Source organism: Pituophis catenifer, unplaced genomic scaffold (genome assembly GCF_029215685.1).
Source record: "Pituophis catenifer annectens isolate HBS135680 unplaced genomic scaffold, rPitCat1.0.hap2 SCAF_21, whole genome shotgun sequence".
Classification (NCBI taxonomy): Eukaryota; Metazoa; Chordata; class Lepidosauria; order Squamata; family Colubridae; genus Pituophis; species Pituophis catenifer.
Window position 1 is genome coordinate 168,654 of NW_027256901.1, and position 72,089 is coordinate 240,742.

Below are 72,089 nucleotides of genomic sequence, written 5' to 3' on the forward strand. Positions count from 1 at the left end.
ACTCAACTTCTTTTCTGTTTTTTATTTTTCATTTATTCCTATATTGGGGAATATGTCTAATTTCCTGAATGATTTTGATTTCCATGGCTTCTCCCTCTTTGGTCTGATTTTGTGAAAGAGACTCAAAAAGGGGTCTGAAAAAAAGCTGAAAGGCCTGCAGATTACTTTCTTCTCTCCGTTCAATCCTTAATTTGTCACTTGAATAATGAATTTTATTTAAATTAGTGGTGGAATCAGTTGTACTTGCTTTACCTCAACCAATTCCCATATTTGTGTAACTGATCTTTGCTTTTGGATCAATGTTGGTTTAAGGCTCAGTAGACTTGTGGAGGATTATATATATTACATATAACAAAAGTATTTGTTGTGGCTGTTGATTATAATAACTTTTTTTTCAATAGGACTTTTAATGAATTTTCTTATTGCTTAATATTAATTTTCAACATTCAACTGGCCAGCAAGAATTCCCATCTCTTGCACAATCTCACACTTGGCTACAACATCCATAACAACTATTTGAGAACTTTCCACACTTCAGATGTCTTGCTGGACATTCTCTCCACTGGAGAAGCCAATGCCCCCAACTACAGCTGTGGAAGGAAGGAGAACCTCCTGGCTCTTCTTGATGCAGCTAACAGGGGCATCTCCATCCAGATGTCAACATTAGGAGCCACCTACAAAGTCCCACAGGTTTGTGTGTGTGTTTCTCCTTCTGGTAAAGTGAGGGGTGGGTGGTGGTGGGTGAGCAATAGATGCAATCATGTCTTCTCCATGGAATTCAAGAGCTACTTTTCTCCAAGTTAGCAAAAATGTCAATATTTTACCCCATTATCTTCATGTTGAGATTAATCATAAAAGGCCTGAAATGCAAGCAATACATTCCCTGGAGAAGACTTTCTACCAACTATTTAACTGATCAAAAAATATCCCTGGTTCTTGGGGCCTCTATTGGCATCTTCATTTTCACACGTAAATAATGCCTGCCATATGCAATCAGATTGAAGTTGGCAATAGTAGCATTTTATTCATCTGAAAAGTGGAATAAAAATTACTCTAGCAATTATAGGCCAAATAGACAAGCAGATACTGTGGCTAAAATTTATGCCATGATCCTCTTAGTTAAACTTGAGAAAAATTCATTCCTTGCAGAAGGTTTTAGGTAGCGTCCTAGTGGACAATCACTTAAATATGACCAGCAGCAGCTAAAAAAAGCTAATTCAGTTTTAGGTTGCATTAACAGAGGGATAAAATCAAGATCACACAAAGTATTAGTACCGCTTTATAATGCCTTGGCAAGACCACACTTGGAATAGTGCATCCAGTTTTAGTCTCTATATTATAAAAAAGATGTAGAGACTCTGGAAAGAGTCCAGAAAAGATGATTAAGAGCCTGGAGACTAAAACATATGAGGAACAGTTGCAGTAATTCAGTATGTCTAGTCTAGTGAAAAGGATGAGGGGTGACATCATAGCAATGTACCAATATTTGGGGGGCTGCCACAGAGAAGAGGAGGTCCACCTATTTTCCAAAGTACTAGAAGGCAAGACAAGAAACAGTGGATGGAAACTAATCAAGGAGAGAAACAACCTAGAACTAATGGTGAGGAATGGAACGTCTCCCCTTCAGAAATTGTGGGTGGTCCATCACTGGAGGCTTCTAAGAAGAGACTGGACAGCCACTTGTCTGGAATAGTATAGAGAGATACAGATTAACAGAGTTGGAAGGGACCTTGTAGGTCATCTAGTCCAAGCAGCCCCTACACCATTTCTGACAGATGATGGTCCAGCCTCTTCTTGAAAGCTTCCAGTAATGAAGCTCCCACAACTTCTGAAGACAACTTTAGCTCTTTATTTCCAAGTTGAATCTCTCCTTGTTCAGTTTCCATTCATTATTCCTTGTCCGGCCTTTGTCCGGCCTTTGGATGCTTTGGAAAATAGCTTGACCCCCTCCTCTCTGTGGCAGCCCCTCAAATATTGGAAGACTGCTATCATGTCTCCCCTGGTCCTTCTCTTCACTAGACCAGCCATGCCCAGTTCCTGCAACTGTTCATTGTATGTTTTAGCCTCCAGTCCCCTAATCCTCTTGGTTGCTCTTCTCTGCACTTTTTCTAGAGTCTCAACATCTTTTTTATAGTGTGGGGACCAAAACTGGATGCAGGATTCTAGGTCTTACTAAGGCTTTATAGGGTGGTATTAGTACCTCTCTTGATCTTGATTGTATCCCTCTGCTAATGCAATTTAGGATTGCATTGGCTTTTTTGGCTGCCGCTGCACACTCTTCACTCATATTTAATTGGTTGTCCACTAAGACTCCAAGATCTTCTCACAGTTACTGCTATTATGCCTGGTTTCCTGCTTGAACAGGTGGTTGGACTAGAAGACCTCCAAGGTCCCTTCCAACCCTTTTATTTTGTTATAAGTTCTGTTATAGGTACACATGTTTAGCCTGCTAAATTCCTATTGGAATACACTGATTTACACAGATAATGTGATATTATCATACTTACACATTGGATTGTATAGACTTGGATTGTTTTGTCTTAATAATTATCTGACAATTTACAAAGCAAGTTCAAAAGTTCTGGTCTTTGTGAAATGACATCCTAGCCATTAGAGCAAGTAACACCTTTCCTTACCTGGGGTTGTTTTCTCTGAGCCTGAATCTTGGCTCCCTCATCATCCAAGGAGCTCAGTTAGAGAAAGGGCAGGAGTGAAAGTGGTGCTTAAAGGAAAACCTCATAGCTCTCCAGCTTCCTCAGCCCCAGTTATTAAAGTATCGGAGGCCCAGTTTTCCCCCATGTTCTTACATCAATCTGATGTTTGGGGCTTCAGAGAGAAACCACCAGCAGAACCAACCCAATCTCAGCCTCTGAGGAGTATCTTGGGGTGGCTAAAAGGACTCCAGCTGCTGCCCTCAGAGCTGATTCGGGAATTTACACAATTTCTGCTTTGTCTGAATTCAGAAAATATGGATATTATTGGCATAAAATGTAATCTATGGAAACTGACAGACTCTGAAAATTTTGGCTGTTGGAACAGACAAAACTTCAATTAAGGACCAAACTTGGATTATACAACTGACAAATCTTATTAGGCTTTGAGGTCTGCCTGTTTCTTGTATAACTGGAGAAAGAAGTTAAAAAATTTCCTCCAGAAAGAATCTGGGATATAGAAGTAAAAAAAGATGCAGCAATCCTCAAAAATTATAATAGGCCCTTTATTGGAATAAAATACTCCAGTTGGCATTTGCACGTGTTAATATAATTGTGATCAATTCTAGGGGTGATACAGTAATATAATTGTGATCAATTGTAGGGGTGATACAGTAATATGATTGACATTTTTATTGTTTTTTAATTTGCTTATTATTTTCCATTATTATGATACAATCTTGCTAATATTCTGTCTTTAATATTTTAAATAATTTCTGATTAACTAATACATTCAGGGGAATCAGGTTGCATTTATTAAAATCTAATATTTTGGACTTGATCTGATTTCAAATGTAACACAGCATTCTTCATTGCTTTTTCAGATCAGTCATAAAATTGTTTCAGAGGCTCTGAGTGATAAAAGTCAATTTCCCTTTTTCCACCGGATGAATTCCAAAGAAGGGATCCAGTACCCAGCAATTGTCCACCTGCTCCTCCATTTCAGATGGACCCTGATTGGCCTCTTTGCTTCAGATACAGAGAAGGGAGAGAATTTCATGAGGACTTTTCCTCCTATGCTTGTCAGGAATGGAATTTGTGTTGTTATATCACAACTGTTCTCAACAACTGGATACACAAAAGCATCCCTCAGGGATTCCCTCTCTAAGTGGAGACAAGTCAACGTCTTTGTTCACTTCATAGAAAATGTTTCCATTTTGCAGAGAATTCTTCCTTTCCATGAAACATTTGTGCATCTGCCAGGACCCACTGAAGGGAACATCTGGATCCTCACAATTTTTTTTGGGTATACTGTTGCAATATTTTCAGGATCAGACTCAATAATATTAGTAAGAGTAAAGGTTTAAATATATTTCCTTTTATTTACAATAGGCATTCTATATTCACTGAATATTCACAGATAGAAGCAGGGAAAATGGTACAGGCAGCTCCTTATATACACAATGGGAGGAGCTATATGTGGGAGTGGTGAATTATGAATACATTAATAAATGAAGAATAAGTTAACCCCTGATACCCCGTTCATATACTATTTACACATTAGAGAATAAGGCATTTACATCTGACAAATCCCCCTCTAAATGCCGATTCGTTATACAACACCAATTACACTCAGATTCAGGACAATACAAAACATACAACTTAGAAGTTAAATATTTGTGCTGCTTGGAAGGTAAAGGCTTCGTCAATATGTCAGCTAATTGTTCTGAAGTATCGCAATGCACTGCTTTAATAAATCCATCCTGAGATAATTGTCTCACATGTTTAAATTTTATATCTATGTGTCTGGACCTTTGTCCAATGGCGTCAGATCTAGATATTTCAATAGCTGCTTTGTTGTCTTCATGCATAACAAAAGGTAAAGCAGGTTTCTTCCAAACATCTGAAATTAAATCATTAAACCATACAAGGTTATTTGCAGCTTTAGATAAACAAACATATTCCGCTTCTGTCGTTGAAGTGGCCACTAGTTCTTGTTTACCGGTGTACCAGTAAACTGGACAGTCATTTAGGAGAAATATATAACCAGATGTACTTTTTCTACATGAGGTGTCTCCAGCCCAGTCCGCATCTGCGTAACATGTAAGCTTTGGTTCTTTGTTATCATTAGGTTCTAACATTAAGCAAAAGTCTAGTGTACTTTTCAGATATCTTAAAATTCTTTTAACAGCTTCCCAGTGATACATTGTTGGTTTGCTGACATGTCTGGATAATAAATTGAGTGGTAAGGCGATATCTGGTCTAGTCCAATTAGATATATAAAGAAGTGAACCTATGATTGATCTATAAAATGTGTTATCCTTGAATTCGGGGGAAGATTCATCAGTATTTCTTAGAGAATCAGTTTGCATAGGAGTATCACAAGGTTTGGCATTGTTTAAATTGCATTTATTTAAAAGTTCTATGATCTTATCTCTCTGAGTAAGTTTGAATCCCCTTCTAGTCTTATTAATTTGGACACCAAGATATTTGTTCACTTTGCCTAGAGATTTCAACGAGAAATGTTCATTTAGCTTAGTTACAAAAGTTTCTCTTCTCTCTTTATGTTTTCCTATGTATAAAATGTCATCCACATAAATTAATACAAATTCAATGTAATCATCGCCCTTTTTGACAAAGAAACAGTTATCAGCAGTGGTAGCTTTGAAGTCCATGGTTTTAAGTACCTTTACTAAACAATCATACCATCGTTTACCAGATTGTTTTAACCCGTATAAACTCTTGTTTAACAACCAAATCTCATTTTTATTTGTGTATTGACTGTGAGGTGCTCTTACGTATATTTCTTTATCTAGTTTTGCGTGTAGATACGCAGTCTGTATGTCATATTGAAATACATCAAGATTGAGTGCTGATGCTACCACTAGAGCTGTTTTGACACTCTCTGTTCTCACTGTGGGGGAATACGTGTCAGTATAGTCCTCCGGATATTTCTGTGCATAACCTTGTGCAACTAGTCTAGCTTTGTATAGAGTGTTGCCTCCCTCTAAGTTCTTAATTTTATATATCCACCTGGTACCAATAATTGTTTTATCTTTAGGTGCAATCGCAGGTGTAAATACATTTAATCCTTGTAAACTTTCCATCTCTTTCTTCATCGCTAATTCCCATTTTTCTTTTTCTTCACGAGGGAGTTTTAACACTTCCTCATATGTATTAGGTGTTGTTGGTTCACCATCCATATGCATTATATAATCCTTGTATCTATTTGGCATTTGATTTCTGGTGTTTCTAATGGTTTTTTCAGGTTTACTATCGTTATCATGCAAATATCTTGCTTCCTTTTTTGTTAGTGTGTCTGTCTTTATTTTGTGTTGGCTATTTGTCCAAGTTTTGGTTTTGTTTTTATATTTGTTGATATTTTGCTTTTCTACGTTCCCTTTCTCATGAGATTTTGTATCTTTGTATTTATTTGGAAATATTTCATTAAGATGTAATTTAGACCAGTTGGCCTGTTCATGGAACACAGCTGTTCTGGAGATTATAAATTTGTTATTATTATCAATGAATCTGTACCCTTTAGTACCTGTCTCATATCCCATAAATCTGAGTCTTCTGGATACGTTTTCTCCCTTTCTTCTTAATTGCTTAGGTATGTGTACGTCTGCAGTGACTCCAAATATGTGCATGTGTGCTAATTTTGGTTTCCTATTATACATTACTTCATATGGTGTCTTATTTACAATGCTGGACCATGTTCTATTTTGTGTGTAATTTGAATAATGTAAGGCTTCTGACCAGAATTGTTTGCTTAAGCCAGCATCTTCCAATGTGCATCTAATCATGGTTTGTAATGTGGAATTCTTCCTCTCTGCAATCCCGTTCTGGAACGCAGAAAATGGACTAGATGTGTAATGTAACATTCCTTTGTCTTTTAACCATTGGGAGAATTCTTTAGACATGAATTCACATCCCCTATCTGTCATGATTTGTTTTATTTTGATATTGTGTTGTGTTTCTATGCGTTTGTAGAATTCTTTAAATTTTTGAAAGGTTTCATCTTTGTGTTTTAATGTATAAACAAACCCATAGCGACTATAATCGTCTACTATGGTCAAGAAGTAACGTTTTCTATAAGTGATTGATGGAGTTAGTGGACCAACTAAGTCCATGTGTACTAAATCAAAGATTTTGTTAGTTGATCTAGTAGATTTTCTTGGCCTGGGACTAGTTTTTAGTTTTGTGGATTTACATACTGAGCATTCCAAATAGTTTTCACAATTTTTTATTTTAACACCTTCTGCGTGTTCAGTCATTTTTTGTACTACAGGAAAGCTGGCATGTCCTAACTTCTATGTAAGATGTGTGCACACTCATCATGAATTGGCTTACCTATTTTTGGTTTTTTTTTATTGTGTGCATCTATGTGATCATGAGATATTTTACACTCATCATTGTCACTGTTGTTAATATTTTCATCATCTACTTCAATACAATCTTCCATATTTGAATCAATGTTATGCAACCATTTTTCCTTTGTTATCAGATAAGGTAGGCCTCCTTTAATCATCACAGTGCCTATATTTATTTTATTCTTCTCCAAGGTCGCTTTTCCTTTTGAAAAAACAATGTTAATGTCAGAATCTCTACTTAGTTTTATGGCACTTAGTATGTTATGAGGTATTTCAGGTATTAGCAATACCCCCTCTATTTTTCCTAGACCAGGCAAGGTTACATTCTCTCTACCTAATACTTGAACCTTTTCTTGGTTAGCTACCTTTATTACAAATTTATCTTCTGTAAATGAAGACAATATATTTTTGTTATTAGTGGTGTGATTAGTTGCTCCAGAATCAATAAGCCAATTATTGTTCTCATTTTGCTGTATGTTAATGTTGTCTTGTTTATTTAGCCCATTCAGTGAACCAGATTTTCTATCCTTTGAATTATCTCTGCCCCCTCTATTCTCTTTGTAATTTGGTGGGCTTCTATATCTATGTCTTTCTATGGAAGGCTGTCTATAATTGTATTTGTTTCTATATTCTGACCTATGTCTTTCCTTTGAAATTTTGGGGCAATCTCTTCTATTGTGTTCCCTGGATCCACAATTGTGACATTTAAATGTTTCATTATATTTTTCTTGGAAAGCAACTTTCCTATATGGTTTGTGTTCTGTGTGATTGTTAGAATGATTCCTTCTTGAATTGTCTTCTGCTATCAATTTATTGGATAGACTTTCTATGGATAAATATCCTAGATTGATTGTGTCTAAATGTGACATAAAATTGTCCCATGATGGATCAAGTGAGTTGATAATAACACTTTTCATTGTTTGGTCTGAAATCACCTCCCCCCTCAAATGCAGCTCAGCTCTTATTTTGTTTAAAGATATTAAATGCTCACTTATGGAAACCCCTGGTTTTACCCTAGATGAAAAGAAATCTTTAGACATCCTTGTGGTGGTAGCTACACTGTCACTGTGAAACAAATTAAACATGCATTGAATAATTTCTGAAACAGTCAGATTTGGCTTAATGCTATGATACATTGCAGGAGACACACTAGATATTATTAAGAAAAATGCTCTATGGTGTAAACAATCTATTTTTAGAGTCCAAGGTCTTTCTGGGGGACTAGTGATAAAAAACAGTAAGTTTTCCTTCATAAAGACAACCTGGAGCTGTTGATACCACTCTTGCAAATTAACGCCATCAACCCTTAGCTTTGGGAAGTCACTGGGTAAATTACCGACATTATTGGATCCATTACTTACAACCTGAGGTAGTCCGTGGTCTCGTAAATGTAGAAAATTGCAAAACGGCGTGGGGATGCTCGCAACGAGTCTGCATGGTCTTCTTGCCAGTTCATGTCTTCCCGGACCGTCTGCGTAGTTTTGCGCATGCGCGTTGTCCATTTCTTCTTTGGAGTCGTCGTGGAAGGTTCTCCCCATTGCGGCTCGCTCGTTCTGCTCCTCTTCAGACGAATCAGTCTCTGGTTCGATTTTGGGAGTCCTGACGACGGCGGCTGCTCTTCCTCTTCTTTTGAGGGCGTTGGTGCTTGCTTCGGTCTGTGGCGTAGGGCGGTACCGGCAGGGCTTTCTGGGTTCGGGCGTCGGCACTTTCGTAGTCAGGATGGGAGCGGGCAGATCTTGAGGCATCGGCTTGCTTGCTCGCTTCTTCGGTAGTTTTTTTAGCAATTTTTAGTTTTGGCCCAAATGCAGCAAAAAGCGTTTTCATTGCTGATTTTATTTGGTAGTTTGTTGAATCATCTTCACTTTCTGATTCTGATTCTTCTGAGGTGTTTGAATCTTCTTTTTCATTTTCGTTGTCTGATAATGTTTTTCGCGCCAGAAATTTTGAATTGAGCATTTTGATTGGCTCTGCTTCGCTCACCTTGGAGGCCTGTTGAAACCAAGATGGCTGCCATTCAAAATTTCGCGCGGGATCACCGTTTTTCTTCTTCGTAACGACTTTCTCTACAGTCATATCACTCGCTATTTTTGGATCTTTAGACTTTTCATTAGTGATGTTTTTCTCTCTCGCTGCTCCGCTGTTCTTCAGCATATCTTGGAGTTTCGCGATGAGGCTTTCATCATTCTTCTGGCTCTTTAATAGTTTTAATATCTCTGACCTGAGTTCGTTATTCTCTATTTCGATTTCTTCCTGGTCATCATTTTCATCTATTATATTCATCTTCAGTGGTGTATTCTTCGGATTCTCTCGAAATTGCGTTTGTGGATTCGTTGATTATTTCTTGTTCTGTTTCCATTTCTTTGCAGTAGGCCCTGCTGTTGGGCCTGTCTTTCTTAGACATTTTTAAGTTTTTTATTGAGTCAATTAACCATCCTCTGCTACCAGCTTGTTGCAATATTTTCAGGATCAGACTCAATAATATTAGTAAGAGTAAAGGTTTAAATATATTTCCTTTTATTTACAATAGGCATTCTATATTCACTGAATATTCACAGATAGAAGCAGGGAAAATGGTACAGGCAGCTCCTTATATACACAATGGGAGGAGCTATATGTGGGAGTGGTGAATTATGAATACATTAATAAATGAAGAATAAGTTAACCCCTGATACCCCGTTCATATACTATTTACACATTAGAGAATAAGGCATTTACATCTGACATATACAATGAACAAACATAGACTTCTCAAATACATCCATAGTATTTGGAACTTTGGTTATCTGCCAAAAAAAAGGCCAAAGGATTCTGCCTTTGAACCCCATTTCTTTGTGGAAGGAAAATTTCAAGATTATTATTTTCTCTGTTCTCTTTCAAATAACGTCTTTTCTAACGCCAGAAAGCCCCACTGGAGACCCAGAAGAAAAGGGACAGAGGAAGGTTCCCAAATCACTACCATGATTACAGTTTCATGAAGACTCTGGCCCAGGCCTTGAATGCTGCTTATTCCTCCAGAATGAGGAGGAGAAGGAAGGAGGGAGAAAAGAGTTTGGGGTCTCCAAGGCTGCAGCCATGGCAGGTATGGGGGTCCTGATATGGATCCATTAATCTTAGATCCTTTGGTGGAGGAATCCAGAGGAGAAGGAGGGGAACCACCTGAACAGATCTGTCCAATTCAATTACTCAGGGAATAATGGTTCCAAAGAGTAGACACCATGGCATTTTTATATTACACACTGCTAATTTGGAAACGCTTTATTCTTTTTAAAATGAATTCCTGTATTTGTGGGTTTGTGATGAGCATGGTGGAATTTCCCCTTTGTTCCATCCCCACTGCAGGTGGATCTGTGTGCAGCTCAACAGGCAGAGAAACCCCCCTCTTCTCCTCCAGTGAAAGGGAGCCTGGGGTGGATCTGGGTGTTTCATTGGGAGAAAAGGGCATGGAGAAACTGAGGAAATGCAAAGAGTGAGAATCAAATATAAATAGGAGATAGGCAGCATTAACTAACAGCCAACAAAGAAGCAGCTGGAACCTCTCCAGCCATGATCCGTGTGAGGGACGGAGGCCTCCGGATGACCATGTGTCTCGGTCAAACCGGCTGCTTCCGTCTCCTCCAAAGGCTGAGAGAAAAGGGAGTCTGGCTTCAGACCATACAGTTAGGCTTATCTGCCCCCGGCCACTAGGTGGGGCTAGAGCAACAACTGCACAATAGAGGAGACCCTGAGGCCATCTAGCCCAACCCCTCCTCTCTGCAGTAATCCCAGTTAAAGCTTCTCTGACTGATGGCTGCTCAGTCTTTGCACTCAGACAATCCATGACGATGAGACTGAACTTCTCTGCTTAACTGGCTCAGCTCTGAAACAAGTCATCCTTTTATCATATTTTTTTCTCTCATTCAGCTAAAATCTCTCTTGTAACTGAATTCATTTTTCTGTGTTTGACACTCTGGAATAATAGTGAGCAAATCTTACACTCGTGTGTAACGTGTGTCAGTGATTGGAAGAGGGCTGCATCCTCCCTTCTCCAACCGAGAGATTGTGTCAGTTGGAAAAGGGGCTCCCAGACTCCTCCTGATCTTCAGCTCTTCTCCTTGTTCTCTTTCCTCAAGGCTAAGAGCAGCTCCTTTGATCTCTTCCTTGGCTTATTTCTCCTTCCCTGAAGTTCACATGTAGATTTTGTGCAAATTCTCCTCCAAGAGTGGTGCCTGCAAGGGGACCTGGTCCTTGAGTTGGGGTCTCCCCAAACCACAACGTTCACTTCCTGAGTTTCCTATGGCTGCAATTGCCTTCTTTCCATGAACATTTATTTCCCTGCTGACTGAGATTCTGTTTCCAGTTAACTACGATTTTTAGATCATTGACATCATAAATATCAAGTTTGGTATCCCTCATCTTTCTTCCAGTCCATCATTCGTGTTCTTATATGAGACTCTATTGTTAGTCAAGTCCTAGTTGCCAAAACTCAGATATTTTTCTACTGCTTTTTACTTATGCACTTTTTGTCTCCTAATCATAAATCTTGTTTCTGGAAACTTGATATCCCTCTTATTAAATTTTATTTTATTCAAAAAGGTAAAATACAAGTTTTGGAAAATAAAACTATTACAAAGATAAAACAAAATTAGACAATTTTTTTTAAAAAAATGTGCATTAAAAACAGACAAAAACTTGCATATTTTCCCCCCAGTTGAATACAATACAGCAATAATAGTTTCTCCCCCTTGCAAAATAGGCTTCAAAAATATAAACTACACATCTATTTGCAACTACTTGACTTGTCATCTATCTGCTGTATATAAAAAACATAGTTAACAGGCAATCCATCAATAAAGTTAAATTTCAAAACTTCAAAATGGTCTGTAATCTGCTATTTTATTTAACTCACAGAAAATTTACAGGAGCTTCTTATCTACCACAGACCACCACAATCATTATCTCTCATCCATTCAGAATCTGTCCAGGTTTAAACATCTTTGTTTGATTCTTAATAATAATGCATTTCCTTAATTTTTTTTTTATTGAAAAAGTTTTACAATTACATTTTCTCCCCATTCCCCCCCCACCCTCCCAAACCTCCCTAACCCTCCCTAACCCCACCTAACCCACCCCTCCCCCCCGGACTTCCACAGAATATAATCCAAATCAAAATCCCCTTTTTATAAAACTTGAACCCCTCCACACCCAATATATTTTTTCATCTTGACAAATATTTCTATCTTTATATAATACTTTCAGTTAAAAGCTATCTGATACTTCCTAGTTTGATATTTGTTCTGCACATAATCTATCCACTTTTTCCACTCCCATTCATAAGTCTCTTGTGAGCAATCTTTTAGATATGCTGAAATCTTCGCCATCTCTGCAAAGCTGGCCATCTTCAATGTCCATTCCTCGATAGTGGGCATAACTTCATTTTTCCAGTATTGACCTATCAGTAATCTCGCTGCAGTTATGATATACAATATCAACTTTGTTTCACCCAGTGTAAAACCCTTAACTATACCCAGTAAAAACAATTGTGGAGAAAACTGAATTTTTTTCCTCAAAACATTCTGCATAACCCACCAAATTTTTATCCAAAAAGCCTTAACTTTCTTACAGGTCCACCACACATGATAATATGTAGCATCTAAGCAGTCACATCTCCAACATTTTGGTTGAACATTAGGGTACATACACAACAATTTCTTAGGATCTAAATGCCATCTATAAAACATTTTATAAAAATTTTCCCTCAAATTCTGCGACTGTGTAAATTTAACATTCTGAACCCAAATTTTTTCCCATGTTTCCAACATCACTGGTTCTGCAAAATTTTGTGCCCACTTAATCATACAATCTTTAACCAATTCAGTTTCTGAATCCCTTTCTAACAAAACATTATAAAGCCTTATGCATTGGACTTTTCTCTTTTATACGTCTAACCAATTCTTCCTCATGTAACATAATACCAGTTTTTTGGTCCTCTTTCCATCTCAGTTGAAGTTGATTATACTGTAACCAAGTTAGATTAATCCCTTCGTCCAACAATGTTTCTAATGTCTTCAGTTGCCATCTGCCCGCATCTGTAAAAAGAACTTGTTTATATAACCCCCCCCCCCGAGTGACATTATATTTGTATTCCACATAATATGACCAAGATCCATCCATAGCGGTATTTTGTAATCCCATTTGAATCGGTGCTTCTTCCAAACTCTCATCAAGGAGTCTCTAAGTATATGGCTTTTAAATACTTTATCCACTTTATTTTCATAAAATAAGTAAGCATGCCAACCAAATTCAAGATCAAAGCTTTCTATATTCAATATTCCAGTCTTTTTCCTTCCAAACCAATCACTTGCTTGAGTCAAAGCTGCTGCTTCATAATATAATTGTAGGTTTGGAAGTTTAAGGCCTCCCCTTTCTGGAACGTCTTGCATAATTTTCAATTTCACTCTCGGTTTTTTCTCGTTCCAAACAAACTTATTTAGTCCAGTTTGCCATTCTTTCAGTTGTTTATCACTTTTAAGCACCAGAATCATTTGAAACAAAAAAAGAAATCTTGGCAAAATGTTCATCTTAACTGCTGCTATTCTTCCAAGTAAAGACAGCTGCAGTTTTTTCCAAATCTTCATATCTTTCTGTACATCTCGCCACAACACCTCATAATTATTTTGAAACAGTTTCATATTTGATGCTGCAACCTGAACTCCTAGATATTTAACCTTTGGTACAATCTCAAAACCTGCCCTCCTTTCAAGTTCGTGTTTTCGATCTTGTGTCATATTTTTAACTATCATCTTAGTCTTTTTCTGGTTCAATTTAAATCCTGATACTGTACCATAGTCTTTTATAATGTCTTTCATCTGGATTATTGATTCCATCGGCTGTGTTAGGGTAACAACCAGATCATCTGCAAATGCCCTTATTCTGTAATCCTCTTGCCTTATCACTATTCCTTTCAAGGTGCTCGAGTCCCGTATTGTATTCAATAAAACTTCTAATGTTAAAATAAATAACAATGGGGATAACGGACATCCCTGTCTTGTTCCTTTCTCAATATTAAAGTCTGTTGTCAAACTTCCATTAATAATAATCTGTGCCTTTTGTTCTTGATAAATTGCTGAAACCGCCTGTATAAATTGGTCCCCAAAGTCCATCTTTTTTAAAGTCTTTAATAGAAAATTCCAATCCACTCTATCAAAGGCCTTCTCCGCATCCAGGAAAACCAGCACTGCAGGGATCTGTTTATTCTTCTCAAGATATTCCAATAAATCTATAACTTGCCTGACATTGTCCTTCATGTATCTGCCTTCTATAAATCCCGCTTGGTCACCATGAATCACCTCTTGGATAACTGGCATTAACCTGTTGGCTTTAATCAAATTCGGGATAAGATTTAAATTGAAGCAAGCTCAGACTTATTTTAAAAGAATTTTTGCTCTTTTCTTTTCCTCCTTGTTACAGACAGCGCAACTTTGTAGCTAGTTGAAATAACAATTACAAATCCACTCTCACTTTCAGCTTGTAACGCTAAAGCCGGGCGCCATTTTTCAAGCCACTTCCGCTCAGTCACGCTTCTACTTTAAATCAGAAAGTCACAAAAGTAGTAATACTTGCAGTTTCGAGGTTAGGGGGTTCAAGTTGTTATCTCCCCCTGGTTATTGGAGTTAATTTTATTCAATTTGAAAGGTTGCTGCTGCTGACTTGCTCTGCACTAGGCAGAGTCGTCCCACACCGTCCGGAGTCTCAGCGAGTTGAAAGGGAGCCGCGCCTGTTTCCTCCCCAGTAACAGCTGTCTGGGGAGGGGCTCAACCTGCTCCTCGCCCACTCTCTTCCTCTCTTCCTGCGGAATTGGGAATTTTCCAGCCGCTTCTTTGGATCGAAGCGGCTCTACAGGCAGCGGGGCTGGCAGTCCAAAAGCAGGACCGTCTTTCGGCGGCGGCAGCCAAACCGGAAGTCCTTAACATTTTAATTAGGATTTTTCCCAACAACTGTTTTCCATCCCCCAAAGTCATAGGACCTCCTATAAATTGAAACAAAATGACTCTTAAGATTTGTTTTCCATTTAAATATGACAAGTCCATTCCCCAGTCTCCCTCAATCTTCTTGAAAGAATCCATTTCTTCAGTCATCCGTTCTGTCCACTTTGAGTCTTCAGGGTCCATGGCCTCTCCAGCAGGGGTGGGTTCTAAATTTTTTTCCTCCCAGTTCTGTGGGCGTGGCTTATTTTGTGGGTGTGGCTTGGAGGTCATGTGACTAGGTGGGTGTGGCTAACTGGTCAGAGTCATTTCTGGAAGGTCCTCGCACTTATGACCAAGTCCTCGCACTTACGACCCGACTCATTTGTTTGCTTTTAACACTGATCAGCTGTAGGACGGCCCTTTGAAGCCCCCCAGCAAGAGTTTAAACAGTTTTTTTCCCTCTAGTCATCAGCTGGGACTCAGGAGGCAGCAATAGATTGGGGGTGGGACCAAATAAAACGTAAGAATAACGTGGGTGGGAGGGCAGGGGTGGGTAGGAGGGCAGGGGGGTGAAGAACCGTTCATATCATCACCGCTACCGGCTCGGCCGAACCGGACCGAACCAGGAGGAACCCACCACTGCTCTCCAGCCATCTCCAAGCAGCCTGACTTCAAATCAGACTCCTTCTTCAGGATGCCAGAAGCAAATTAAATTCCAGTCCATCCATCCAATCCATCCAATTCAACAATTGTTGCTTGCTTCTGATTATCATCTTTAAGTTGATTTAAAACTACTGTTATTTTATCAAACTTTTAAAATTATGTTTCAAATAAGGTGTTACACATGAAAATACCTAACTATCTGTACATACATACATACATACATACATGATGTCACCACCACACATCCACGCAGAAAGCAGACTCAAACCCACACTGATAATGAGCCACGACCAAGGACCAGAAGCCAGACCGCAGCTGCATCATTAGCCACTTTAAACCCCTCCAATCCATACATGAAGCAGACTGACACCCACCATGAAGAGCTCACACGGCCACAAACACGAAGCCAAACAACAACAATGCAGCTCACCAGCTCAAATCCCCCTGCAACTCAGACTAAGCTGAGCACAACCAAGCCCCCACCCAAACAGAACACACCCCCAGCCAATCAGAGCACAACCAACCCCCCATCCAATCAGAGCACAGCCAAGCCCCTAACCAATCAGAACACACCTCCACCCAATCAGAACACAGCCAAGTTCCCACCCAATCAGCTCACACCCCCACTAGCAGTTAAAAGGAAGAGACAGCTGCGATCTCACATTGCTCCTGGAAGCACGAAGCCGAGAACACCAGCCTGAAGATGACGAATGAGACTTCATCGAAACGTCACCAAGACACTTCCAATTTTACGTGGGAGAAGACCCGAATAACCAAAGACCTACATACATACATACATACATACATACATACATACATACATACATATATATGTAGGGGTTAATCCTTGACATATCAATTGTCCCTCCCACTGACTCCTCCTTACCTTTGACTCCTCCTTCTGTGTATATATACTGATGTTCTGGACTGCGAGCTTAGCTTGCCTGATGTTCTCCTGTGATAGAAACCAAGAAATAAATACTGTTTAAACTCTCATGACTTGCATCCTGATTATTGAGCCTATATTTCATTTCATTTCATTTCATTTTATTAAATTTGTATACCGCCCTACTCCCGAAGGACTCAGGGCGGTGAACAGCCATAAGATAAAACATATAAATACAAAATTTAAAATAGAGATAAAAACAAATTAAATAAATTTGGCTGAACCATATTTAAAACCCCAATAATTTAAAACCAAATTTAAAATTTCCATTTAAAAGAGGAGAAGTTTAGGTCAGGCCGGCTTGCTGGAATAGGAACGTCTTAAGCGTGCGACGGAAGGTACGCAGATCCGGAATCCTCCGTATCTCAGGGGGGAGCTCGTTCCAGATAGTAGGTGCCCCCACAGAGAAGGCTCTCCCCCTGGGGGCCGCCAGTCGACATTGTTTGGCCGACAGCACCCGGAGGAGCCCCTCTCTATGGGAGCGTACTGGTCGGTGGGAGGCTATTGATAGTAGCAGGCGGTCCCGTAGATAACCAGGTCCTAAGCCATGGAGCGCTCTAAAGGTGATGACCAAAACCTTGAAGCGCACTCGGAAGACCACCGGGAGCCAGTGCAGCTCGCGCAGGAGAGGCATTACATGGGAGCGCCACGTTGCTCCCATCACCACCCGTGCGGCCGCACTCTGCGCCAGTTGGAGCCTCCGAGTGCTCCTCAAGGGGAGCCCCATGTAGAGAGCGTTACAATAGTCCAGACGGGAGGTGACGAGGGCATGAGTGACCATGCGTAACGAGTCCTGATCCAGAAAGGGACGCAACTGGCGGATCAGGCGAACCTGATGAAAAATCCTCCCGGTCATGGCCGTCAAGTGCTCTTCTAAAGACAGCCGTGAATCCAGGAGGACACCCAAGTTGCGAGCCCTCTCCGTGGGGGCCAATGCTTCGCCCCCAATAGTCAGTGATGGCACCAGCTGACTATATCGGGACATCGGAAACCACAGCCACTCGGTCTTGGATGGGTTGAGTCTGAGCCTGTTTCTCCCCATCCAGATCCGTACGGCCTCCAGGCACCGGGACATCACTTAAAGGGCATCGTTGGGGTGGTCTGGGGTGGAGATGTACAGCTGGGTGTCGTCAGCGTACTGATGGTACTCCACCCCGAAACCACGGATGATCTCGCCCAACGGCTTCACATAAATGTTGAACAAAAGGGGCGAGAGGACCGATCCTCGTGGCACCCCACATATAAGGGGCCTCAGAGTCAACCTCTGCCCCCCTGTCAACACAGACTGCGACCGGTCGGAGAGAAAGGAGGAGAACCACCGTAATACGGTGCCTCCCACCCCCAACCCTTCCAACCGGTGCAGCATGATACCATGGTCGATGGTATCAAAAGCCGCTGAGAGATCTAATAGGACCAGGATAGAGGAACAACCTCTGTCCCGAGCCCTCCAGAGATCATCCACCAACGCGACCAATGCCGTTTCCGTGCTGTACCCAGGCCTGAAGCCCGACTGGAACGGATCTAGATACGTCGTTTCATCCAGGTACTGGGGAAACTGTCGTGCCACCACACTCTCAACAACCTTTGCAACAAAGCGAAGGTTGGAGACTGGACGATAATTAGCCAATATTGCCGGGTCCAGAGAAGGCTTCTTGAGGAGAGAAATAATATAAAAGAAATAATATATAAAAGAAATAATAGCAACAGATTGGTAGCAGAAGATGGTTTGAAGGCCCAACCAATCCAAAGATGCAAGAAACTCCAAAGCTGGATGAAGGTAAAAGAAGACCTATCACCAGATCACTCAAAAAAAGAATGGCAGCTCAACTAACTTCTACAGAAACCACATTGAAAGAAAAGGCGGAGAAAGACGAGAGATTTTCCAATGCTGAGATACTGCCAGACATCATGGAACAACAAACCAAAAATGAAGATACTCCTTCAATCATCAAAAAAGAGGATGACATGAAAAAGAAAATAATTAAACTGATAGAAGAAATCCTGAATGATCCAAATCTGTTAGCAAAACTCCACAATCTCATAGAAAATCACAGAGCAGCGACAGATGAGGAGGAAGATGAATCCAGCCGAGATGAAGAAAGCGAGGTAGGAAAACCAAATACTAACTGTATAACTGACGATGAAGCCAGCGACGATTTCACGCCTTTTTCATGGAGGCCATCTTGCATGACAAACTCATTAAAGATGGCCGACCAGCAGCCAATGGGATTTCAAAATTAGAATCCCAAGGTGGGAAGTGGGGCCTACGAAAAAAACACCTACCAAACAACAGAAACAAACGATAAACTATTAAAGGATGATTCATCTAGCCCGCCTTTCACGCTAGAAATAAATAATGCCATGCGAGTATTAACCACGGCATTTGGAAAAAAACTAAAATTACCAGACCCACAGCCAGATGACCAGAGAAAACCCACTAAACCTACCTATGACAAACAACAAACTGAATTAAACTACATAAAAGAAGAAGCTGCCACACTTACAAGCCACCACCCACCGAAACCAGCTGCCAGGCGCACTCGTGAACCACTCAAGAACCCAGAAATAAAAGATCATACTCACCGATCAGAAGACATCACGCTGAGCAGTCAATGTATCCCGATGTTGATGATCCAGACCAGGCCCAGTTCTGCAGGCGCAGAGGAACAGAGCCGCCGGACCCTCCGCGATGACTTTGCTGACCAGCAGAGCAGCAGGAATGCCCCAGCGAATGACCTCCCAGGCGACCATCGACTACCTGAGGCCTCCCAGAGTCGAGGCAGAAGAACATCCTGATGAATGGGGCCTTCTCCCCAGAGTCGCGAGCACAGGATCCTTCCTTGGCGACTGCTGGAGAAAAATGAGCTCCGAGCATGCGCAGAACGTCTCTACAAGAAAAAATGAAGAAAGCATAGACACAAGTCGGTACAGATATACCTCTAGCATTCCAACACCATATTGTGAGTTCGCTAAAGACGAACCATGGACAGCGACAGACCGTAAGTAATTCTTCACACAACCCAGGGGCTTTACCAGCAGACTTTATAAAATTAAAACTAGATGGATCAAACTTATTGGAATGGAGTCAACAGTTCCAAGTCATATATTTAAGAGAAAACATGTTATTTTTTATTAATGATCCTCCCAGCAAACCCTGGACTTTTGAACTGGACTGTTTACATCATAAGGCTTATTATATTCTCATTGCCACTATATCACCTAGCATTTACCCTAGCATTGAACACAACTTAACTGTTTCTGAAATATTTCAAAAATTGTTTAACTTGTTTCACAGTAAGAGTGTTGCCACAACAACCAGGATTTCTAGGGAGTTTCGCTCTGCCAGGCTAAAAAGTGGAACACCCATGAGTGAACATATTTTAAATTTAATTGCCAGAAGAGCTGAGCTTAGTCAAAGAGGGGAAAATATTTCAGAGGGGAGCTTAAAGAGTATAATAATCAACTCATTAGATTCTACTTGGGATAACTACATAACCCTGTTAGACAGTCTCAGTTTGGAGAACCTATCATTGGAAACACTTACAAACAAACTCATCTCAGAGGATAATCTGAGAAGGGAACGTTCCATGAACCACAGGGAAAGTAGGACTACAAAGAAGGTAGAGTTCCAAAGCAGAGGTAGATATGCACCTGAGTGTCACACATGCGGTTCAAAGAACCATTATATGAGAGACTGTCCAAAACATACAAGAAATAGGGACCAATCATATCGCAGGGAGAGGTCAGATAGAAGAGTTAACTTCTCAGACAGACATTCACCAGATTACAGATATAAATGTAGAGACTCACCCATCACAAAAGATAGAAAAAGTTACAGAGACAATTATAAGGAGGATAGACATGGATCATTATATGGATTAGGGGATAACAAACCCACACAAACAGAATCAAGTAACACATGGCTCATTGACTCTGGAGCCACTAACCATACCACCAATAATAAGGAACTTCTCAATGATTTCATGGAAAAGAATTACCATGTTAAGGTGGCTAATCAAGACAAAGTCTTAGTGAAAGGGATAGGCAACACACACATCAAAGGCATAGGGAAAATAGAGGGGGTATTGTTTATTCCTGAAATCCCACATAACATATTAGCTACCCTTAAATTAAGTGAAGAAAAGGAGATAGAAATTACATTCAAGAATGGAAAAGTGTATATGACTAAAAACAAAAGGAATATAGGAAATATTGTTACCAAAGAGGGATTGACATACTTTCACCCAAAAGATGACGAAGCAGCACACACAAACATACTGTTAGGAAACAAAAAATATAAGACAAGTATTCATGAAGGTATTGAGTATGACATGAAAAATGACCACACTGATGATAATGTTTCTATTGAGAAAATATCCAATGGTAAGCCAATGCATGATGAATGCGCACATTTATTCCATAGGAAGCTGGGACATGCCAGTTTCCCTGTTATTCAAAAAATGTTAGAATGTTCTGATGATATGAAAGTAAAAAATTGTAAAAATTATTTAGAATGTTCTGTGTGCAAATCTTCAAAACTCAAAAACAAACCTAGGCCAAGAAAGGCCACACGGATCACACATTCAATCTTCCAACTGGTACATATGGACTTAGTTGGTCCCATGAAGCCATCAATTAAGTATAGAAAGAGATATTTCCTGACCATAGTAGATGACTTCAGCAGATATGGCTTCGTATACACACTCAATCAGAAAAATGAAGTGTTTAAAAAAATTAAAGAATTCCACAAAAGAGTAGAGACCCAACATAATATAAAAATCAAGCAAATAATGACAGATAGGGGATCAGAATTTTTGTCAAAAGAATTTTCCAATTGGCTAAGAATGCAGGGAATACTCCATTTCAAATCTTCACCTTTTTCCGCATTCCAGAATGGAGTCGCGAAATGCAAAAATGGTTTATTACAAACCATGGTTAGATGTGTGTTAGATGATGCAGGACTAGAAAAAATTTTTTGGGCCGAAGCACTTACATATTCAAATTACATCATAAATAGATTATGGTCTAGCGTAATTGGCAAAACACCTTACGAAATCATGTATGGCAGGAAACCTAAAATTGGTCATCTACATATATTCAGTGTCACTGCTGATGTCTATGTTCCAAAACAATTAAGACGCAAAGGAGAAAAAGTGTTAAAAAGATTAAAATTCATGGGATATGAATCAGGGACCAAAGGGTACCGATTTATAGACAAAAATAATAAATTCATAATATCTGGAATGGCTGTATTCCACGAGCACGCATATTGGTCCAAAATACATGTAAATGAATTATGCCCTGAAGTTGAAAACACAATAGACACACATAAAAAACACATACCATATGCGACTGAATTCAAAACACAAAAAATTAACAAACCCAGACACCAAGAGATAACAACTAGAGAATGGAAAAGGAATCACCCCATCATACAAGTAGATACACTAACTAAGAAAGAAGCAAGATATATGCATGATACTGAGGCACCTCCCAATAGACCCATCAGATCCAACAGAAACACAGTACCAAAAAGATTAGAAGACTACATACTATCTATCAATGCATACAATAAACACCCAGTACATATGAGGAAATACTAAAATTACCACAAGAGGAGAAGATCAAGTGGGAACAAGCAATGAAAAGGGAGATGGATAGCTTAAAGGAATTAAATGTATATACATACGCAAAACCACCTGCAGGTAAGACTCCCATTGGAACTAAATGGATATTCAGAATTAAGGAACTAGAAAATAATGAATTTTTATACAAAGCTAGACTAGTGGCTCAAGGGTTCACGCAACGGTTCCCAGATGATTATGTAGATACGTACTCTCCCACAGTGAGGTCAGAGAGTGTCAAAAGCGCACTAACAATAGCATCCATTCTGAATTTAGAAGTTTACGTACAAATGAAGTTTGACGTACAAACTGCTTATTTACATGCTGACCTTGACAAAGAAATATATGTGAGAGCACCCCCCGGAAATAATATACAGAAAGGAGAAACTTGATTATTAAATAAGAGTTTATACGGATTAAAACAATCCGGAAAAAGATGGTATGAGTATTTGGCAAAGATACTTAGAGAAATGGGTTTTTCAGCCACGTCCGCAGATTTATGCTTCTTTATCAAAAAAGGGGAAAATTCAACAGAATATGTACTCATCTATGTTGATGACATTTTATATTTTGGGCAACACAAACATGGATGTGATGAATTCGCTGAAAAATTGGGGAAACATTTTACGTTGAAAACCTTGGGGAAAGTAAATAAATATCTGGGCATTCAAATTGATAAGACCAAAGGAGGCTTCAAATTATCTCAAAAAGAAAAAATATTAGAACTTTTACAAAAATGCAACATGATTGATTCGATAAGAAACACAGTTCTCTGTTTTACAAATTCCTGGATGTTCCCATTCTAGTTTCATCCCTTTCTGGAGAAGAATGAATTTTGGAATATTTCTGACAGAAAACTGTACTTGGACCAAAATGGAGAGATAAAAGCAGATCTGGGCATTAAAATCTTCTTGGTTCTCCCGAAGGAGGATGTCAGGAAAGAGACTCTGGCGTATTTTGAGAGACAGAGACTTACTATCAACCAAGATGCTCTTTCACGGCTAAAGTTGCTCAATAAGGTGGGAGAAATTTTGCTGTCTTTTCTCTCTTTTCCAAAGCCTGAGGTCCCATTTCAAGTGGGCAAAGCCTAGAGTCTCCAGGGTGGTTGGCCTCCCATGCCAGATGGTGTCATCTAATGGAAGTTCTTCAACAGACGGGACCTAAGTGGAGTGGCTTTGCCATGTTTTATGGAAACCTTTCAAGATCTTACTGGTCAGAGGTTTCTTTCTTCATCACAGTTTAATTTCATATTAAAAAATCTAATGGAATAAAAGTTTCCTACATATTTTACAGTAAACTTTCCTCTCAGTTTTAATAAGAATATATCATCGTACATAAATCTTTTTTCAATTCCATTCCTCTTGACTTTTATTAAGTAGAAAAGTACTTTATTGTAATGTTAAATTCTGAAAGCGAATGGGAGGAACTAAATGAAGAACCTGCCAGTTGTTTTACCTCCTGCATCTGTTTAGAAGTAGTCAGAGGTTTCATATTTACCTCAGTGAAGACCAGAGGCTACTTGTCTCCATCCATTTCTACCTTCGTTTTCCATGGATGGAGAGTCCTAACACCTTTTCTTTGGCATTCCTTGTTTTTCTGCTCAGTCCCTGCCTCAGTCCAAATGTGTGGAAAGTTGCCATCCTGGATTTGTCAAGAGGGCTCGAGAAGGAGAGCCAGTTTGCTGCTATGATTGTGTTCTTTGTCCGGAGGGGACCTTCTCCACTCAGGAAGGTGGGTCACACTGAGGAAAATGGGAGGCTTTGTCAAAACTGGGTCCAAATTAAAACACAGATTGAAGCTCACCTGATTTTTTATTTTTAACCTGCACAATTTCTTATCTAAATGGAGGTAAATCAAAAAGACTTGGAAGGAGGGGCTGGGAAGAGATGGGAGGATGGGGTGGCAGACTGGGGAAGCTTTACTAACAGCAGAGGAAATATCTCTTCTGCTTTTTAGTTTGGATATGTGCTGCTAAGTTTACCTTTCTTTTTTTTTTTAATATTTTTTTATTGTAATTTTTTCTTTTCCAAAAGACTAATATGTGGTCAAACAGACAGTGTCATTAATTATAGAAATTGGATTAACAGTTCGTATAAACACCACACTATACACATATACATATAAATACCTCTTCAACTTCCATATAAATATTATCTATTTTTATTTCTGTTGTTTATCCACCGATACCATTTTTCTCACACCGCATAGTATTATGAATTATCTTTTTTCTCTAATTCTAAAGTTAATTTGTTCATTTCAGTACATTCGAATACTTTTTGAATAATCAGTCCATCTGGTGGTAGGTTGTGTTCTTTCCAATATTGCGCGAATGCGATTCTTGCTGCAGTAAGTACAGTATATGTAGAATTAAGTATTCTTATTTCTAAGTTTACCTTTCTAGGAACATCTGAGGTCTTTGAAACGTGATGAATTGTTTCAGGTCCACCTTCTGAAAGACTTTTCAATCCACTGTATATTGAATCCTCCCCTTGAGGATCACTGAGAAGGTGTCACTGGGCCATAATCTGGTGCTGTGGATAGTTATGGGGGGAACTCATTACACATATAGTTTGCCAGTCATATAGATCAATCAATCAATCAACCAACCAACCAATCAATCAATCAATCAGAATAGAATAGAATAGAGCTGGAAGGGCTTAGAGGTCTCTTAGTCCACTCCATATACCCTAAACCCATGACGGTGAACCTATGTCGCCCCAGTTCAGCTCTGCCACGCATGTGCATGTGCCTCCCGCTAGCCAGCTGGTCTTCGGGTCTCTGCTGCACATGCGTGGGGCGTGCGCAGGGATGGGGGGCACGTGCTATGTGCTGGGACACACGCCATGCACAGTGTGCACACACAGGGGCCGTGTGCGCATTGCATTTTGGGGGTTCAGGCACACGCACGCACATTTGCGCATGCACACACTTTGGGCACATGGTCCGGAAAAGGTGAGCTATCACTGCCCTATACCATTTCAGACAAGTGACTGTCCAGTCTCTTCTTAAAAACCTCCAATGTTGAAGCACCCACAACTTCTGGAGGCCAGCTGTTCCACTGGTTAATTGTTCTCCCTGATAGGAAGTTTCTCCTTAATTCCAGGTTGCTTCCAGATGTTACAGGATACTGTAGGTAACCTCCAAGTCCAGGATATTAACTGCCATGTGGCAGGACTCAGGATGTTTGCCTAAAAAGATTATATGATTCATTATTAACCTGTAATAGTGTAGGCTCCTATGAAGATTCTACACGTTACACTGGAAATAATTAATACCGTAGAATTTCGCTCAATTTAATATATCTGGCTAAATTTTTTAAAAAAATCCTTCTTATGCTCTTTTTAAAGAAATCTTTAATAAATACTTCTTGGAAAATGCCACTGGTATCAGCTGTTATCCAAAGAAGGCATTTCTTGTAAGATAAAAGGACAAAATATTAAGGAAAGTTGCTTTTTTGTTTTCTCAGATACAAAAAAATGCACCAAGTGCCCAGATGATAAATATCCAAATGAGGCCAGAGTCCAATGTATCTCCAAAGTTATAACCTTCCTGTCTTATGAAGAACTTCTGGGCATCATCCTGGTCTCTTTTGCCCTCCTCTTCTTCCTAACCACGGGTCTTGTTTTAATCATCTTCATTAAATACCGAGAAACTCCCCTTGTCAAAGCCAACAACAGGGACCTCTCCTATATCCTCGTGGTCTCCCTCCTGCTTTGCTTCTTGTCTTCTTCTCTCTTCATTGGTCAACCAAGGAAAGCCACCTGCCTTCTCCGACAAACGGTTTTCAGCCTCATCTTCTCAGTTGCCATTTCTTCTCTCTTGGCCAAAACCATCACAGTTGTGTTGGCCTTCCTGGCCACAAAACCAGGAAACAGAGTGAAGAGATGGTTGGGGAAGAGCTTGGCCAACTCCATCATCCTTTCTTCTTCTGCTGTCCAAATTATCATCTGCTCCAGCTGGCTGGGAGTTTCTCCCCCCTTCCCTGACTCTGACCTCCACTCCCAGCCTGGAGAGATCATCCTGCAATGCAATGAAGGGGCCGTTGTCATGTTCTACGTCACCCTCAGCTACATGGGCTTCCTGGCTGCCATCTGCTTCACGGTGGCTTTCCTGGCCAGGAACCTGCCTGGGGCCTTCAACGAAGCCAAGCTGATCACCTTCAGCATGCTGGTCTTCTGCAGTGTCTGGGTGACTTTTGTGCCCACCTACCTGAGCACCAAAGGGAAATCCATGGTGGCTGTGCAGGTCTTCTCCATCCTGGCCTCCAGTGCTGGTCTGCTGGGCTGCATCTTCATCCCCAAGTGCTACATTATCCTTCTGAGGCCAGACCTCAACACAAAGGAGCATCTTATGGGCAGAATAAATGTAAAAACATGAGATCTAACACCATAATAATAATAATAATAATAATAATAATAATAATAATAATAATAATAATAATAATAATAATAATAATAATTTTATTTCTATACCGCCCTTCTCCCGAAGGACTCAGGGCGGTGTACAGCCTACTTAAAAACACAAGACAAACATCAATTTAAAATTTAAAATTATTAAATAAATTTGGCTCCATTTAAAACCCCAGAAATTTAAAATACCCCAATTTAAAATTATCATGTCGATAGCCCGGCCTGGTGGAACAACAGGGTCTTCAGTGCACAGCGAAATACCCGTAGGTCGGGGATCTTACGTATTTCCGGGGGTGATGTTGTTATGATATTGGAAGAATTATTAAAGTTTATTTTATTTGAAAGGAGATATTCTTTACATTTAGATAGTATGGGGGAATCAAGAAAATCATATCTATATGTTTCATAATTGGAAATTGTTGAATGACTTGTTCATTCAAATTGTTGTAGCTCCCTTTCCTTTCAGCTCAATACATTTGCTAAAGAGAACTCTTTAGAAGTCATTTAGAGGAATTTGTTGTTCAGCAAAAGCTACTGAATGTGACACATTATAAAAAATAATTGAGGCACTTGTTCCTACTGACAGCAGCTAAAAGTGTGTGTGAGAGAGAGGGAGGAGGAAAAGAGGCCAGGAGGAAGCTGTGGGAACCAGCCTGGTTGCCTGATCACCTCCGTGAAAATGCTGGAATGACGTGAAATGCCATGTTTGACTGGCTCTCAGCTGAAGAGGGAAATCTTCATCTCTCTTATATAATTCCTTCTTGATTTCCTCATAAAAACCTCCTTTGCAGAAAGAATTCAGCAGAACAGCTGTCTGGGATTTCAGTTTGGGATTGTTTTTATTTTGGTATGTATTTCACACCAAAATAATAATAAATAAATGAAGTAAATAAAAAATAAAGTGTATAAAGAAATTTCCACTGTATTTTTTTTTCTTTCATCAACCACAGAAATAATAGAGCAGTTTTCAGACCCTTTAATTTTCCACCCTACAATTTCTGCGTAAAGGATTTCTGTGCTCCTCTTCCAAGCTTGACTTGTCTGTGAAAGGCTGGAGAAGATGCCCAGAGAAAGGGGAGCTGGAGACTCTCCCCAGGAGGAGGTTGAGGGGATCCTGTCTAAAGGCAGCCGCATCACTGACAAGGTCACAAACCTTCAATGCTGCATAATTTCATCCAGGTCCAAGAAGGGGGTGAATAAGGGTGAGGACTTCCTGGTTTCTAGGAAGAGGCACCCATGGAAGCTGTTCTGCTCTCCAACCACACAGATTGCTGATCAATTGGGAATCAATGTTTAGTTCTCAGAATGGCTCCTAATTGTGAATAATTTGCAAATTCCATTTTAAGGAGATAAGAAAAGCTCTGATGGCTCAGACCAAGATCAGTCTAAGATTCACAGTGACCACACAGGTCCCTCTGGTTCTCCCACAAGTAGAAGGTAGAGAGACTTATGGCTTTGCCCAACATGGAACTGGTGTTTTCCCACAATTTCACTTTCCTCCATCACCCCACACAATATTGGACACTCAGCCATCTCACACTCTAGGAATCCCCAATTCTGGTATCTGAGAAAATATTTCCAAGATTCACACACCCAATCAAAAAAGACTAAGGCGGGACTGGAACTCAAAGATCTCCTGGTGATTGGCTGAAAGTCCCCCAGAAAGTTTTCATGCCTAAGGGAGGATTAGAACTCAGAGCCTCTTAGATCTTGGCTCAAACTCACCCAGCTGGCTTTCATGCCTAAGGCAGAACTAGAACTCACAATCTCCTAATGATTGTCTCAAAGTCGCCCATTTGGCTTTTATTCTAAAGCTGGTTTTAAAAGTTTTAGTGAGTGGAGCAAAGTCCCTCGGCTGGCTTTGGTTCCCGCACCCTCCCCAGGCAGTCCTTGCCCCCCCCCCCCGCAGGACCAAAGGCTCCTCCTGCAGCTGCGCCTCCCTTCTCCCTTCCCCGCTCACGTGAACAGACAGCTGTCACTCAAGCGCCCTGCCCCACTCCATCTCGCCCAGGTCAGGCAGGGCCACCCTCCGCAGGCGGTCTGCCTGAAGCCCTCCCCTCCTGCCGCCTTGTCTCCACAGAAGCCTCCTCCACGCTGGCCAGGAGCCTCACCAGACTCACGAGTGAATTGATGGGCTTCCTCCCAGCTCGGCTGTGGGGATGGAGGGGATGGGCTTCCTGCGCCTCTTCCTCCTGGGCCACATCGGGGCTCCGTCTCCAGAGGCTGCGGAGAGAGAGAAGCGGAGAAAGTGGGAGGGGGGAGACTCTGCCTGGAGACTTGCACAATTGTTACTTCAGGGGCCAATCGGGGTTCTGGGGGGAGGAAGTTCCAAAGGGCCACAGAGGATGTTGGGGTCTGTTGGAGGGAATGGGGAACTCTGCAGTGGCCACAGAGCCCCCCCAAGGAATGGGGCCCCAACCCCTGGCCTTCTTTCCACCTTCCTTCCTTCCTTCTCCCCATCAGTTGGACACTTTGGGGGGAAAGAGATTTTCTGCCTTTGGAATCCGATCTTTTCACACATCATGTACCGGACAGCCTCTCTCCTTCCCAGCTGCCCCGTCTGCCTCCCATGTCCCACCTCCCAAGAGAAATCTCCCAGGAAATGAAGGGAAGCCAGTCAGTGTTATGAAAGGAGTGGGCCAGAGGATCCAGGACAGAAAGCAGCAGGAGGGGAGATGATGGACTGAGGGGGAGCTGAGTGATCCACTTGATCCCATTAACCTTGGACAGAGAGTGATTCAAAGGGGCCTGCAAGAAACTCCTGCAGTCTTCACAGTTGAAGGATAGGAAGCCAGTTAAGCATCCCTTCCCTTCGTTTTCTCTTCCATCCCTCCTCTCCCTCCCTCCTCCTCCTTCTCTCTCCCTCCCCCTCCCTTTCTCTTCCCTTCCCCTCCTTAAGACAGTTAGCAGGTTAAAGACCTTCTGTGTGCTGAGCTTCTTGGGAACCTTGGAGGTCCTTCCCTCCATTTTCCACCCCCATTTCCCCCCTTCTTTTACGCCAGAGACTTTGCCTGAGGCCTCTCAGAATCCCCCTTTTAGCTTCTCTTCAAAGGTCCCCAGTTGCTGAGGGGTCTCTGAGGGGGCACCCCCAGCATCTCCCCACCGCTGGATCAATGATTAGGACATATCACAAAATGCCAGGAAACCTTTCCTGGGCTGACTTTGTCTGGTGCTGCTTCAAGGGGGCTCCCTCTGGGGGTCTGCCCAGCCCTTCAAGGGAAGGAAGGCCTCGCATTGGGAGCCCCCTCCTTGTTGGAGGGGCTGAGGAGGATCCCCGTAAGGAAACAGATCTGAAGGGTCACAAGTCATCTACATACTTATTTATTTATTTATTTATTGTTTATTTATTGGTTCAATTTATATGCCGCCCTTCTCCAGAGACTCAGGGCGACTTACAATGCGTTAAGCAATAGCCTTCATACTTTTGTATATACCTGCTTAGTAGGGCTTTCAGCCCCCCCAAGCGGTGTTCTTTTTTATACAAAGTCAGCTTATTGTCCCCACAATCCGGGTCCTCATTTTATCTACCTCGAAAGGATGGAAGGCTGAGTCAACCTTGAGCCTGGTGAGATTCGAACTTGCAGTAATTGCAGGCAGCTGGTGCTAATTAACAGCACTTTCATCTGCTGCACCACCAAGTTACATACACCTAACTTTTAAAATGAAGTTTAACATCAGCAGAGATCCCAGTCCATCCTTCCTTGCCCAGAATGTCTTCTCCTCCACCTTTGGCCCTTTGCCTTTTCTATGGAGAGGGGGAAGAGGACGGAGGGGAGCAGGAAGCCTAGAGAAAGCCCTGAGATGCCCTCACCCACCCCGGATTTTCTAAAAACAGCTTCTGGAGGCCATAGAAGCCTTCATGGAAATCCCCTTTCATGAAGACTGGCACCCTGCTTTGCAGCACCTGAACTCTTGACTGCATCTTTGCTTTCGGTATTTAGTTTTTACATCCAAATCGGCTGGCAGAGACCTTGATGGATGCATGTCAATCTCTGGTCCCCAATCCCCTTCTTAAAGGCAGATCAATGGTAGGATGGAGGTAGAAGACTAAGGAGACCTCAGCTCTACATGGATGCCTCTTCTGATCAAAGTTTCAGGAAAAAGGCTGGGACTAGCAATAGGCTGTATTATTTGAATTTTAATGGACCCATCACTGTTCCTCTAGCTCCTTTAGGACAGGAATATGATTTATTTGCTTATCATTTTATGTTACTTTAAATTATAATTTGCCCTGGCTGTTCAACAATTATCCCAAAGGATCATTAATATTAGAGGACTTGAAAGGCAAATAGATTTAGAATATTATATGCTCCTTTGTATATTTTCTGCAAAATTCTGATTTTCCAGATAAGATATTAAGATATATTCCTTTATATCCGTGAGCTGATATATAAACACGTTCCTCCGTTGTGATATATTTTGACTCCTCCAGAGTCTTGTGACATAAATAGAATGGCTGGAAGAAGAACTGAAGGAAGCCATCGGAGGAGAATTTTATGCAAGTCTTGGCATAGTTGAAAATGCCTTTGTGTGGCGGAATTTCTTCTTGGATTGCTCCCAGTTCCCCCTTTTGTGTCACATTCCTTCCATCCCTCAAGTAGCAAAGTTTCCCTTGTGGCAGCCACTTATGGCCTGATAAACGGATTAAATCCAAGCCGAATGGAATTATTTAATATCCCAGGAGTTTTAGGAGAAGCCTTTAATTTCTCCAACTCGTAAGAAATAAATACGAAGAAATTTCCTTCATGTTAATATTGTGTGTATCCACTGTTATTTGTGTATCTGAGTAGAGGATACTCCGTATCATCAATTGCAATAAAATATATGATAGTAATTCTATTTTGAAATATAAGACACAAATATTCTAAATGTCATCGTGTTATACACACCACAGGAGCACTTAAGGTGCCCTCTCCAGAATGACTTCTGCAAAGTATTTTGTAATAATCTGCACTATAAATTAACCCCAGAAATGGAGTTCCAGAGAGTTTGGCATTTCTGGTTGTGGGGTGTGAAGAACTCCGTGGCCTCCGGAGGGGTTGTGAGAGTGGAGAATTTGTTCCAGGGCAAAAGGGCTCCGATTCTGAGCAGAGAGGAGAGGAGGAAACACCACAAGGCAGAGCATGGGGACAATTGTGGCTTCCTCACAACCGAAGGCCAAAGGGGCCTTTGTGGCATCTGCAGACGGACGGGTGGAAACTCTGAACCGGCCGAGGCTGGACGGAGGAAGCAGAGGGGAGGCCGGAGGGGGATGGGCAACGCTTCAAATGTGGAAGACACTTTGGGAAATTGGAGGTCTGTCTGTCAAGTGATGGAAATTGTCTAGTTTTCGTAAAGCTTTGGAATTAAGCTGGGAACAGCCACAGTTCTTTTTTCTCTTTTAAGCAGAGTCTTTCCTGACGATTGCCAGTTTTATCAATTGTGTTGTCATCCCTCCCTCCCTCCCTCCCTCCCTCCCTCCCAAAGGAGGCCCTGAAACGACTTTTTGGGATACAAGGATGGCCACAGATTGGTGAGAGGGGGACATTTTCCTCTCTTCTGCCTCTGTCCCTCCCCTTCCCTTCCCTTCCCCCCCTCCTCTCCCCTCCCCTCCCCTCTCCTTTCCTTTCCTCCCCTCCCCTCCCCTCCCCTCCCCTTCCCTCTCCTCCCATCCCCTCCCTTCCCCTCCCCTCCCTTCCCTTCCCTCCCCACTCCTCCCCTCCCCTCCACTTCCCTTCCCTCCCCTTTCCTTCCCTTGTTCTCTTCCCTTCCCTTGAATTTAAAATCTTGAATTTAAAATTAATTTATTAGTCCCAAATACACAAAAGAAACAGAAAAAAGGTATATTACATAGAATATATATATATATATATATATATATATGTACATATTTACAAATACAGAACTGCTGCGGCCATCCAGACAGAAACCCCCAAAGTCCCTTGGAGACCCTGGAAAGTGACCTTGTTCCTCTTTGGGGTCCATGCTTGGTTTGGCCTCTGCGTTGAAGGGGTTGCAAGTGTCACCAGAAGCACCAGCTGAAGATGAGGAGGCGACTTCAATCACTGTGGAACCTCCATACTTCCCACATCACCATCATTGATGAAAGACGATGCCAGACGTTCAGCCCTGGTCAACAATGCGATGGATGGCATCTCAGCCGTGGCCGCTCCTTGTCCTGGGGCAAAAGAAGCACAGATTGAATATTTTAATAATAATGAAATAGAAAGGAAGAAACAAAACAATTCAAAAAACTGAGCCACCAAATTAAGATTAAAGGCTCCTAGTTTTCTTTCCTGTTGGCTTCCATAGTCCAAAAACTCCCACCCAAAACCCCAAAGCAAGAAATGCAAAACAAAAGGCATTAAATCACAACAACAATAACAACAGAATATCTTTCAAAGAGAAAAATAAAGAAAAACTGAAAACCAAATGAGTTCAAACTAATTGAGCCGAGGTGGAGCAGTGGTTAGAGTGCAGGACTGCAGCTACTTCAGCTGACTGCTAGTTCAGCAGATCAGCGGATCAAATCAAGGTTGACTCAGCCTTCCATCCTTCCGAGGTGGCTAAAATGAGGACCCAGATTGTTGGGGGCAATATGCTATTTAGTAGACTGTCTATGGTGTAAGCCGCCCAGAGTCCTTGGAGAGTGGGCGGCATAGAAATATGAATAATAATAATAAAATAAAAAAATAAACACCAACCATCACATTGTTGAGCAAGGTAGAACGTCTGACATCCTCTGTTCATCAATGATGGTGAGGTTGGGGTTGATGGGTTCCGGTATGTACGGTTCCACCGTGATGATGGCAGCCTCCACATCTTCACTTCGTTCCTCTGGTGACACTTGCAGACACCTTTTTCTGGGGATTGGAGAAGAAAAAAAGAATAAAATATCACTGACTGGTACATTCTTTTCTTAACAAGGATAATAAACCTATTCTTAATGGGGGCCCCATTAGTGGAGATTTTAAAGGAAAGCTTGGGGGTTGGACTAGAAGACCTCCAAGGCCCCTTCCAGCCCTGAGGGACTCTATCCTTTCTCCTGTTAGTCCCACCAACATTTTGGGAGGTCTCCTGATCAGGAGCAACTTACCTGCACTGGTGGAAGAAAACGCAGAGGCCAACCAATGCATAGACCCCAAGGACAAACAAGATCACTTTCCAGGGGTCTCCAAGGACGTTCTGGGGTCTGTCAAGGGATGGCCGCAGCAGCTCATTTGGGTCCATTTCTGGAAGAGAAAAGGGATGGAGGAAGAAGAGTCAATCTCTGGTGGTTCCCCTCCAAGACTAACCATCCCAAGGTCAAACTCCCAAGCAAGGAAAAAAACCACACCTCAGACCAGAAACCAAGTCCTGCTCACCTCTTGGTCTCAGTCTCAGTCTCAGTCTCAGTTTCAGTTTCAGTTTCAGTTTCAGTCTCAGTCTCTATCTTTCTCTTTCTTGCTTGCTCTCTCTCTCTTCCTATCACTCTCTCTGGCTCTCTGGCTCACTCTCTGGCTCTGTCTCTCTTTCGAGTGAGTCTTTGATCCACTGAATCTTCTTTAGCCTGCATGGCCCCACCCATCAACGGAAAAGAATCCCAACAGAATCCAACAGTTTAGTGGCCCTCAGCAGTGGGGAATCCAGGGGGTTCTGCCTAAGAAGGGGGTTGGACTAGAAGACCTCAAGGTCCTTTCTAACTGTTATTTTCTGTGGGGCTTTCCGAGAAGCGACCCTCCAAACCTTGGTTCCACCCCACCTGTGCCCAATGACACGGCCATCAAATAACACCCTTCACCCATGGCGGAAACTTCCTTCCTCCCAAGCAGGCCTGACAGGCTCACCTGCTCTTTGCAAAGGGATCCTCAAGCACAAGACCTGAGGTGCAGCCTAAAAGAAAGGCTCTTCCCTTCTCCTTGTTCAGTGACGGAACGGACTCCAAAAGCACCATCCCTCTTTGGGGCATCTTCAGCGCACATCCCAAAGGTGCTTTTCAAAAGAGAGCTGGAATTTCTTGGGTTTTTTCCCTTGAAAACGTTTCGCTTCTCATCCAAGAAGCTTCTTCGGTTCTGACTGAATGGTGGGGAATGGAAGGATTTCTCCTCCTTGCAGCCGTTTGGTGGTTAGCATTGTGAAGGTCAGCCATGAGCTCTCTGAGAGGCCTTGAGGCCACCTGGGGGTTTATCTGCACCCTCAGGGTCCCCTGAATCAGAGGGCAAATAGGGGGGGGAACCTCCTTGGAACTGGGGAAAGGACCCTGTTGCTGTCTTCGGAGAGGGCATAGTCCACCCTCTGGACAGAGGAGACCCCTGGCTGGAAAGAGGGTCAAAGAGGCCATCTACATTAAAACGGAACAGCCCCCTCTCAACAGAGGGGGAGGGGGAGGACCCCACCTCTCTCCTGTGTACCAGACCGTCCTGAGGACGTGGGGTTTGGGGCGGCCCAGTCCGTGTGCAAGGAGTCAGCCGGGTCTCTGCAGGTTTCTAGAATTGAGAGGATTTCTCCCAGCCTGACCTGCTTTCTGCCTCCATCCTCCAATGCAGCACGCAGGAATATAGGTTTCGAGAGAACCTACTGTATATTCCAGAACAGGACATAATATTATACATGTGTTTGTCTTCCAGTTCTTATAATCTCAACGATCCTTTAGGACAATGGTTGAACAGTGAGGGCAAATTATCATTTAAAGGAATCGAGGAATAGTGACAATAATGGAAAATGCAGTCAGTCAATTAAAATCCAAAGAATCAAATGTGTAGCTATTCCCAGCTTTCCCCCCAAAGTTTGGTCAGAAGAGAGTCAAGGAACAGCTGAGGTCTCCTTAGTGTTACCTGCTTCCATCCTCCAATTCCTCTGCCTTTCAGATGGGGATGGGCAACCAGAGTTTGACGGGCGTCCCCCAAGGTCTCTGCCACCTGATGTGGTTGCAAAGAGGGAAAGTCAAAACGTAACCCAGACTTGGGGTGCTTAAAAGCAGAGTGCCAGTCTCTGCCAAAGCTTCTTTCCACGAAGGCTTCTGGGGCTACTGGAGCATTTTTAGGAAACACAGGCTGGGTGAGGGCATCTCAGGGCTTTCTCCAGAAGTGAGGCTTCCTGCTGAAAAAGACAAAGGGCCAAAGGTGGAGGAGAAGTCATTCTGGGCACGGAAAGATGAACTGGGATCTCTGTGGTTGTCGAATTTAATTTTAAATGTCTAGTAGGTGACCAGTGACCCGCTGGATCCCCTTTTCAGATCTGCTTCCTTCCCAGGATCTCCCTCAGCTCCTTCAATGAGGTTGGGGGGGGGCTTCTGCTGTGTTGCTTCCCCTCAAATGCTGGGCAGACCCTCAGAGGGAGCCCTGATGGATGACCCCATGTAGCCCAGTCCACAATCAGCCCAGGAGAGGTTTCAGGACCTTTTGTGTGACATCACAATCTTGCATCCAGCTGTGGAGAGATGGGGGGATGTCCCCTCAGAGACCCCCCAGAAACTGTGGGTCTTTCAAGATGGAGAGTCAGAAGCTGGAAGAGACATCCGGAGAGTCCCAGACAAAGTCTGTGGAGGGAAAAGGAAAAACTGGGAATGAAAGGCCTTGGAAAGACGAGCTAAATGACTTGGGGAGGGAGGGAGGGAGGGAGGGAGGGAGGGAGAAAGAGAGAGAGAGGAGGAAGGAGGGAAGAGAAAATACAGGGAAGGGAGGCTTAACTGCCTTTGTGTCCTTGAACTGGGAAGACTGCAGGAGTTTCTTGCAGGCACTGGAGATAATCTTTGGATCTCTCTGTCAAAGGGATCAAGTGGATCTCTCAGCTCCCTCTCAACCCACCATCTCCCCTCCCTCTCTTCTCTATCCTGGGTCCTCTAGTTCTAGCCCATTTCTTTTCTTTTATAGAACCGACCGGCTTCCCTCAATTTCCCTTTGAGATGGATTTTGAGGTGGGAGGTTTGGGGCAGCTGGGAAGGAGAGATGCTGTCCGGTAGAAGAATTGGAGGGAAGATCAGACTTCAAAATCTTTTTGGTCCAGAGCTGGAAAATCTCCTTCCCTGAAAGTGCCCAACAGATGGAAAGAGGTCCAGGGGTGAGGGAGGGGGCATTCTTTAAGGGGGGCATCTGTGGCCCCTGCAGAGCTCCCCATTCCCTCCAATAGACCCCAACACCCTCTGTGGCCCTTTGGAATTTCCTCCCCCCAGAAACCCAGATTGGCCCCTGAAGTAACAACTGTGCAAGACCATCCTTAGTTCAGGGGGCTGAATGAGAGATTTTGATTTCTTCTGCACACTGAGGAGATTCCAGAAGTTGAGAGTTCCTTCTGAGCTAACCTGCTTGTCTTTCACTTCTACTTGAAATTGGGGTGAGGGAGAAGAGAGAACCCCAAGATCGTTGAAATAAACATCAGCTCCTCTCCATAGTTTCCCAGGCAATAACCAGGGTCCCCATGCAGCCAGGCTGGGCTGCCCCAGTTGAGGTGCCCTGGAAACAGGCAGGAGGTCCTGAGTCCAGACTGGGATGGAAGCCCCGAAGTTGCCTTTGACCTGGGAGCCTCTGGATGGAGCTTGGCGCCGGGTCCCCTGGAAATTGGACGCCCTTCGGGTCTCTCGGTTGTGGTCCTTAAGCAGATCCTGGCAGTTTAGGGGAGATTGGGGGTCATCTTGCATAGGATGGAGCCCCAATCTCCCCAATCTCTTGCCTTTTTAGGCTGGGTGCTTATGTTTTTGTTTAATTCACGTGAATTAATATCCTTATTCAGAATGGAATACAACAGAACAGAACAGAACAGAACAGAGAACAGAATAGTGGAAAATGAAAAATGGAAAATGGAGTGGAATAGAATAGAATAGAATAGAATAGAATAGAATAGAATAGAATAGAATAGAATAGAATAGACAGAGTTGAAAGGGACCTTGGAGGTCCTCAAGACCAACCCCCTGTTCAAGCCGGAGATGCCAAAGGATTCCAGAGAAAGGCTTGTCCAATCTCCTCTTGAAAACCTCCATCAATGGAGCAGCCACAACTTCCGGGATTCAAACTCTTCCAGCCTCCTCCGATCAGCCTCAGGCAGACCCCTTGCTGGAGGTGGCCCTGCCTGACCTGGGCGCGAGGGAGCAGAACAGGACGCTTGAGTGACAGCTGTCTGTTCGGGTGAGGGGGGAGGGGAGATGGGAGGCACAGCTGCAGGAAGAGCCTTTGGTGCTGGGTGGGTGGGGGTAGAAGGGGGGCCAGGAGTGCCCAGGGAGGGTGCAGAGAACCAAAGCCAGGCAAGGGACTTTTCTCCACTCACTAAACAGATTCCCAATTGATCACAATCTGTGTGGTTGGAGAGCAGAACAGCTTCCATGGGTGCCTCTCCCTAGAAACCAGGAAGTCCCCCCCCCCCTCTATTCACCCCCTTCTTGGACCTGGATGAATATTGTGCAGCATTGAAGGTTTGTGACCTGGTCAGTGATGCGGCTGCCTTTAGACAGGATCCCCTCAACCTCCTCCTGGGGAGAGTCTCCAGGTCCCCTTTCTCTGGACCAGTGCTGGGTTGCTTCCAGTTCACACCGGTTCGTGAGAACCGTTGGCAAAAATTTGCCCAAGGTCGCAGAACCAGTAACGGTGGCCAGCTGGCCACGCCCCCGAACCCGTTCCCCCGGTCGCCAGTTGCTTGCCCCGGCCACCATGCTTGTTGCCACCATGTTCTTCACACACGTGCATCCCATTGCCTTGCAAGTCCCATGGGATGCACATGCACGAGGAACATGGCGGCAACAGCAGCAGCTTTTTCTGCCAGTATGTTTTGGCGGCCTGCAGAGAAAGCGGCTGCCAAAGAAGCCTTTTTGGGAGCTTTTTTGCCAGCTGCTTTCCAGCAGTTGCGGCTGGCTGGGGGCTGCTGAAAACTACAGTCAGCTTGCCTTCCGGACTGTGGACCAGCCGTGGAAGGTAAGCACCCTAAAGAAGGAGGCGGTGGGTGGGGGGGAGGAAGGCAGGCAAGCGGGCCTGGCCATGGGGATTTCCGGGACGCCCCTCCGCTGCTCCCGCGCTACTGATGCCTGCAGTGGCAAAAGCCATGCAGGAAAAGTCCCTGGGAGTTCTGGGACTCCCTGCCACCGCCTCTTCCCCCCCCCCAGCTGACAATCTCAGCTTGGATCGTCAGAGGCATTTATAAGAAAAAAAGTTTTTTTCTTTTAAATGGCTCTCACGATCCAAGCTCTGACAATCCCAGCTCAGTGATCAGGCAACTCCGCTGGGATCGTCAGAGCCTTTTGAAAGCATTTTTTTTACAACCTCTTCACCGAAGAGGTTGTAGAAAAAATGGTTTTAAAAGTAAAAAAAAAAAAAAAGAAATTGGCCACGCCCACCCAGTCACATTACCCCACCACCACCACTAAGCCATGCCCACAGAATCTAAAATTTTTTTTAGATTTCATCACTGAGGGTGGGAGAGAGAGAGTGAAAGAAAGAAAGAGAGGGAGAGAAAAAGAGACAAAGAAAATGAGAGAAAGAGAAAAGAAAGAAAGAAGAAGGGAGAGACAAGAAAGAAAAAGAAAGACACAAAGAAAAAAAGAGAAAGAAGGAAAGGAAGGGAGAGAGGGAAAAAAGAGAATGAAAGAAAAAGACAGAAAAAACAAAGAAAGAGGAAGGAAGGAAGGAAGGAAGGAAGGAAGGAAGGGAGGGAGGGAGGGAGAGACAGAAAGAAAGAGAGAGAGAGAGAGAAAGAAAGAGAGAAAAAAAGGAAGGAGGGAGAGGGGAAAAAATGAAAGAAACAGAAACAGAAAAAAAAAAGAAAGAGAAAGAACGGAAGGGGGAGAGAGAGACAAAGAAGGAGAAAGAAAGAGAGAAAGAAAGAAAGAGGAAGGGAGAGGGAAAAATGAAAGAAAAAGAGACAGAAAAAACAAAGAAAGAGGAAGGAAGGAAGAAAGAAAGGGGCTCTACATGGGGCTCCCCTTGAGGAGCACCCGGAGGCTCCAACTGGCGCAAAGTGCGGCCGCGCGGGTGGTAATGGGAGCGACATGGCGCTCCCATATAACACCCCTCCTGCGCGAGCTGCACTGGCTCCCGGTGGTCTTCCAGGTGCGCTTCAAGGTTTTGGTTACCACCTTTAAAGCGCTCCATGGAATAGGACCCGGGTACTTGCGGGACTGCCTACTACCACCAATAGCCTCCCACCAACCAGTATGCTCCCATAGAGAGGGGCTCCTCCGGGTGCCGTCGGCCAAACAATGTCGACTGGTGGCCCCCTGGGGGAGAGCCTTCTCTGTGGGGGCACCTACTATCGGGAATAAGCTCCCCCCGGAGATACGGAGGATCCCGGACCTGCGCACCTTCCGCCGTGCTCTAAAGACCTTTTTATTTCACCAGGCGGGCCTGGCCGAACTTTTCTCCCTCTTTTTAAATAATTTTAATATTTTAATATTTTTAATCTATTTTAAATTGATTGGGGTTTTAATCTGTCTGGGCCAAACTATTTAATTCGATTTTATTCCTGCTTTTAAATTTTGTATGTATGTATTTTATTGTTGGCTGTTCACCGCCCTGAGTCCTTCGGGAGAAGGGCGGTATACAAATCAAATAAAACTAAACTAAACTAAAACTAAAAGAAAGGGAGAGACAAAGAAAGAGAGAGAGAGAGAGAAAGAAGGAAAGAGAAAGGGAGAGAAGGAAAAAAGAAAGAATGAAAGCAAGAGACATAAAAACAAGGAGAGAAAGAAAGGAAGGAAGGGAGAGACAAAGAAAGAAAGAAGAAAAAGAAAAGGAAAGAGGGAGAGAGAAAAAAGAAAGAATGAAAGAAAAAGAGAAAGAAAAAAACAAAGAAAGAGAAAGAAAGAAAGAGAAAGGAAGGAAGGAAGGGAGAGACAAGAAAGAGAGAATGAAGGAAGGAAGAGGAAGGGAGGGAGAGAGAGAGAGAGAGAGAGAAAGAAAGAAAGAAAGAAAGAAAGAAAGAAAGAAAGAAAGAAAGAAAGAAAGAAGGAAAGAGAGAAAGAAAGAAAGAAAGAAGAGGAAGGAAGGAAGAAAGAAGAGGAAGGAAGGAAGGAAGGAAGAAGAGGAAGGAAGGAAGGAAGGAACACAAACCCTGGCACTAGACGTTGCTTCAGAAGACACTTTGAAACAGGACAGCAATCTAGGGCTGGAAGGGACCTTAGAGGCCATCTAGTCCAACCCCCTGCTGCAGCAGGAAACCTCATATTGTCTGGATTATTTGGGTGCCTCTAACAGAGAGGGAAAGTGCCAGAAAGGAGAAGGAGTTTACTAGGACAAGGCTGCCATGCAGAGGAAGGCAGAGATAGTCCTTGACTTATGACTACAATTGAGCCCCAAATTTTGGTTGCTAAGCAAGAGCGTTCTTAAGTGAGTTTCACCACATTTTACTCCCTCCATGACATCACCTGGCTCTAACAGTCACGTGCAGGCTAGGGAAGTAAATCTGAAGGAGTGTGTAATGTTCTAAATGTACAGAAGTTATAGTTAAATGTGTGGCAGAAAGTGGACCCTGTAGTGAGGTTGAATGTGTATAGTTTTAGAAAAGGTGTGTGTGTGTGTGTGTGTATGTGTACACACACATACAGTATGTATAGTAGATAATATATCTTTTTGTGTGCCTATACACTATACTATGTAATATGTATGTACACATATGGCATATTATATTTTGGATGTTCAGTAGTAGTAAATAAATAGACAGGGAAATTGTATCTCGTTGAGGCCTTTGAGGCGAGGAGAGGCCAGGCAGCCTAACCCTAACCCTTGACGTGAGTGACGTCAAGTTAGCCACGCCCACCCAGTCACATGACCACCCAGCTACGCCCACCCAGTCACATGACCGCCAAGCCATGCCTAGACATGTGACCACCAAGCCACGCCCAGTCACGTGACCACCAAGCCACACCCACACAGTCACATGACCACCAAGCCATGCCCACCAAATAAGCCACGCCCACAGAACCAGTAGTAAAAAAATGTTAGAACCCACCCCTGCTCTGGACATCTTGTCCAGCCCTTCACAAAGAAGAAATGCATTACGTACAAATTGTAAAGTGGAAAATTAAATGGCCTGAAAACGATGAAAGGCCGTTTCTGGTTGATGAAAGAATAAATATACAGTTGAAATTTCTTTACACACTTTAGTTTTTTTATTTACCTTTTTATTTTTATTTTTGTGTGAAGTACACACCAAAATAAAAACAATCCCAAACTGAAATCCCAGACAGTTGTTCTGCTGAATTCTTTCTGCAAAGGAGGTTTTTATGAGGAAATCAAGAAAGAATTATATAAGAGGGATGAAGATTTCCCTCTTCAGCTGAGAGCCAGTCAAACATGGCATTTCACATCATTCCGGCATTTTCACGGAGAGGATCAGGCAACCAGGCTGGTTCCCACAGCTTCCTCCTGGCCTCTTTTCCTGCTCTCTCTCTCTCTCACACACACTTATAGCTGCTGTCAGTAGGAAGAAGTGCCCACATTATTTTTTATAAGGTGTCACGTTCAGTAGCTGTTGCTGAACAGCAAATTCCTCTAAATGACTTCTACAGAGTTCTCTTTGGCAAAATATATTGAGCTGAAAGGAAAGGGAGCTACAAGAATTCCAGTCATTCAACAATTTCCAATTATGTAACATATAGATATGATTTTCTTGATTCCCCCATACTATCTAAATGTAAATAATATCTCCTTTCAAATAAAGAAACTTTAATAATTCTTCCAATATCATAATGGTGTTATATCTCATGTTTTTACAGTTACAGTCTGGCTGTGAGCTGCTCCTTTGTGTTGAGGTCTGGCCTCAGAAGGATAATGTAGCACTTGGGGATGAAGATGCAGCCCAGCAGACCAGCACTGGAGGCCAGGATGGAGAAGACCTGCACAGCCACCATGTATTTCCCTTTGGTGCTCAGGTAGGTGGGCACAAAAGTCACCCAGACACTGCAGAAGACCAGCATGCTGAAGGTGATCAGCTTGGCTTCGTTGAAGGCCCCAGGCAGGTTCCTGGCCAGGAAAGCCACCGTGAAGCAGATGGCAGCCAGGAAGCCCATGTAGCTGAGGGTGACGTAGAACATGACAACGGCCCCTTCGTTGCATTGCAGGATGATCTCTCCAGGCTGGGAGTGGAGGTCAGAGTCAGGGAAGGGGGGAGAAACTCCCAGCCAGGTGGAGCAGATGACAATTTGGACTGCAGAACAACAAAGGATGATGGAGTTGGCCAAGCTCTTCCCCAACCATCTCTTCACTCGGTTTCCTGGTTTTGTGGCCAGGAAGGCCAGCACCACCGTGATGGTTTTGGCCAAGAGAGAAGAAACGGCAACTGAGAAGATGATGCTGAAGACCGTCTGTTGGAGAAGGCAGGTGGCTTTCCTTGGTTGACCAATGAAGAGAAGTGGAGACAAGAAGCAAAGCAGGAGGGAGACCAGGAGGATGTAGGAGAGGTCCCGGTTGTTGGCTTTGACAATGGGAGTTTCTCGGTATTTAATGAAGATGATTAAAACAAGGCCTGTGGTTAGGAAGAAGAATAGGGCAAAAGAGACCAGGATGATGCCCAGATGTTCTTCAAAAGAAAGGAAGGTTATAACTTTGGGGATACATTGGACTCTGTTCTTATCTGGATATTTATCGTCTGGACACTTGGTGCATTTTTCTGTATCTGAGAAAAGGAAAAAGCAATATTTCTTTAACATTCTGCCCTTTAAATATATAAATATATATATATATGAAGTTGGAGGAAGTCCTATGATGATAATTATTTCTTATCTACTGTACAGAATATTCATAGGAAACTATATTGTAATATAATATAATAACAGAGTTGGAAGGGACCTTGGAGGTCTTCTAGTCCAACCCCCTGCCTAGGCAGGAAACCCTACACCACTTCAGACAAATAGCTATCCAACATCTTCTTAAAAACTTCCAGTTTTGGAGCATTCACAACTTCTGGAGGCAAGTTGTTCCACTGATTAATGGTTCTAACTGTCAGGAAATTTCTCCTTAGTTCTAAATGGCTTCTCTCCTTGATTAGTTTCCACCCTTTGCTTCTTGTCCTGCTCTAAGGATTGCCTCTCCTTCCAATTTAGGAAAGTAAAGACTCTTGAAACATGATCGTTCAAAAGGATCCTTTTATTGAACAGAAGTGAAAACAACCAAATTAAAGCAAGATCTGAATACCCTTAGGCAAGACAAGTAAGATTAAAGCAATAGAGACCCCTCCCTTTAAGTCAGAATGCAGATTTTAGCCAATACACAAGTGTGAAGATGTTTTCTCTGAGAACCCCAACAAACATGCATTCATGCTGTTATCCTTTAAAGTGAAACAACCCACATGGCTATCATAAACATTCCTCCATGTTAAGAGGATCTCAGGGCTCTTTGGTGCCAGGATATAGGTTGTAAAATATCTGTTGACACAGGCAATGCTATTAAATCGAATCCAAGCCTCCCCCTTCTCCCAATTGATTGGCAGTATCACTCTTAGGGATCTGACACCTGCTCTCAGGTGCTTTGGAGAATAGCTTGACTCCCTATTCTTTGTGGCAGCCCCTGAGATATTGGAAGACTGCTATCATGTCTCCCCTAGTCCTTCACTAGATTAGCCATGCCCAGCTCCTGCAACTGCTCTTCATATGTTTTAGCTTCTAATCATCTTTGTTGCTCTTCTCTGCACTCTTTCTAGAGTCTCCACATCCTTTTTACATCGTTATTAGAGGTAAATAATGAATCAGATTATCTTTCTAAGCAAACATCCTGAGTTGTGCCACAGGGTATCTCTTCATATGCCGAATTTGGAGGATACTATATTTTGAAATCTAGTTGGCTGGCAGAAAAAGTGCGTCCTGCAAATAATCCAGAAAGGGTACTGAAAAGGAAAGGTAACACAGATGCAATGTGTTCCACCCATAACAATCCCCACCGTCTCTTTCTGGACCAGCAGCAGCTTCTCAGAGATCCTCAAGGGGAGCCCAGGTAGAACCCCTTGCAATGAGCCTTTCTGGAGGTGAACTTAAGACAATTCATCAAGCTTCAGAGAACTCAGATGTTCCTAGAAAGATAAGCCTAGGAGGACTTGTATATATATACAAAAGGAGAAGAAATATTTTCTCTACTATTAGTAAAGCTTGTCCAATCTGCCACCCCCTCCTCCCATCTCTTCCCAGCCCCTCCTTCCAAGTCTTTTTGCTCTTCCTCCCTTTAGAAAAGAAATTGTGCAGGTTGAAAATAGCTTCAATCTGTCCTTCAAATTGCACTTTCATGGAAACACTCTGGATGGATCCAGTTCCACAAAGCCTCCCGTTTTCCTCAGTGTGACCCACCTTCCTGAGTGGAGAAGGTCCCCTCCGGACAAGGAACGCAGTCGTAGCAGCAAACTGGCTCTCCTTCTCGAGTCCTCTTGACAAATCCAGGATGACAACTTTCCACACATTTGGACTGAGGCAGGGACTGAGCAGCAAAACAAGGAATGCCAAAGAAAAGAGATTAGGACTCTCCGTCCATGGAAAATGGAGGTAGAAATGGACATTAGACAACTAGATCCAGGTCTAGGACTTTTAGCCTCTGACTTCTCATTCTCCTTGGGTAATTCTCCCCCGACTTATCTCCTCAGCTGGCCCGCCTCCAGTCATCTGCCCTGGGGAATGGGCCACGGGCTCTTCGTCCCAGACCCTTCGACACGGCCCATTCGCAGAAGGAGGGTTCATCCTGGGGGTTCCGCCCCATTGGCTAGAGGGAGCATAATAGACATCCAGCCAGGGGTGAAATGTAAAATTTGTTACTACCGGTTCTGTGGGCGTGGCTTGGTGGGGGGGTAATGTGACTGGGTGGGCGTGGCCAACTTTTTTTTTTTTAACTTTTCAAAGCATTTTTTCTGCAAATGAAAAAAAATTACTTCGAAAAACCTCTGCCGATCAGGAACACAGCTGGGATCGTCAGAGCCTTTTCAAAGCATTTTTTTAACCACCTCTTCCGCTGAAGAGGTTGCAGAAAAAAATGCTTTAAAAGTCTCTCTGATGATCCCAGCTGAGTTGCCTGATCGTTTTAAAAAGTGCTTTGAAAAGTCTCTCTGAAGGTCAGGCAACTCAGCTGGGATTGTCAGAGACACTTTTAAAGCATTTTTTTCTGCAACCTCTTCAGCGGAAGAGGTGGTTAAAAAAATGCTTTGAAAAGCCTCTGACGATCCCAGTTGAACCACGCGATCATCAGAGGCTTTTTTTTACTTTTAAAAGCATTTTTTCCGCGGAAGAAAAAAAAATAGTAGAAAAAATGCTTTTAAAAGTTAAAAAAAAAAAAAGAAGAAGCCTCTGATGATCCTGTGGCTCAGCTGGGCATGGGGGGGGGGGGCGCGCAGGGATTTTTGCTACCGGTTCTCCGAACCACCCGCTGCCATCGCTACCGGATCGGGCGATCCGTTCTGAACCGGGAGCATTTCACCCCTGCATCCAGCCAAAGGAAAGAGGTGTAAAAGAATTTGCCAAAATGCCTGACTTCCTTCCTTCCTCTCTCCCCCTCCCCACCAATACAGGAGGAACAGTTGGTTTACTCGGAAGTAAGTCTCACTAAATTCAATGCTAGGATTGCAGCGTGAAATATTCACCTAGTATTTCAAATGGAAGAATTGGAAATGAGAATTCTTTAGAGGACAATTAATAGAAATCCAGCCAAAGGAGAGAGGTGTAAAAGAATTTGCCAAAATGCCTTCCTTCCTTCCTCCCTCTCTCTCTCTTCCCCCCCCCAATAAAGGGACACTGAGTGGGCTAAAAGCATTCCTTCCTCCCTCCCTCCTTTTCTGCAACCAGTTAGTTAACCAAGTCTGGAAGAGTCCAATAGAAGAGAATTTTTCCTTCCTTCCTTCCTTCCTTCCTTCCTTCCTTCCTTCCTTCCTTCCTTCCTTCCTTCCTTCCTTCCTTCCTTCCTTCCTTCCTTCCTTCCTTCTTCCATCCACCCACCCACCTACCCACCATAATAGCATAATATGGCAACTAGCCATGTTTGAGGCTCCTCTAGAGGGGTGGAGCTTAGTGAAGTGTGTGTGTGTGTGTGTGTGTGTGTTATGGAATGATGAGACTGAACAACATTCCTGGGTCAGCTAGATGCAGTTTATTGCGCAGTTTCAGAATCAGATTTGTATCTGCAATTCTGAACCAAGAAGAGCTCTGATACAACTGCTTTTATACATTTCCAAGACAAAGGATTTTGTGTGCACAGCAGTTTTCCATATATGGTTAACATACATTTGTTACATGATAATTGATACTTTCTAAATTACTAAATTCCTACATTATTTTCTAGTTCATAAGATTATCTTAGCTAAACAACCTTCTCAGTTCTGTAATTGCTGATGCGTAGATTCATGGCTGCTTTGGTTAAAAAGTAACTTTTGTTTCAGATCCTTGCATTCTTGACAACTAGGCCCCTCAGAAGATATATGTTACCAAGAATGGAATTTAGCTGACTTAGTGTAATTTCTAAACAAGCACATTTCTTTCTTATAATAATGTGAATAAAGAGGGTCCTTCAGTGTTCATATAGCTGACCCTGTATTATTCCTACATCATTCACATTACATGTGTGTGTGTGAAAAAGGAAAGGAAGGCAGGTGCAGAGATAAAAGGCCATTTTACTCGATCACTCTCCAGAGAGCAGTTGGTTCCTCTTCTGAACTGGAGACCAGGCTATTGGGTGGGGGAGGGGGGATAAAATAAAACAAAGGAAGATGGAGGTTGTTTTGGGGAACTGAATTCTACATAAAGTGAGGATTGTTGGAGTGGGAGCAATATGCTAGTGTTGTAATCCACTCAGGGAAGGCGTCTCCTCTCTTCCATCACCCACCCTGCCCGGAAGTAATATCCTAGCAATCTCAATGGCCCCCTCTGAAAGACACATTCTCTCCACTTTGCTTAACCCAGGTTCCAAAAAAATATATATTCTGTTATGTATGTATCTATTTTGTGCGGGAAATTCAAATGTTCAGTGAATTCTGATTGGTTCATGGTTGCCTCTGAAAAGTATATAAGGAGGACTGTTGCCTGTGTTTCTTTGCTGAAGTCTCACCTTGAATTAAAGAGCTGTTGTCACTAGCTTGCTTGTGCCTGTCGTTATTCCTGCGCTACAACATATTCCACCCCCTCTTCTCCCTCCATCTCCCTCCCTCCCCCACCCACCTCTCTGGAGACAAAAGGGAGGGGCTGCACAGCTTTTCACACGCTGGGTGGGGAGGAATGAAAGCGCACCCCCCCCATCTAGTGGAGCTATTGCTTTAGCCCACTCAGTAAAAGTGGGGGGGGGATGAGAGAGGAAGGAAGGAAGGAAGTCATTTTGGCAAATTCTTTTACACCTCTCTCCTTTGGATGGATGTCTATTACGCCCCCTCTAGCCAATTGGGCAGAACCCCCAGGACGAACCCTCTTTCTGCGAATGGGCCGTGTCAAAGGGTCTGGGACGAAGAGCCCGTGGCCCATTCCCCAGGGCAGATGACTGGAGGCGGGCCAGCTGAGGAGATAAGTCGGGGGAGAATCACCCGAGGAGAATGAAAAGTCAGAGACTAAATGTCCCATTCCGGTAGATCCTGGTCTTCACCGAGGTAAATAGGAAACCTCTGACTACTTCTAAACAGATGCAGGAGGTATAACAACTGGCAGGTTCTTCATTTAGTTCCCCCCTTTTTCTTTTGGAATTTAACATTACAATAAAGTACTTTTCTAGTTAAAAAAGTCTTGAGGGACGGAATTGAGAAAAGATTTAAGTATGATTATATATTAATATTAAAACTGAGAATAAAGTTTACTGTTAATTGTAGAAAACTTTTATTCCATTACATTTTTAATGTAGATTAAAACTGTGATGGAGAAAGAAACCTTTAACGAGTAAGACCTTGAAAGATTTCCATAAAACATGGCAACTTCTCTCTTGAAGAACTACAATACCAACTGGCATGGGAGGCCAACCACCCTGGAGACTCCAGACTTTCCCCACTTGAAACAGGGCCTCAGGCTTTGGAAAACAGACAAGACACCAAAATTTCTCCCACCTTATTGAGCAACTTTTGCTGTGAAAGAGCATCTGGGTTGATAAAAAGTCTCTGTCTTTGAAAATGCACCAGAATCTGTTCTATGGGATCCTCCTTGGGAAGAACTAAGTAGCTGCCAATATACAGATCTGCTGTTAACTCTCCATTTTGGTCCAAGTACAGTTCAATGTTGGAAATATTCCAGAATTCATTCTTCTCCAGAAAGGGATGAAACTAGAATGGGAACATCCAGGAACATGAAAAACAGAAAACTTTGTTTCTTATCCCACATTGAATCTTTCTACTACAATTGTCTGAAATATGCTTAATTAGGATACAAATACTGCCATTATCTTCATAAGTGAGCGAAAAAGTCTGACAAAAGTTTGTCAATCATATACTGACAAAATATAGAGAAAATATAATGGACAAAATTGGTCAATTATAGGGAACATTCTAGAGCAGACGACAAATAAAATGAACAGAGGGGAAAAAAGGTGATTCATAAACTCTTTGAAAACAACAGGTTGATTCCCAGAAAGCAGGGGTTGATCAAGAAGAAATCTGTCAGGCTAATCTTCTCCCTGGTCAGCCTGATGGAAAACACCTCCAGATGTGCTAATTCTACTTGATTGTAATGCATCATTAACAAAATTTTGCAGATTTCAAAGAACAAATCTCCCACCAACTCTTTTCTCAGCCTGAAAAGTTAGCCAGGATCCTTTCTGAATTTCTTTCTCTCCCATTATGCAGCTGCAGGATTCTCCCCTCTTCTCTGATCCTTCCCCAGGCAGCCTCTCTTCCTCTCATCCCAAAAGTCATTCTCACCCATCATTGCACTTCCTAAATAGATTATGGGAACTCTGGTGATAGAACTGGATTTCAGTAAAGGACTCACAAACAATTGTGTGATGTGATTAGAAAACTGAGGGGCGGATGGTATGATAACTAAGTGGATAAAAACTGTCTTCAAAGTGATACTCAAATAATTTTGAATCTTTTTTAATCTTTCCTATGAAACCTGAAGGTTATGTTTGTTTACTTGATTGATTAGTCCATGGGCCAAATCAAAGTGGAGAGTTCCAAACACAAATGATTACTAAAATCTGATAAAAACAGTTTAAAATGGAATTGGAATAAAATACAATTTAAAATGAGATTGGAATAAAATACAATAACATATGGATAAATATGATAAAATTATATTTCAATACCATCCCTACCGTCTACCCCCATGATGGTGAACCTACGGCATGTGTGCCACAGGCAACACGCAGAGCCATATCGGTTGCCCTGGCTCAGCTGCAGCGTCCAGATGATTTTCAGGCCTTCCGGGCCCACCGGAAGTCAGGAAACAGGCTTTTTCTGGCCTCTGGAGGGCCTCCGGGGGTGTGGGGAATGCCCGTTTTTCGCTCTCCCCAGGCTGCAGAGGCTTTCTAGGAGCCTGGGGAGGGCAAAAACAGCTTTCCCCACCCCCATCCCCCTGGAGGCCCTTCGGAGGCCGGAAACAGCCCGCTTTCCAACTTCTGGTGGGACCAGAAGGCCCATTTTTCACTCTCCCCAGGCTCCAGAGGCTTCCTAGGAGGTGGGGAGGGCAAAAACGGCCTTTCCCAGCCCCCACCCGGAGGCCCGCCAGAGGCGGGAAATGCCCTGTTTGCCAACTTCCGGTGTGAGCCAGGTCTTCTGCCACTCTGCAAATGCAGAGACGTCCATTATAAGGTCTAGAGTGGAATCTCCCATATCTGACCATTGTGTCCAGCTGTTCGAATCTCGCTCGCATAAATCTCTCCCTAAGATGTTTTGGCAGTTGTAACTTTAAATAGTTGTCTAGTTGAAAAGTAGGTTTGTATTTGCTCAGCCATTTCAGCTTACCCACCTTACTAAGAATAGCCATGTCATTTTGTGCTTCTACATCCTTAATTATTTGAGCAGCTGTTTTTTTTAAATTGTTCTCCTGTTACGCAAGAGACAGGAAGGTCTTCTTGCTGTCTCTTCTCCCCCTTTCGCCAGGCATGGCAGGGCTTCCTGTCCCTGTCCCAATTGGATGCAATTTGGGGACGGCAAGTGGGGAGGGGTGGGGCTGGGGAGACGTGAAATGTGTCTTACCTGCCTTGTAGCTCCGTTGCGTGTCTTGCCGTTGTCTGCAGGCAAACATGTTGTAGGGTAAAAGAAACCTCACGAGTTCAATCAAACTTCTTGAACTCGTGAGAAGTTTGGTTTTACCCTACAATGTGTTTGCCTGCAGACAACAGTGACAGAGCTGCAAGGAAAGTAAGATGTGCGTCTTGCTTCTCCCCCACCCCACATGTCACCCCCCCTCAATAAGGAGCCGGGTGCTGTGGAAAAGGGAGCCAGGCAGGCACAGGCTTTGGGTGTCTGGGGCTGCTGGGGGTTGCTTGGCAGAGAGGTGGGAGCAGGACGGGAGTTTGCAGGCGAGAGGGATGGATGGATGGATGGGAAGCGGGCAAGTGCCCAGCGAACAGCTGACGAGCGGCAGCAGCGCAACACATCAGAACCCATGAGGTGTCTCCTGCACCCCCAAAATAATAAGATCCCCTGATAATAAGGCCAAGCCCTTATTTCGGGGTTCAAAAAACTATAAGACAGGGTCTTATTTTCGGGAAAACACAGTAGGACTTGACTAACAATAGAATCTCATATAAGAACACTAATGAGGGACTGGAAGAAAGATGAGGGATACCAAAATTCATATGTATGTTTGTGGAAATGATCTCAAAATTGTAGTTAACTGGGAACAGAATCTGAGTCAGCAGGGAGATGTTCGTGGAAAGAAGGCAAATGCAGCCATAGGAATCTCAGGAAGTGAACGTTCTGGTTTGGGGACACCCCACCTTAAGGACCAGATCCCCTTGCAGGCATCTCACTTGGAGGAGAATTTGCACAAAATCTACATGTGAACTTCAGGGAAGGACAATGAAGCCAAGGAAGAGATCAAAGGAGCTGCTCTTAGCCTTGAGGAAAGAGAACAAGGAGAAGAGCTGAAGATCAGGAGGAGTCTGGGAGCCCCTTTTCCAACTGACACAATCTCTCGGTTGGAGAAGGGAGGATGCAGCCCTCTTCCAATCACTGACACAGGTTACACACGAGTGTAAGATCTGCTCACTATTATTCCAGAGTGTCAGACGTGGAAAAATGAATTCGGTTACAAGAGAGATTTTAGCTGAAGGAGAAAAAAATATGATAAAAGGATGAGCTGTTTTAGAGCTGAGCCAGTGAAGCAGAGAAGTTCAGTCTCCTCTTCATGGATTATCTGAGTGCAAAGACTGAGCAGCCGTCAGTCAGAGAAGCGTTAACTGGGATTCCTGCAGAGAGGAGAGGTTGGGCTAGATGGTCTCAGGGTCTCCTCCAAATTTATAAAGGCTGTCATGCCACAACATGTATCTCTTGTGCTGTTGTTGCTCTAGCCCCACCTGGCGGCTGGGGGCAGATCAGCCTAACTGTATGGTCTGAAGCCAGACTCCCTTTTCTCTCAGCCTTTGGAGGAGACGGAAGCAGCCGGTTTGACCGAGACACACCGTCATCCGGAGATGGCCTCAGTCCCTCACATGGAGCATCGCTGGAGAGGTTCCAGCTGCTTCTTTGTTGGTTGTTAGTTAATGCTGCTGTTCTGTCCCCGTCTCACACACGCACACAAACAGTCAGCCAGGGGTTAAATAAAACTTGCAGACAACAAATTCTTTTGATAAGAGGATTGGCAGCAACCCAGTAGCTGCTTGCCAAAAACTTTACTCATAGAGGGAGGGGTTGTTCCTCCGCCAGATAAACCAAAACAATATACACACAGTCAAAGAATTATCAAGTCCAGTCCATATTAAATCCAAGGCAGATAACGTTGTTTCAAAGATACAATGTGACTCGCTAGTAGTTTAGTTTTGTCCGTCACAGAGTCTGAATGGCCACCTCACCCCCTTTTATTCCCTGTGGGGTGAGGTCCAGTGACTCAGCTTAATCTCTGGCATGCCTCCTTTTCTGCTGCGTGCGCTTGTCTCTCCGACGCTGGCGTGGCTCCAGCCAAGACTTATCTCCATCACTGTCCAACTGCGAGGAGATACCTGGCTCCTGGCCAATCTCTTCTCCTTCGGGAGACACCTGAGGCATTGCCAGAGAGGAGGGTCCTGGAGAGGGAGGCCTGGCCAACTCCTCTCCTTCATGTTCAGAGCCTTCTCCCTCCACTAAGTCGGCCTCGGGGGTTGGAGTCACAACAGCTGCCTATCTCCTATTTATATTTGATTTCCACTCTTTGCATTTCCTCAGTTTCTCCGTGCCCTTTTCTCCCAATGAAACACCCAGATCCACCCCAGGCTCCCTTTCACTGGAGGAGAAGAGGGGGGTTTAGCTGCCTGTTGAGCTGCACACAGACCCACCTGCAGTGGGGACGGAACAAAGGGGAAATTCCACCATGCTCATCACAAACCCACAAATACAGGAATTCATTTAAGAAAGAACACATCATTTTCAAATGAGCAGTGTGTAATATTAAAATGCCACGGTATCTACTCTTTGGAACCATTATTCCCTGAGTAATTGAACTGGACAGATCTGTTGAAGTGGTTCCCCTCCTTCTCCTCTGGATTTCTCCTCCAAAGGATCTAAGATTAATGGATCCATATAGGGACACCCATACCTGCCATGGCTGCATCCTTTGAGACCCCAAAGTCTTTTCTCCCTCCTTCCTTCTTCTCCTCATTCTGGAGGAATAAGCGGCATTCAAGACCTGGGCCAGAGTCTTCATTATACTGTAATCATGGTAGTAATTTGGGAACCTTCTTCTGTTCCTTTTCTCCTGGGTCTCCAGTGGGGCTTTCTGGGTGCATCTTCTGCGGCCTTTGACAGAAAAGTCATTCTTTGAAAGAGAACAGTGAAAATAAGGATCTTGAAACTTTTCTTCCAGAAAGTAATAGGGTTCAAAGGCAGAATCTTTTGGCCTTTTTTTTAATGGATAAGCAAAGTTCCAAATACTATGGATATATTTGAGAAGTCTGCGCTTGTTTAGTGTGTACCCTGCAAAATTTGTGATGATCCAGACTTTCCCTTCAACGGGTCCTGGCAGACGCATAAATGTTAAATGGAAAGGAAGATTTCTGCCCCAAATGGGAACATTGTCTATGAAGTGAACAAAGACGTTGACTTGTCTCCACTCAGAGAGGGCCTCCCTGAGGGATGCTGTATGTTCAGTTGTTGACAATCGTTGTGATATAACCACACAAATTCCACTCCTGACAAGCATAGGAGGAAAAATCCTCATGAAATTCTCTCCATATTCTGTGTCTGAAGCAAAGAGGCCAATCAGGGTCCATCTGAAATGGAGGAGCAGGTGGACAATTGCTGGGTACAGAAATCCTTCTTTGGGGAGCATCAGGTGGAAAAAGGGGAATTTACTTTTATCACTCAGAGCCTCTGAAACTATTTTATGACTGATCTGAAAAAGCAATGAAGAAAATTGTGATATATTTTAGGTCAAATCAAATCAAATCAAATCAAATCAAAAGTAGTTAGACTTCCGGTTTGCAAGCTTCGGCGACGGCGGTGTTTTTTAAAGACTGCCAGCCCCGCCGCCTGTAGAGCCGCCCCGCGAACGAGGAGCGGCTCGAAAACTCCGAAATCTTGAAGATTGTAGGAGAAGAGACAGCAGGGCACAGGTTGAGCCCCTGTAACCCCCCAGGGAATTGTTTCTGGGAGAAAATAGGCGCGGCTCCCTCCCAACCTGCGGAGACTCCGGGCGGCGTGGGACGATTCTGCCTTCAGCAGAACAAGCCGGCAGCAGCAAACTTTTAAAGTGAAAGGAACCAACCTTAACAAGCAGCGGAAATACTAACTTGAATCCAGAAACTTGAAAATTGCAAGTATTAGTGCTTTGTTGACTTTATAATTCAAAAGAGAAAGCGAGTGAGTGAAAGTGATTTGAAAAAATATGGCGCCCAGCATTTGAGTTAATGAGCTAGTGAAAGTGGATTTGTGAAGTCATCCTGCTTTGCTATAAAGTTACAAAGCTGCTACAAAGTTGCTCTATTTAAATAAAAAAATTCCTTTTTCTAAAATCTGACTTTGCTTTATTTCAGTTTCATTTGATTAAATCTGGGGGACTTTTTTAGAAGTTTCTGTGGAGGAGGGAAAGGAAAAGGAACTTCCCTCTTCAGAAAAACTAGCCTACATGGCAGGATGGCTTCAAAGAAGCAGGAAGGGAAGGCAACAGGGGGGGGGATCCCCCACACATAAACATGAAATGCAGCCTCCCCCTGCTCAACAGCTACAGACTCAGAAAAAAGAGTTGGATGTGGGAGATTTAAAAGAATTCATTTCTAAAATTTTGGATGATAAATTTCAAAAATCCCAACAGGAAATAGATGACAAAATTCAAAAGTCTCATCAGGAAATTATGCAGGAAATTAATGAAGTTAAAGATATGGTGAAACAGAATCAAAATAAGGTGACCAAAAAAATATCAGAAGTTGCATCTGGCCTGGCAGAATTTATTATCAAAGTTGATTCTAAAGTGGAAGAATTTAAATCAGAAGTTAATGTTAAGATGAAAGATAATGACTATAAGATTTCTGATGTGGATGATAAAATGCAGAAAGTCGAGAACGAAATTGTTATGATGCAATTCAGGGCAATGGAATTCGCTATACGGCTTCGAGGAATTCGAGAAGATGACAGACAGGATTTGAGACAGGTCTGCTCTGAGGCCTTGGCTGTGATTTTAAAAATTAATCCTGATGTGGTTTTTTACAAAATAGATAAAATTTACAGAGTGAATTCTTGGGTGGCCAGACAAAGACAATTGCCTAGAGATGTGGTCATATATTTTACAGATAGAGCAATAAGGAATGACATCCTGCAAAAATCCTTTCATACTTCTATACAAGTGGGGGGCTCACAAATTGGAGTCTATAAAGAGTTACCACCTAAAATGTTGAAAACCAGAAAGGACTTTGGCTTTCTTGTTAAAGAACTGCAAAACCAACAGATACCATTTCGGTGGGATGCCCCAACTGGTATAATTTTGAGATACAAGGGAGAAAGATATCGCTTGAACACTGTGGAGAAGGCGGAGCATTTTTACACTACTATTTTTAAAGAAAGAACACCATCTCCACGTACATCCACAGTTCTGGAGATTAAGGAGAGTGATAAGAAGCAACTTCAACAAGAACTTCAAGAACAGTCTAAGCAGCAACCAGAGGAAACGCAGGGCGCTGAAGGAGGTTTTCTGGATGAGCCTTTGCTGGAATCTTCTCCAATTTTGGACCCGGTTCAGATGGCTGAATTTAAGGATCAGCGTATAACTCGAGCTAAGTCTAAGCAACTTAAAGAAAAGCAACAACAGGAAAGACAAGATAAAAAGGGAGCTAAGAGTACTACACAAGAGACTGGAGCCATGGGGGGAGCAGGACCGAAGATTCTGGAAGACATCCGGTTATTCTGCTCTTTGCTCCAGAAAGATAAAGATGACGATTAAGTGTTTATCTTGGAATGTGAATGGGTTGAATTCAGCACAGAAAAGGAGGAAATTATTTGCATATTTGAAACAATTTAATAATGATATAATTTGTCTACAAGAAACGCATATTACAGTTCAAGATCAAAAATATTTGATAAACTCCAAATTAGGAACGCATTTTATATCTTCAACTTTGCAAAAAAAGAATGGTGTGGTTATTTATGTAAATAAAAAATTTTCGGCTAAAGTTATAGAAGCAGATGAAGATGGTAGGTTTGTAGCAATTGAATTATTTACAACAAATGGCCAAATTCTTCTGATTGGAATTTATGCTCCCAATCAACAACAGGATCACTTCTATAAAATGTTACATACTAAAATACTGCAATGGGATTATAGATCTATTTTAATCATGGGAGACTGGAATGGAGTAATTGACTCCAAATTAGATAAAAAGAGTTTGGCGAAGTCTAGGATTAGGCTACCACAGACCTTTTTTGACATGAAAGAAGATATGGAACTAAAAGATGTTTGGAGAATACATAATCCAAAAGAATTGGACTACACTTTTTTTTCTGACAGACACAGATCCTTCTCTAGGATTGACTTCATTTTGTTGTCAGATGATTTACTTGTCAAGACAAAAAGAACAAAGATTTTTCCAAGAACTTTGACTGACCATAGCCCAGTATGGATAGAAATTGAGATGGGTAAGGTTGAGAGACGTTCTTGGAGAGTAAATGAGAACTTGTTTAGATATGAAAAAAATACAACAGAACTTAAAAAGCATTTGAAAGAATTTTTTGAAATAAATTTGAATAAAGGTACCCCAATTGAAATTGTGTGGGATGCAAATAAAGCTTATATGAGAGGGGTACTTATCTACATGAACTCTAAACATAGACTGATTCGACAAAAGAAAAGATCTGAATTGGAAGCAGAAATAAAGAATAAAGAACAGTTACTTATTAAAAATCCAACAGATGAAAGAATATGTGGTGCTATAAAACTTCTGAAAGACCAATTTCAAATGCTTATGGTGGAACAAGTTGCAACAAACTTACAATATGCGAAGCATAATACATTTTGTAACGCTAATAAACCGGGCAGATGGTTGGCCTATACATCGAGGAAAAAACAGAGTATACGGACTATTGATAGTATTGATATTGGAGGGAAAGAAATTTTTCAACAAAAATTAATTAAAGAAGCTTTTGTGGATTATTATACTAACTTATATGCTAAAGAGGATGTGCAGAATGGACTTATAGAAAAATATCTAGATGACAAAAGAGTTATAAAAATTACTGACCAACAAAAGGAAAGAATGAATTATCCTATAACAGTGGAAGAGATAATAGTAGCAATTAAACAATTAAAAACAGCTAAAGCTCCTGGTACGGATGGCTTGACTGCAGTCTATTATAAAACTCTGCAAGTCGAAATGGTGGAACAACTTAGAGATTTATTTTGCAATATTCAACAAGGGGGTAAAATACCCCCATCATGGACAACAGCTTACATATCTTTGATACCAAAAGAGCAAGCCAGTCCTAAAAAACCGGAGAATTATAGACCAATATCTCTTTTGAACTCCGACTATAAAATTTATGCGAAAGTATTAGCCAACAGGTTGATGCCAGTAATTCAAAAGGTGATTCATGACGACCAAGCGGGATTTATCGAGGGTAGATACATGAAGGACAATGTAAGGCAAGTAATAGATCTATTGGAATATCTTGAGAAGAATAAACAGATCCCTGCAGTGCTGGTTTTCTTGGATGCAGAGAAGGCCTTTGATAGAGTGGATTGGAATTTTCTACTAAAGACTTTAAAAAAGATGAACTTTGGGGATCAATTTGTACAGGCGATTTCAGCAATTTATCAAGAGCAAAAGGCACAGATTATTATTAACGGAAGCTTGACAACAGAGTTTAAAATTGAAAAAGGAACAAGACAGGGATGTCCGCTGTCCCCACTTTTATTTATTTTAACACTAGAAGTCTTGTTAAATACAATACGGGACTCTAATATCTTGAAAGGTATAACGATAAGGCAAGAGGATTACAGAATAAAGGCATTTGCAGACGATCTAGTTGTTACCCTAACACAGCCAATGGAATCAATAATCCTGATGAAGGACATTATACAAGACTATGGTAAAGTTTCAGGTTTTAGACTGAATCACAAAAAGACTAAGATGATAGCTAAAAACATGACACAAGATCGTAAACACGAGCTTGAAAGGAGGGCAGGTTTTGAGGTTGTACCAAGGGTAAAATATCTAGGAGCCCAGGTTGCAGAATCAAATATGAAATTGTTTCAAAATAATTATGAGGTGTTGTGGCGAGAGGTGCAGAAAGATATGGAGACTTGGAAAAAACTGCAACTGTCTCTACTTGGAAGAATAACAGCAGTTAAGATGAATATTTTGCCAAGATTTCTCTTTTTGTTTCAAATGATTCCGGTGCTTAAAAGTGATAAACAATTGAAAGTGTGGCAAGCTGGAGTGAATAAGTTTGTCTGGAACGAGAAAAAGCCGAGAGTGAAATTGAAAATTATGCAAGATGTTCCAGAAAGGGGAGGTCTTAAACTACCAAACCTACAGCTATATTATGATGCAGCAGCTTTGACTCTAACAAGCGATTGGTTTGGAAGGAAAAAGACTGGAATATTGAATGTGGAAAGTTTTGATCTTGAATTTGGATGGCATGCCTACTTATTTTATGATAACAAAGTTGACAAAGTATTTAAAAGCCATATACTTAGAGACTCTTTGATGAGAGTTTGGAAGAAGCACCGATTTAAATGGGATTATAAAATACCGCTATGGCTGGATCTTGGTCATACTTTGTGGAATACAAATATAATGTCACTCGGGGGGGGTTTATATAAAGAGGTTCTTTTTACAGATGCGGGCAGATGGCAGCTGAAGACACTACAGACACTGTTGGCTGAAGGGATTAATTTAACTTGGCTACAATATAATCAATTGCAATTGAGATGGAAAGAGGACCAAAAAACTGGTATTATGTTGCACGAGGAAGAATTGGTTAGACACATAAAAGAGAAAGGTCCAATGCATATTAAAAGGCTTTATAATGTTTTGTTAGAAAGGGATTCAGAAACCGAACTAGTTAAAGATTGTATGATTAAGTGGGCTCAAAATTTTGAAGAACCAGTGATGTTGGAAACATGGGAAAAAATTTGGGTTCAGAACGTTAAATTTACACAGTCGCAGAATTTGAGGGAAAATTTCTATAAAATGTTTTATAGATGGCACTTAGACCCCAAAAAGTTATCATGTATGTACCCTAATGTTCAGCCAAAATGTTGGAGATGTGAATGTTTGGATGCCACATATTATCATGTTTGGTGGACCTGTAGGAAAGTTAAGGCTTTTTGGATAAAAATTTGGTGGGTCATGCAGAATGTTTTGAGGAAAAAAATTCAATTCTCTCCACAATTGTTTTTATTGGGTATAGTTAAGGGTTTTACATTGGGTGAAACAAAATTGATATTGTATATGATAACAGCAGCAAGATTGTTGATAGGTAAATACTGGAAGAATGAAGCCTTGCCCACTATTGAGGAATGGACTTTGAAGATGGCCAGTTTTGCAGAGATGGCGAAGATTTCAGCATACTTAAAAGATTGTTCACAAGAGACTTATGAATGGGAATGGAAAAAGTGGATAGAATATGTTCAGAACAAATATCAAACTAGGAAGTATCAAATAGCTTTTACTTGAAAATAATGTATTAGAAATTTTTTAATGTAATGAAGATAAAAAGAGAAATTATAAGGGGGAGGGAGGGGTTCAAGTTTTATACAAGTTTTATACTAAGGGGGGTTTTGTATCGGATATGAGTATATTGTGTGGAAGTCTGGGGGGAGGGGAGGGTTAGGGAGGGTTAGGGAGGTTTGGAAGTTTGGGGTGGGTGTTGGGGGGGGAAAAAGGGGTAAAAATGTAATTGTAAAACTTTTGCAATAAAAAAAAAAGTAGTTAGATTTTAATAAATCCAACCTGATTCTCATGAATGTATTAGAATAGTTTGTTAATTAGAGATTGTTTAAAATATTAGAGACTATTAGCAAGATTGTATAATAAAAGTAGAAAATAATAAACAAATTAAAAAAGAATAAAAATGTAAATCATATTACTGTATCACCTCTACAATTTATTGCAATGAGATTAACATGTACAAATGTCAACTGAAGTTTTCTAATATTTGAGGATTGCTGCATCTTTTTTTGCTTCTCTATCCCAGAAACTTTTTAGTTTCTTCTCCAGTTATAAAAGAAACAGCAGACCTCAAAGCCTAATAAAATTTGTCAGTTGCATAATCCAAGTTTGGTCTTTCATTGAAGTTTTGTCTGTTCCAACAGCCACAATTTTCAGAGTCTGTTAGTTTCCATAGATTAGATTTTATGACAATATTTTCTGATTTTAGACAAAGCAGAAATTGTGTAAATTCCCAAATCAGCTCTGAGGGCAGCAGCTGGAGTCCTTTTAGCCACCCCAAGATCCTCCTCAGAGGCTGAGATTGGGTTGGTTCTGCTGGTGGTTTCTCTCTGAAGCCCCAAACATCAGATTGATGGAAGAACATGGGGGAAAACTGGGCCTCAGATACTTTAATAATTGGGGCTGAGGAAGCTGGAGAGCTATGAGGTTTTCATTTAAGCACCACTTCCACTCCTGCCCTTTCTCTAACTGAGCTCCTTGGATGATGAGGGAGCCAAGATTCAGGCTCAGAGAAAACAGGTAAGGAAAGGTGTTAGTTGCTCTAATGGCTATGATGTCATTTCCCAAAGACCATAACTTTTGAACTTGTTTATAAATTATCAGATAATTAAGGCAAAACAATCCAAGTCTATACAATCCAATGTTTAAGTATAATAATATCACATTATCTGTATAAATCAGTGTATTCCAATAGGAATTTAGCAGGCTAAACATGTATACCTATAACAGAACTTATAACAAAATAAAAGGGTTGGAAGGGACCTTGGAGGTCTTCTAGTCCAACCCCCTGTTCAAGCAAGAAACCAGGCTTAATAGCAGTAACTGTGAGAGGATCCTGGAGTCTTAGTGGACAACCAATTAAATATGAGTCAAGATTGTGCAGCGGCAGCCAAAAAAGCCAATGCGATCCTAAATTGCATTAACAGAGGGATACGATCAAGATCAAGAGAGATAGTAATAGCACTAGACTAGACATACTGAATTCCTGCAACTTTTCCTCATAAGTTTTGGTCTTCAGGCCCTTAATCATCTTTTCTGCACTCTTTCCAGAGTCTCTACATCTTTTTTATAATATGGAGACTAAAACTGGATGCACTATTCCAAGTGTGGTCTTGCCAAGGCATTAAAAAGCGGTACCAATACTTCATGTGATCTTGATTTTATCCCTCTGTTAACGCAACCTAGGACTTAATTAACTTTTTTATTTGATGCTGGCTCATGTTTAAGTGATTGTCCACTAGGACTCCAAGATGCCTCTCACAGTTACACTTATTGAGTCAGGTTTCATCTCATCTGTAAATATACATTTGGTTTTTCTAGCCTAAGTATAAAACCTTACTTTTCTCTACATTAAATTTCATTTTGTTAGATAGGCCCAGGGTTCAAGTCTATCTAGATCCATCTGGATCTTCAGCCTATCTTCTGGGGTGTTGGCTATTCCTGCCACTTTAGTGTTGTCTTCAAATTTGATGATTTCCCCATTTTTCCCCTCATCCAAATCATTGATGAAGATGTTGAAGAGTACTGGGCCTAAAATGGAACCTTTTTTGATCAGTTAAATAGTTGTTAGAACATCTTCTCCAGGGAATGTATTGCTTGCATTTCAGGCCTTTTATGATTAATCTCAACATGAACATAATGGGGTAAAATATTGAGATTTTTGCTAATATGGAGAAAAGCAGCTCTTGAATTCCACAGAGAAGACATGATTGCATCTATTGCTCACCCACCACCACCCACCCCTCACTTTACCAGAAGGAGAAAAACACACACAAACCTGTGGGACTTTGTAGGTGCCTCCTAATGTTGACATTTGGATGGAGATCTCTCTCTCGGCTCCATCAAGAAGAACCAGAAGATTCTCCTTCCTTCCACAGCTGTAGTTGGGGACATTGGCTTCTCCAGTGGAGAGCATGTCCAGCAAGGCATCTGAAGTGTGGAAAGGGCTCACGTAGTTGTTATGGATGTTGTAGGCAAGTGTGAGATTGTGGAAGAGATGGGAATTCTTGTTGACCATTTGAATGGCGAAAATGTATCGTAAGCAATAAGAACAATCGTAAGAAGTCCTATTGAAAAAAAAAGTTATTATAATCAACAGCTACAACAAATACTTTTGTTATATATAATATATATAATCCTCCACAAGCCTACTGAGCATTAAATCAACATTGATCCAAAAGCAAAGATCAGTTACACAAATATGGAAATGAGCTGAGGTATGGCAACTACAACTGATTCCACCACTACTTTAAATAAAACTCATTATCCAAGTGATAAATTACGGATTGAACTGAGGGAGGAAAATAATCTCCAGACCTTTCAGCTTTTTTTCAGACCCCTTTTTGAGTCTCTTTCACAAAATCAGACCAAAGAGAGAAGCCATGGAAATCAAAATCACTCAGGAAATTAGACATATTCCCCAATATAGGAATAAATGAAAAATAAAAAACTGAAAAGAAGGAGAGAGTTAGAATGGATGAATGACTGAATGAACTTACGGATCATGGAAAACAAACTGAAGAGAAGGAGCCACGTTGAAAAGCAACTTTGTATGCAATCTTTCACTTCCACTGGTGACTATACCAATGAGATGGTCTCCTGGTCTGTAGTAGCTCCATGGTTGTTTTCCATCCTGGTTCTCCAAACTCAGCGGGCATTTCATTCTCAGCTTCCCAGAGACTGGATGGGACAAAAGCAGCATCAGAAACAGAAGCAGGAGGTCCATAATTCATGGCGTGAATCAATGAATCCCTTTCCTGTTCCTAAAGAAGAACTGGAAGAATCAAAGGACTCTCACAAGGTGGAACATCCAGTTGCTTTTTCTCAACACAGAGAAACATTCAGCTTCACCTGGAAAGGAGAGAGACGTACATTCAAGAGCACAGACTCTGCCTGTCCCAAACCTCCATATTTCTCTGCCCAAAGTCTCCCCTGGAGGATTCGGCCAAAGAGCAGAGCTGAAACTTTTATCATAATTCTCCCTCTCAGGAGGGATCCCTGGATAATTCAGCTAGTTCTTGCAGTCAAAGTTGTTGGGCATTTCTCTGGAGGGAAATGAAAGGGAAATAATCCCCATGTGATTCATAATAACAGGGTCAGAGATGGAATTAAATTGGTCATCTAGAATTGAGAGTTTTGGGAGCTCCATGCTTGAAAGTGGCTCCAGAGGGAATACCTGGCACCTGTGGCTGAAGAAATAAATAAATCTGATATTTGTTTGCATAGTGATAAAAGACAAAACTCCAGGGGCCAGTTAATGCCAGAGACTGCACAGATCTGAAATAGCTGCCAGCTGAATTGAAACCAAAATTTACTTTATTTTGAAAGCTAATGCTCAAGGGCATTGCCCAAAAGGGCTGATGCAATAGTGTGGCCAGACTACAAGAACAAAACCAACTTTAGTAAAAAAAAAAAAAAAAAAAAAAAAACTAGAAAAAGAACAAAGGAAAAGAGATGAAGAGATTAAACTTTAATGAAAAAGTAGTTATCAGAACTTTGCATAGTTGAAAAAACACACAGAGAGACAGAAACACAGAGAGGTTAGAAAAAAAACCAAGTGAAAAGAGATGGAGAAATCAAGGCTGCCTCTCACCCCATGTGGGGAGGGGAGCTCAGGAGAGGAGGGGGGGAGGGGGAGGGGAGCTCAGGACCCTCGTGTTGCAGATGAAAAAGCTGATCTGCAAAATCCAACTTCTATCTTCAGAGACCTTGGAATGCAGAAGCCCATGTCCCATGTTCCCCTGTTTCCCTTTCCCATGTGCAGGCCAGGCAAGGGGGCTCTTGCAGGGATGCCAGACAGGACTCTGCCCGGCTGAGTGGGGAGCCCCTCTTGGGAGGAGGAAGCTGGGGAGTCTCGTGGTGGGGAAGGGAAGCAGATCTGCACTTCTCCCTCCAGGTTCCATCTTCTGAGTCCTGGAAACAGATGAGACCATATCCCATGTTGCTCAGCCACCTCTTTCCATGCATGGGTCACCCAGGGGAAAGAAAAGCCAAGACCCACGGAGAAAGCCCAGGATGGCCAGGAAGGAGGAGGGGATCTGGGACCTTCCTGGGAAGAGACTAACCTAGTTTATGGGTCCCAGGGTTGAATGTTGGGGGGATGCAGCCCCTGGGGATTCTCCAGCTTTGCTTGGGCTCCGTGTCTTTCCAGTAGAGGCTCCTGTGGGGGAGAAGCCATGCAAGGCTGGGTCTTCCAAGGGGGATCCCACATTATCTGGGAGGAAAAGACAGACAGCCTCACCCTGGAGGGGACCCTCTGTGACTCTGAGAAAGATGGGGGTCCCCTGTGGCCCCTCCAGAGCCCCCAGCTGAGGAGACCCTCTTCATTGCAGCCTTTTCTGGGGAAGGGTCTTAAGCCCCCCTCCCTCTGCCATTCTGGGAGCTTTTGCCCCTTTCTCTCCCCCCCCCCCAAAGCTTTGAATTTTGCTCTTTATTTGACCTCCCCCTGTTACGAGGAATGGTGGATCAGGCCCAATAAAGAGACTTGAGTCATCAAGTAAAATATCTCTCTTTTATTTGCAGGTTTGTCACTTCATCGCTTGGTTACATCTGGAACTGGAACATGGAGGAGTGTGCTCACCTTTTATACCTGTGGGCGGGGATTCAGGTAAGGAGGGATCTATGGGTGGAGCTGACCTGGTGGGTGTCTGGGTTAACCCTTGCACTACTGCGCTATAGCTGACCCCTGGCACGGGCAGAGCATTTATGCCTGACAAATCCCCCTCTAAATGCCTGACCCGTGTCTGTAGGCCTGACTGACCGGTTGGTACCCTGGGGTGGATGTTGAGCTTGGAAACTAAGTGTGAGTGTTGTTTGCCCTGTAGGGGTTTCGTGAGTATGTCTGCGGTCTGCTCTTCTGTATCGCAGTGTATGGCCTTTATGAAACCGATTCTGGATAGCTGTCTAACGTGCTTATATTTAATGTCTATGTGCCTTGACCTTTGCCCTACGGCGTCGGACATGGATATCTCTATGGCGGCTTTGTTATCTTCGTAGATATTTATTGGGTAAGCTGGTTCTCTCCACACGCTGGCGAGTAGGTCGTCGAACCAGATGAGATTGTTGGCGGCTTTGGAGAGGCATATGTATTCAGCTTCAGTAGTCGAGGTTGCCACCAAGATTTGTTTGCCTGTGTACCAATGCACCGGACAGTTATTTAAGTAGAATACGTACCCAGACGTGCTTTTGCGGCCTTTGGCGTCTCCGGCCCAGTCAGCATCAGCGTAGCATGAGAGGATGGGTTCTTCGGATTTTTCAGGCTCTAGGGTTAAGCATGCATTGACACTCTGTTTCAAGTATCTTAGCACTCTTTTCACTGCGTCCCAGTGGTATGTGGTGGGTTTGCTCACGTGCCTGGATAGTAAATTAACGGATAGAGCAATGTCCGGTCTTGTCCAATTAGCGATATACAGGAGGGAGCCTATGATTGACCTGTACAGCGTGTTGTCTCCAAATTCGGGTGATTCATCATGCATGTTTTTTAGGAAGTCCGCCTGCATGGGTGAATCACATCCCTTGGCGTCTGCCATGTTGCACTTATGGAGTAACTCTTCTATTTTCTCTTTCTGTGATAGTTGGAAACCTTTTGGTGTTTGGTTGACTTGTACTCCCAGGTATCGGTTTATCCTCCCAAGATACTTTAGGGTGAAATGCTCGCTCAGCCTGCTGGCAAAGGTGTTGCGGTTGGCTTCATGTTTGCTGATGTATAGAATGTCATCCACGTAAACTAGGATGTATTCTGGTGAGTCCCCCTCTTTCCTGGTGAAGAAACAATTGTCAGCTATGGTCGCCGTGAATCCCATAGACTTCAGGGCCTCTACCAGGCATTCGTACCATCGTTTGCCTGATTGTTTTAGCCCGTATAGGCTCTTATGAAGTAACCAGGTGTCCCCTCTGTTGGTTTCTTTGCTGTGGGGGGCTCTGATGTATATCTCTTTGTCTAGTTTGGCGTGCAGGTAGGCGGTCTGCACGTCGAACTGGTGCACCTCCAGCCCTAGCAAGGATGCGATGACCAAGGCGCTTTTGACGCTCTCTGTTCTTACGGTGGGCGAATAGGTGTCTGTGTAGTCCTCCGGGAACCTTTGGGCAAACCCCTGGGCAACTAATCTTGCCTTGTATAGGCTTTGGCCCCCCTCTAAATTCTTGACTTTGAATATCCACCGGGTGCCTATTGTGTTTTTGCCCTCTGGGACTTTGGTGGGGGTGTATACCTCCAGCTTCCTCAGGCTGTCCAGTTCTTTGGCCATGGCTAACTCCCACTTTGCCCTCTCCCCCTGGGGTAGTCTCAGTACCTCTTCGTAGGAGTTTGGCGTAACGTGGTTCGCGTGCACGTGCATCACGTAGTCATTTAGCCTTCTTGGCAGCTGGTTTCTGGTTGACCTGACCGGTCTGGTTGTTGTCTGCTCAGTGTCGTGCAGATATCTGGCCTCTCTTTGTGTCAGTGATTCGATATTTATCTTGGGATGATTCTCTTTCCATCCCTCAACCTTGATGCCTTGGAGGTTGGGCTTGGGCCTGCTCCCTTCCTGTTTATCCACTGTCTCGATTTTGTTCTGATTTTGTTCGATTGGGCTATCCTCCCGCTTGGTGGGTACCTCGTTTAAATGTATTCTGGACCAGTTGGCTTGCTCATGGAATGCCGCTGTCCTAGAGACCACAAACCTATTGTTGCTGTCCACAAACCTGAAGCCCTTGGTTCCTGGCTCGTATCCCATGAACCTGAGCCTTCTGGATACCTTATCCCCTTTCTTGCGTAACTGCTTGGGTATGTGTACATCAGCAGTCACACCGAACACATGTAGGTGTGCTATCTGTGGCTTCTTGTTATACATGATCTCGTACGGTGTTTTGTCTATCACACTGGACCACGTTCTATTTAGTGTGTAGTTGGAGTAGACCAGCGCTTCAGACCAGAAGTGTTGGCCAATGCCCGCGTCTTCTAAGGCGCACCTGACCATCGTTTGGAGCGTGGAGTTCCGTCGTTCTGCGACCCCGTTCTGAAAGGCGGAAAACGGGGCCGACGTAAAGTGAATCACGCCCTTAGACCTGAGCCAATTGGAGAAGTCCTTAGATAGGAACTCAGACCCTCTGTCGGTCATGATTTGTTTGATTTGTTTGTTGTTTTGAGTTTCTACTCTTTTATAAAACTCTTTGAATTTTTGGAAGGCCTCATCCTTCTTCCTTAAGGTGTAGACGAAGCCATATCGACTATAGTCGTCCACTATGGTGAGGAAATACCTTTTCTTATAATTTATGGATGGCCTTAGGGGCCCTACCAGGTCCATGTGTACCAAGTCGAATATTTGTTTGGCGGCACGCAATGACTTCTTGGGTCTGGGTTTCACCTTTAGTTTAGAACACTTGCACACCGAGCACTCGAGGTAGTTTTTACAGTCTTTTATTGTGATACCCTCGGTACAATTGGCCATTTTCTCTATCACGGGAAAACTGGCGTGTCCAAGCTTCCGGTGCAGCAGATGTGCACAGTTGTCATGCATTGGTTTGCCTATTGAGGGCCTCTTTTGGGTGTGTTTGTTGTGTTGCGTTTCTGTTGTCGTGTTATCATCGCTATCTATCTCTCTCCTGTCTACCCGTTCACTCTCAGCCCTGTCTTGGTCGGTGTCGTCTGTGTTCTCTGAACTGGTGTTTATGCTGTGGGTGTATTCCTTATAGAAAGTTATGTAAGGCAACCCTTGGTCAACGGTTACCCTTCCTACATCTTCCCCATCCTTGCTAACCCTGACATTGCCTTTTGTGAATATCACCTCAACCCCTGATTCCTTGCTAAGCTTCACTGCGGCCAGGATGTTGTGGGGTATCTCCGGGACTAGCAGTACCCCCTCTATTTTTCCTACGCCAGGTAATGTGATTGCCCCTTTGCCTGTTACTCTAACCTGGTTTTGGTCTGCAACTTTGATCGAGAAATCCTCCCTCTTGAATGATGAGAGCAGTTCCCGGTTGTATGTGGTGTGATTGGAGGCTCCCGAGTCTAGGAGCCATGAGCTGGTGTCTTTGTCTTGGTGTGTGGTGTGCGTGTGTTCCCCTATCCCGTATAGAGACCCTGTCCTGCTGTCGCGTGAGCTGTCTCTGTTTCCTCTCTTATCCCTGGGGATGGGTGAGTCTCTGCGCCTATACCTTTCTTCGGATGTGTGCCTTTCCGTTTGTCTATACCTATGCTCTGGCCTGCCTCTCTCCCTATAGTTCTTGGGGCAATCCCTTTTGATGTGTCCCCTCGACCCGCAGATGTAGCACTCGGGCGTGTTGTGTTGTTTCTCTTGGAAGACTACTCTCTTCTCATTTTTGTGTTCTCTGGGAGGGCCGGGGCGGCTCCTCCTCAGATTATCTTCTGCGATAAGTCTGTTGGATAGCCTCTCCACAGACAGCATCCCTAGGCTAACGGTGTCTAAGTGCGTTAGGAAGCTATTCCATGAGTGATCTAAAGAGTTGATTATCACACTCTTCATGATTTGGTCAGAAATAACTTCTCCCCTAAGGTGTAGCTCTGCTCTGGTACCGCTCAAGGACACTAGGTGCTCACTCATGGGGGTCCCTGGCTTAAGTCTGGCAGAAAAAAAGTCTTTGGAAATTTGTGTGGTGGTGGACACACTCTCACTATAAAACAATCCAAACATTTTCCCTATAATCTCTGATACTGTGAGGTTATGGCCAATACAGTGGTAAATAGTGGGGGAAATACTGGCAATTAAAAGGTAGAATGCCTTATGGTGCATGCAATCCAGCTCTAAAGTCCATGGTCTCTCTGGAGGGTCATTAATAAAATGAGACATGTTTTCTTTCAGAAATATCACCTGGAGCTGCTGTGACCACTCTAGGATATTGCCCCCATCCATCCTCAACTTGGGAAAGTCAACAGGTAAGTTCCCAGCACTAGTAGTAAAATTACTTACTGCTGGCTGCTGTCCATGGTTCCTTATGTTCCTATAGCAGCAGTAGGGCATAGGAACGCTTGCCGGTAATTTAAAAGTCCCGCTTTGTAATTTTTTTCTTTTTTCTTCTTCTAGGCTGAAGAGCGCATGCGCGAAGTTCATTTCAGCTCCGCCGTCGCCGAGGAAGGACCTGTTCATCGCGGCTCCGCTGTAGAGGCCTCTGCCGGTCGGGTAGGCCTCGGCTTCGGACTTGGGAGTCCAGATGTGCTCCGGAGGGTGTCGTCCAGCGGCTGCTTCTCCGGGGTGAAGATCCTGGCGGCGTTGGGGCTCCGGTGACGGCTGTAAGTAGCTGCCCCAGTCTGCGCGGTCCGGGGTGTGCGGCCTGGGCGATCGGAGGCGCGGTGTCCCTGGGGTACGTAGGTGGGCTGGTGAGCTGGCATGGGCGTCGGTGGCTCTCGGGTGGGTGCTTCGTTGCCCCTCTCCTCGCCTCCCTTTTTGTTTTGGCCTCTCCGGCTTCTCTTTTGTAATTTTGAGGCCTGGGCCGAAGGCGGCGGCAAGGGTCTTCATGGCCCTATCTACTTGCCGCTCGCTGGGGGTGTACCAGGGGTCAGAGTCGGATTCGGTCCCCTCTCCCCGGTCACTTTCCTCGTGGTTCTTGGTCCGGCATTTTTCGCGCGCCGGCCATTTTGAACCCTGGCTTTCGATTGGTTGGGGGTCGGCCATCTTGTCCGACCACGTGGACAAAGATGGCCGCCGTTTTAAATTTAGAGCGGGGCTTTGGGGCTCTGTGGCCGTTGGAAGTGCCCCTTTGGGCGATCCACTCACCGAGTCCAGCTCCTCGAGCTCTGAGTCCGAGCCTTCTTCGCTCCTTGCCGCCTCGCGATCGAGTATGAAGCTCCGCAGGTCGGCAAGGAGGTTTTTGTCGCCGGCTCTCTCCTTCAACAGCTGCAGGACGTCGAGTCGCAGCTCCTCTCCTTCTTGGTCGTCGTGGTGGCCCCTTTTCCCTTTCTCGATCTCCCCCTTTCCTTCCGTTGCGGTGGTTTTGGGGGTGGTTGAGGATCCTGCCTTCCCTGGCGTGCCCGGTGGGTTGCCTTCCAGTTGCTTCGGGGGTGTCGCCATTCTGCAGGTAGGTATGGGTCCTTGTCTTGTGGCTTGGGATCTTTGGGCCTTACCAACCATCCTCTGCTACCATTTTGTTACGAGGAATGGTGGATCAGGCCCAATAAAGAGACTTGAGTCATCAAGTAAAATATCTCTCTTTTATTTGCAGGTTTGTCACTTCATCGCTTGGTTACATCTGGAACTGGAACATGGAGGAGTGTGCTCACCTTTTATACCTGTGGGCGGGGATTCAGGTAAGGAGGGATCTATGGGCGGAGCTGACCTGGTGGGTGTCTGGGTTAACCCTTGCACTACTGCGCTATAGCTGACCCCTGGCACGGGCAGAGCATTTATGCCTGACACCCCCCCCCCCTTTGGCTTGGCTTCTTCAGCCTCCTCTCCATCAGGCTGAGGGCAGGGAAGCTCCCAGGCAACCGTGTCTTCCCCCTCTTTGATTGGCTACAGGGTTGTCATGACAAAGGGGGCAGGAATAGAGGCAGCCACTAAGGAGAGAGGGGAGGCAGGATTTTTTGTCTTCCCTGAGAACTGGAGGATTTGAATGCGAAATCTGCTTTCTTTTAGGAAATTCTGTTCAGATGCAGCCCAGAATCAGAAGTAATGAAGGGTCACAGAAAATGAAAGAATATTTAAAAATATATTTTAAAAAACAAAACAAAGGAAAACTTAGACTTTGACAGAAGAAAAATCAAAAGCGAACAGCAAAAAAAGAGAAATTATCAAACTCTGTAGAAAAAGTTGTTTAGCTCTCTAGGGTGTGATCCATGAGATATATAGCAATTAAAGGAAAGAATGGTAAAAGTCAGCCTTCAGCAAATCTATTGGAGACGCAGAGCAGAGAGATCGGAAGATGAAGTGAAATTGGACGTTAAACAAAATAGTGTCATCAAAGAGTTTATAGAGAACTGGTAGTAAAAAAATGCTTTAAATTTTTTTTTAAAAAAAGGCTCCCAAGCTTGCGCGCCAGAGCTGATTCCCCCCCCCCCAGGGTTCTCCTTGCCTTCCCAAGCCTCCTTTTGGAGCTCAGCCAGGGAACCAGTAGCGAACTGGTCCAGGTTTCCCCACTGCTCTGAGGAGGATCTTGGGGTGGGCAAAAGGACTCCAGCTGCTGCCCTCAGAGCTGATTTGGGAATTTCCATAAATTTCTGCTTTCTCTAAATTCAGAAAAAATGGGTGTTATTGGCATAAAATTTAAAGCTAAAAAGAATCCTCCCCAAAGAACCTGGGATATAGTAGCAAAAAGAGATGCAACAATCCTCAAAAATTATAACGGGCCCTTTGTTGGAATAGAATTCTTCCGTTGGCATTTCCACGTGTTAATCTAACTGGGGTAAATTGTAGGGTGATATAATAATATGATTTATATTTTTTATAGTTTTTTAATTTGTTTGCTATTTTCCGTTATTATGATACAATCTTGCTAATATTCTGCCTTTAATAGTTTAAACAATGTTCTGATTAGCAAACTATTCTAATCCATTCAAGAGAACCAGGTTGGATTTATTAAAAGCAAATATTTTGCCTTTGATCTCAAATATAGCACAGCTTTCTTCATTGCTTGTTCAGATCAGTTATGAACCTTCTTCAGAGGCTCTGAGTGAGAAAAGCAAATTCCCCCTTTTCCACCAGATGCTCCCCAAACAAGGGTTGCAGGCGGGGTCTCCTGCTGGAGTAAGGGGTTGGACTAAAAGACCTCCAGGGTCCCTTCCAGCTCTCTTCTGATTCAAAATAGACTCAAAAAAACCTTCCCTCTGCAGAGAGCTTTGAATATCTCACCCCAAACTATGGCATATCAAGGACATTTTAGATTCCCTGAAACCCATTAAATGAATTAGATGGAATTACATTCCTGGGGGAAAAAATCCAGA